General features: G+C 34.2%; 3 protein-coding genes across 6 annotated transcripts in view; 2 read left to right on the top strand and 1 right to left on the bottom strand.

The window, feature by feature from the left end:
- Positions 1–6,228: 6,228 nt before the first annotated feature.
- LOC124354695 (salivary glue protein Sgs-3-like) lies at positions 6,229–20,083 on the bottom strand. The gene is made up of 4 exons (XM_046805340.1): positions 19,936–20,083; positions 14,718–15,156; positions 13,010–13,064; positions 6,229–6,755 (listed from the first exon to the last, which is right to left on the bottom strand). The coding sequence occupies exons 2-4, from the start codon at positions 15,142–15,144 to the stop codon at positions 6,545–6,547; spliced, it is 693 nt and encodes a 230-aa protein (XP_046661296.1). The 5' UTR covers positions 15,145–15,156; positions 19,936–20,083; the 3' UTR covers positions 6,229–6,544.
- A 1,864-nt stretch (positions 20,084–21,947) lies between these two features.
- Positions 21,948–55,551, top strand: LOC124356334. 4 transcript variants are annotated; one of them, XM_046807519.1, is made up of 3 exons: positions 21,948–22,189; positions 47,854–48,049; positions 55,374–55,551. In XM_046807519.1, the coding sequence occupies exons 1-3, from the start codon at positions 22,040–22,042 to the stop codon at positions 55,382–55,384; spliced, it is 357 nt and encodes a 118-aa protein (XP_046663475.1). In that variant the 5' UTR covers positions 21,948–22,039; the 3' UTR covers positions 55,385–55,551. The 4 variants fall into 4 exon arrangements, with proteins under 4 accessions (XP_046663475.1, XP_046663472.1, XP_046663474.1 ...); XM_046807516.1 differs by lacking the exon at positions 21,948–22,189 and adding an exon at positions 30,575–30,801; XM_046807518.1 differs by lacking the exons at positions 21,948–22,189; positions 55,374–55,551 and adding exons at positions 30,575–30,801; positions 55,219–55,311.
- A 6,680-nt stretch (positions 55,552–62,231) lies between these two features.
- The window catches only part of LOC124354694 (receptor expression-enhancing protein 5), a 32,447-nt gene continuing 28,297 nt past the window's right edge, over positions 62,232–66,381 (top strand). The window contains exon 1 of the mRNA XM_046805338.1: positions 62,232–62,612. Coding sequence (XP_046661294.1) covers positions 62,483–62,612 — 130 coding nt within the window. The 5' untranslated portion in view covers positions 62,232–62,482. The remainder of the gene's footprint in view (positions 62,613–66,381) is intronic.

Here is a 66,381-nt window from a genome sequence, read left to right as displayed (position 1 = left end):
AATGTGACTGTTTGTAAGGGCTCCCAGTCATGGGCGATCCCTGGGAATGAAAGAGCTGATACCTGGCTAACCAGGCCTCAGCGTCTAATATGATGGGTTCTCAACTGTTCTGTGGCATTTCTATATGTAAATCCTTTGGGAATGTCTTGAAATGGGTTTGCAATGAAGGTGGAGGCTGCATTTTTGTTCAGTTTGGTGTTGATACCCAATTTATATTTATTGTTTCCCGTTTCTGTTATTATTTTTTATTCTTAGAATACTTTTGCTGTTATTTAATAAATTCATTACACTTATTTTAATTTTTTTCCATCAAGTCGTTTTAACTAAGTTATAGGGGCTCCACCCATATATATTTGTTATTTTAAGAAGCTGCTTTTCTAACTTCTTTTATGTATCTATTATAAAATAGCATTTCTCTGGGAAATTAAAATAATTGGTGAAACTAGCCATAATGTCCAACACTAAATCTTAGTTTCAACACCTAACCGTTCTCTTCAGGCCCATCAAATATACAGTATAACCACCAAATGTATAACAGTCAACTAATATCTTCAAATGTTTATAACATAACAAAACTCTCTCTTAGATGCTGCTAAGAAAAAATGGAAACATTAAATGAAAAATTAACTCAAATGAAATATAACCTCCCATTCCGGTGATTCGTATTTCACTGGCTCCAAAAACCCTTTCTGATCCTTTTGATTTTCCAACGTCGAACCTGGCTCTCCACCCGCTGCGACATCGTCGTCCCGTCGGTCCTCGTTCATCACGAAATCCCTCATGTAGTCACAAAGGGATATTTCCAGTTCTTCCTCGGTCCATAACGGTGCCTCTCCTGGAAATAGGTCCTCACTACGTTGTACTGGAGGGTTCCTCCATCTGACGATGCGATTTCTTTCCGTACCTTCACTGGAGTGGGCATCTTCACCGTGGCGGGATTTTGACCGCTAGCTAGGCATTCCGCGTAAAACATAGGTAAAAAACCACAGTAAGCCGAGTTTTTCTGCAACTGCAACCCGACTGGATTCCCTTTTCAGAGTCCACTGGTCTCGAACGAAATTTTTCCCGCTGTGTGAGATCTCCCAATCCAAGTTACTTAGAACCTACCAGATACGCCCAGGATGATCCCCGTTCAAAGAATCGTAGGACCTTCTTTGCTTGCCTCATATCCATGGCTATGAGAACTTAATGGTTCGGTTCATTTACCGGAAACAGTAATACATCCATCTCACTGGACCTTCCTTGTCCTCGTGGACACCCGGTTGAAACTGTCCACGTCCACGGCTGTAAACCCGTAAACGATGGGAAACTGTAAACCCTGTAAACTGGATGTCCCACCCAGAAGCCGACTTTACAGCTCTAGGTAGCCGTTTACGATTCTATCGTTTGCCTTATTACTTGTGGTAATCTACGGCATGCACACCATTCCAGCGACTTCGTCTATGTCAACACCAGCTCAATTAATATCTCAGTGAATAAGCTGAAAGCCAAAAGATACCATGCATCAAAAGCAAGCCAAAGCAATTTACATAATACCATCATCAAAATGGAATGTAATAAAAAAACATATAATTTTAACACACTTGCTCAACCAAACATGAGATCTTCGTAACCTGCCTCAGAGCGTTACACCAACTTGTTCTCCAAAGTCATTACATAACTATTCAAATTTTTCGCGTGAGCGTTTCCTGCTAAACGTCCTCCCCTGTTTATCAAGGAGTAGACGTTTGCACCCCGCACGTACTGTATTTTGAAAGGCTCTACGAATTTCGGAGCTATTTTTGCTGCGACATTATCGGCCACCGAAGACAGCATTTGCTGGTTCTTCCATACTAGGTCTCCGGCTTGTATTTCACATCTCTTCGACTTAAATTATAAGGTTTCGCTTGTTTGTAGCTCAAAGGCGCGCCTCAGATTGGACTAACAATCCCAGAAAATCTGCTTCTGCCTACCCATGCGATCCTAGTAGCCTAGATTTGGTTAGAGGTTCAGTTATCCTCAGCGTCTGTCGTTGATTCTTGTATCTGTCCATGCGATGCCTTGGGGACTTTCAGTTCCCCTCCAAAGTTTAGCATGGCCGGGGTGAAACCTGTGGAATCATGCAATGCCATATTCATGATGTATCTGAAGTTACAGAGATGTCGATCCCACTCTATGGTCCCCGCGAATATCATAGTGATCACTACACCAGGGGCACCATATCTGAGTACACTAATTCATGAAACAGCTTAGTGAATTGAGCTGCAGTTGCTGTATTCAGAGGATCTATTTCGATCCACTTAGTGAAAATATCCTGCATCACTAAGATGTACCTGTTTCTCCTTTTGGCCCTTGTAGAGGCCCTACCAGATCAGCTGTTACGGTATACCACGGCCGCGTGGTCTGCGGAAATACATTTTCCAGTCTGTTCCCCTTGTTCGACTTTATGTTGCTGACAACTTTGGCAGCTTCTAATTACTTCTTTACAAAATTGCGTATCCGCGGCCAATGGTACTGATATTGTAGCCTACTCAACGTCTTGCGTATTCCAAGATGTCCTGCGGTGGGAAGATCGTGGCTTTTCTTTATGTCCTCCTCACACAGATATTTCGGCACACACATCTTCTATCGAGTTTGATCCGATCCATTATCGTTGGTCAAGTTAGCCTTCTATATAGCTTTCCATCTTGTAGATGATACTCGGACCATCTCACAGGTCTTGACTGAATGCGCGAGCACATCAGTTCATACAACTCAGTTTTCCAATCCTGTTTTAGAGATTTTCTTATCGTTATCCGATTTGGACATTTTTTATCTTCAACTATTAGCTCGTGTCCCTCGTCGGCTTGTTGCACGACGTGTACTCCGCTTGTATCCACCACAGGATATCGAGAAAGAGCATCCACTACTTTATTCCATTGAGTTCAGTGCCCTTACGGTACTTAACTTCAAAGTTGTGCTGCTGCAATTCCAGAATTCATCTAGCAACACGTCTGGATTTTCCATCGTCACAAGCCACTTCAAGGCCTGATGCTCGGTTACTGCGATAACCTATAACCCTCTAATTATGGTCTGGATTTATTGACCATCCACACAACTTACTCGCATATGAGTTACTGTCTCCTTTCCTTCCAGTGATTGCGTGAGTGTGGCTCCTAGTAGGGCCATATATATGAATAGGCCTAAGTAGGGTTTGGCATATGCGTGGGTGCCTTTCTTTCTAAGTGAACCTAATTATGATCAATCCCTACACAAAGAAACCACAACAGTATTTTTAATATTAAATACGCATCTTTTAAATGACATATTTCCTATTTTTTCATTATCTAATCAAATTTTATTCTGTAGATAATCTATGTTAATGCCTCTTAAATAATGTTGCTTTCCATGTAAGTTTATGTAGCATATTTTAAATAGCCATTAGTTTAAATAAACCCAGTAAAATTATTTTTATCTGGGAAACATGTTTTTTTTATATATACATATTTGAACTGAACTATACCAGTAAATGGATTCTTAACAATACTTAACTTTTAATTTAAGGTATAGTTATTTCCATAAATTAAATCCATTTCAAATCACCCAATAAAAATAAAATTTGTTGCTCAACATTTTTAATTGGCCTAATTTTTTTTATTATGAGTTCCCTGTGGGTAGACAATCACAAAACACTATTTGAAAAAATTTTACAAGCCGTAGTTTTTTCCTGGCGGCTATTTCTAATAATGTCAATTTTCTAGGGTTAATAACTAAAAAGGGACTGAATGAAAATAAATGAAAATTTTACAGAATGTTCTTTATACAAATAGGAATATCTCATAAAAAAATTATGACTGAGACTTAACTACATTTAGAGACATACAGCATTGAATTTCAGTTAAAAACGCTACCCTTTTTCTCGCTTGTGCGGTACCAAGTTAGCAAACAAGGGCTTGTTTAAATCATTATGTTAACAATAAACTTATATTTAATGCTCAAAACTTTATATTCCTTATTTAAACCTACTTAGGATTTACAATAAAAATTATTTAAAACCAGAAAAATAATGGTATAAATAAACAATACTCAAAACCACAAAATAGCACTTGCGCACTTTAGGAAAAATAATTTGCTTAGATCTATTATACTGTCAAAATGTATATGCATTTTAATTTATGTTCTAAAATATAATATTATCAAATACATTTTATAAAATACATAATGTAAAAATATGTGTTAGTACCTGAGGAATATTTTTAAAATAGTAACTCACAATCTTACACAGTGAGAACAATAGGTAAAATAATAATAATTCAACTTAACTTACCGATACAATATTTTTGTACTACACTTGCATACAGTATCCACATAATATTGTTCTTCTGTGCATTTAGATTTAAAACATTGGTTTCAATTACTTGTTGGCTGCAATTTTTATCAGCGAATTAAATAAAGATGATATTTCATTACATAGTTTCTCATTTATGTTATGTGTCCTACCAGACACGGTTGTTAGTTCCAGTGGAGTCACTTTTCGCACTATTTTCTTAGCAGGCACCCAGGCAGTGTCCTTTTTGGAAAGCTGGAAGGCAGTTTTTGGTCCAGAAGGGTGAAAGAAATGCACCAATACATCATTGTTGACTTCATCTTTGTCTTCGATTTTACCAAGCCACCACGTGTCATCATAGATACAAGCAACATAGTCATTACACGTAAAAGATGATACATTTGTGAAAAGTATCGATGTTTGATGATCATCAAAGTTTGAGCCTGCAGATGTAACAAAACATGTTATTTGGTTACCACTTATGGGGATATATCTGTGATAGCTTCTTGTTCCTTTCACTGGTAAACAGCATTCAAATCTCTCGGTAAGTTTTGTTTCCATTTGCTTGATTTCGGCTGAAGGAAAAAAAAAATATACTGAACTCTAGTAATATTTTCTCAACAATATTTGAACATATCTTGTTGGAGTCAGGATATGTTCAGTGTAAGGTCTTTTAAGTTAAGTGAAGCTCGTGTAACTTCTCGTTTCGTGGTTCCCCCAATACCATCGCAAGAATTCTTCCCGTGTGATGAGGCAAAGATTTCCATTCTGCTTTTAAACCGAAATCGTTTTTGTGTAGGCAGACATTAATGAAGTTTTTCTTATTTTTGTACTGGCTGCTTGCTCCATCGCTAAAGTAAATTACCATTTCAAAATTAGGGTTTATCTTCTTTATTTCACTAATTAGGTGATGTTGAAATGTGTACACGGTCGGTCGTGGTATTGTGATCAAGATGGTCACTAATTTTTCTGGTTTTAAATAATTTTTATTGTAAATCCGAAGTAGGTTTAAATAAGGAATATAATGTTTTGAGCATTAAATATAAGTTTATTGTTAACATGATGATTTAAACAAGCCCTTGTTTGCTAACTTGGTACCGCACAAGCGAGAAAAAGGGTAGCGCTTTTAACTAAAATTCAATGATGTATATCTCTAAATGTAGTTAAGTCTCAGTCATAATTTTTTATGAGATATTCCTATTTGTATAAAGAACATTTGTATAAATAAAATTTTCATTTATTTTCATTCAGTCCCTTTTTAGTTATTAACCCTAGAAAATTGAAATTATTAGGCTTTCGGCCATTTTTGAAAAGCTCTAGAAAAAAAAGGAGAGCATTCTCAGGCTAAAACTTTTTCAGTAGGTAGTTATATTAGTTTTCAACAAAGGAATAAAATATTAGTAGTGAGTCTCTTTTCCTTCTGAAACTTTTAGGGTCTTAAAAAGTAACAATTGATGATTTTCTTCCTAGATTTTGCAGAACAAGTTTGACTGACTTTCTTGCAGAAAAGAAACATTATTATAATGTCAGATTGAAGTTCATTTTATGCTGAACACACTGGTTTTTGGATTATTCTGATATCTTTAAAAATAGCCTGGCAATTAAACTTTTCGCGAAACGCGTATTTTACTAAAATCTGCAAAACCGCCATTTTAAAAATGGCCGCCAGGAAAAAACTACGGCTTGTAAAATTTTTTCAAATAGTGTTTTGTGATTGTCTACCCATAGGGAACTCATAATAAAAAAAAATTAGGCAAATTAAAAATTTTGAGCAACATGTGGGTGATTTGAAATGGATTGGCCCTATACTAAAAATTAAACATTTAAACGTGTTTTAATTTCTTATAATATATTTTATTGCAAGTTTTACTTCAAGAACCACTTTTAAAGTAAATAAGTATAAAGAATCAGAAACAATATACAAGGTTATTCATAAGTCGTTACACATTACAAGTATTTTAATTACGAATGTTGTTTTACATTTTTAACATTTTCCAAATTTAAGTAAGTCTAGCTAATTAAAATAAATTATTTGAAATTAAAATATTGTATCTGAAAATTGAGGATAGGTCTTCTCTCAGACTGTTTTAACGAACTTTAATTATTAATTAAAATAATGTTATTATTATATATATATATACTCGGCTTTCAGTGTAACTGAATAGAGTTTACAAGATACAGCATACGTACAAGTAACGTTTAGAACATGCATGCTTATTATAAGCCATAAAAGAACTGAAATTTTAAAAATGTATGAACTTAAACGAAAATCTCTCTGAGATTCTTGAATTCTACAGTCTGCTGGCAGATAGGACAACTTAGGTTGCCTGTAACGGCCGCAGCTGCCGCAGAGAGACATTCATTACAGAAGACGTGGCCACAAGCAGTAGCCATGATGCGGCGGCCCAATTTCTTGATGCTCTCGAAACATATCGGGCAGTAGACAACATTTATTTCTGGACCCATTGACCTAGAACAGACGCAACAGTGAATATTATTTTCATATCTACACAATAGGGCATGTAGTGGTTTGAAAATGTGTGTGAACTGTTAATTTTCACTCATATCAGCTGTCACAAATGGTGATTGGTTAATAGTGCTGTATCAATTCTCACATCACCATTCACAAAATTATTTCTCTTTGTGGTAATTAAAGACACATAGTAAGTAAATGAAATATGAATAGTATTGGATGAATTTGGTCTATTAAAGGTTAAATTAAGGAATTTAAGATCTGTAACAAATTGTTTTTATCAGTTCATAGATATCAAAAAGAAAATAGTTGAAATATTAAATACAAACTTAAAACCTACAGTATTTTATAAAACAAAGAGTAATTTGATACACATATTATTAATATATTTAATTGAAGATTTGAGCATTAAAATAATGGCCAGAGCGTTTAAGTAAAAGTACCTATTGCTCAAAGTGTCTAGTGTTCTTTACAGGAAGATTCAACATTAAATATAATATTTTGTTCGAATATCCGCAAACAAACACTTGTTCATTTTACATTGAACATCAAAGAAAATTAAGAGGTTTGGAACTGGAAGAGAACAATTGTACTGATTCGAAGATGCACTTGTAAAAAGAAGATCCACTCAAGATGTTTAACATGGGCGTTTAAAAAATTCAAAAACCTCACACATGGAGATGTAAAAACATAGCCGTATAACACCTGAAAATGTAATGACAATGTAACAAATATCGAAAATTTGAACAAATATTTCAGATCTCTCATCGAAGAAGAATCTGATAAGATAAATCACTAACTTTAGCTTCTGAATTTGGAAATGCACTTTTAATGATGTAAACTATCTTGTTAACAGCAACTGCATTAAACCAAACCAGAAAAATCACACCATGAACTTTAACTTAAAGACAATTTTAACCTAGTAGATGAGGTTGTAAAAACAAACCTTAGACAAGAACTGAGAACTTACGTTTTGAAATATCATCCTAAAAAAAAAAAAAAAAAAAAAAAAACTTGAACAAGAGCGTGGACTAAGAAAAGACTTTATCAAACAAGTAGATTTATCTAACAATCTTCTCTAACAAATGAAAAGATGTGTGGGAAGTGACAAACAACGCTCGAAACAAACATAATAAGACAACAGAACTCCAGAACTACATACAAACAGAGAGTTAATATCTAGTACAAAAAATAGCTCCCTGTTTTAATTCATATTTCACAAACGTAGGACAATACACTTCAAGGAGAATCCCAGATTCGGAGAGGCAAGCAATACAACTTACAGTTCAAGAACCGAATGCTAAACTTAATAACATTACAGATACAAACACAGCAGAAGTCAGAGAAATAATCAGCAATTTAAAACAATACAAAAAATCTCTGCTGGTCTAAATGAAATATTTTCAAAAATACTAAAACACTAAAACTTGAGATCTTGAGTCCACCATAAAAATTAAATCAACACTATTTGTAATCTTGAAGATTATTAACAAAGATGATTCTGATTCTAAAACTAGAGTGCAGAAATATAATGCCCAAAATCGGGATTTGAATCCAGTTTCCTGGGTGATGAATGGAGGCACTACCTCCTCAGCTACCAGAAGGAAAAGTTATTAGCATATCATTATATGCTAAAGATGACTCTGGGCTTGTAACAGATCAACATCGGTAAAATATTTCAAAAGGTTCGTGGAAAGATCGGTAAGCGGAAAGTTTCATGTACCACAAACAGCTGATAAAACAAATCAGATGTTATGTTTTTCATAACATGTAAGTCTAAAATCTATATATATATAAAAGAAAGTCGTGTATTTATAACTCAAGAACGGCTGAACCGATTTGGCTGTAAATTGGCAGGGAGGTAGCTAAGGACTGGGAGAAGGACATAGGATACTTTTTATCCCGTTCCCGATTCAGGATTCCGCCTCACTGGTCTCTAAAAGTTACGGAAATACCCGTAAGAAATGCATTGCAGCAAACATATGTTATTAAGTGAAAGAGCCTGTTCAAATTTAATCAGCTGTTCTTTGTAAACATATATAATGCGACAAACAAATATGTTTATATAATTTAATTACGATTTTAAATTTCTTTACATTTATAGTTAGAAAGCATAAAGTAAGCTTAAGAGAATCAGCAAATTTTGTTTCTACTGTTTCTGCAATCACTGTTAAGCATAGACTTTACTATCCAGATAATACAATTCAAATCTTACGTAAAAATTCACCTTTAACTGCAACATTTTTCTAATATAAACCATGCTCGTGCTTGATCAGAAGAGCAATGCAGATATCAAAATTACTATCTTACGTTGGCTACAAATATAAAGAATGTTATAAAACCTACCTTAGTTTTACACGCGCAAAGCCTAAAATAAAAACCATACGCAATTTCGTTTAACATCTGGAGCTCATAATCATTAGACTGTAATAATATGTACCTAATATATGCCATATTTCGTTTCAAAATTACATTGAGCGCCATCATTTATTACATCGTATGTGTGCAAATGCATTCGACTTTTGATTTATAACTCAAGAACGGCTGAACCGATTTGGCTGTAAATTGGCAGGGAGGTAGCTAAGGACTGGGAGAAGGACATAGGATACTTTTTATCCCGTTCCCGATCAGGATTCCGCCTCACTGGTCTCTAAAAGTTACGGAAATACCCGTAAGAAATGCATTGCAGCAAACATATGTTATTAAGTGAAAGAGCCTGTTCAAATTTAATCAGCTGTTCTTTGTAAACATATATAATGCGACAAACAAATATGTTTATATAATTTAATTACGATTTTAAATTTCTTTACATATAGTTTAGAAAGCATAAAGTAAGCTTAAGAGAATCAGCAAATTTTGTTTCTACTTTTCTGCAATCACTGTTAAGCATAGACTTTACTATCCAGATAATACAATTCAAATCTTACGTAAAAATTCACCTTTAACTGCAACATTTTTCTAATATAAACCATGCTCGTGCTTGATCAGAAGAGCAATGCAGATATCAAAATTACTATCTTACGTTGGCTACAAATATAAAGAATGTTATAAAACCTACCTTAGTTTTACACGCGCAAAGCTAAAATAAAAAACCATACGCAATTTCGTTTAACATCTGGAGCTCATAATCATTAGACTGTAAAAATATGTACCTAATATATGCCATATTTCGTTTCAAAATTACATTGAGCGCCATCATTTATTACATCGTATGTGTGCAAATGCATTCGACTTTTGACTCCTGTCCACGCTGGGCTAATATAGTTCAATTGTTATACAAAAATCATAGAATATTAGAGAAAAATTCCAGTTATTTCACAAGTGCATATTGAGACAGTTTTACAATTTAAAATCTTAAATAGTTCATGAGCTTGGAGTATCTTTCAGCGACTATTTATCTCAGAAGGGTAATAAGGACGTTCAAAAGAAATATGCCTCCTATGTCCCCAATTTTTCTGCAGGAAATCGCATGCGAAGCCGTGGGTAACTGGGTATCTGGTTGTAATTGGTATTTTATTGAAAATCAAGAGTTTTCGTTATAAAATACTACGAATGTATTAACGAACTAGCTGTTACCCGCGGCTAATCGCGCATAATTGCTTTTAATAAATAATATAAGGACTTTTCTAAAGATTGTGTGCGAAGCCGCGGGTAACAGCTAGTAATTAATAAAGCAAAAGATAAGTCAACTTTATTGATTATACTGGAATCAATTTGAGCTATTTAATTACAATAATCAATAAAGAAATTTGAAATTTATTGGTGACAATAATTCATCAATCCAGATATACTATATCAATTTCTCTCATTTGTGAATGCGAGAGGGCGTCTGTTGGTCCTCGTGAAAGAAAACACTATACTAAAGCAAGTGAGACTGGTGAGTGAAATTATGTTGAAGTACAAAATATAAATTTATAAGAGAGAAACATGGGAAGTGATATAATTAGTGATTACGATGTTGTTAGTGACTGGGCCTCATTGGAATTGCTTTTCAATCATTTTATTGATTTATTTTATAAAAATTCTGCAAAAAGTGCAAAATATATGAAGTCAACTCAAATTTTCTATAAAACTAAATTACATTGGTTTTAATCACATGATAGTGACCACGTCCTTGGGTTAACACAACCTCACTTTGAACCAAACTACGTTATATAACATAATTCAACACCTTCATACTAACATAAATTGAACATTTATTTTGATTATTACTACAATAGAATCAACTTCACGTTTGGGACTTTATCATGTGGCATCACCAACTTTAAGCAAACAACAAAACAACGTGGGGTTTTAAAATTAACCTCACATAGGCTAGTTGATCTTCCTCATTTGGCTGCAACAACGTTGGACAATTAAACACCCACACCTAACATCCTTAGGCTTTGATCATGAAACAGTCAACGAGAAATATTCATCCAATACTAAAATCTGTTGCTTTTTGAAACGTTACTTGATATCTAGCAGCGAAAAAAACAGTGATTATGAATAAAATATTATTAAACAAGTTATATTAAGTAAATTCTGACAATAATGAAATGTAACCAACATTTTGACAACTTATTGAACAAGTTAAATGTGACTCAAAAATATATTATTCGTATCATTTGCTTCAAACGCAGAAGAGATCATACGGATCAGCTTTTCAAACAACTAAATATTTTAACAATAAAAAATTTGTTCATATTCAAAGTTCTTCGGGCTTTTTATAAGAGGAGTGGCAACCGGGGGACAGAAAATTTATTCTATCAAACTATAAATGTAGTAAATCGCCATTTTGTAAGACCGAGGGTGAATAAATCATTTTTTTCAAAAACTTTTCTCTACTTAGGCCCAAAAAGTTTCAATCGTTTGCCACAGGAAATTAAAAGTTGTAATACTTTGGTTTCCTTGTCTAATAAACTAAAATATTGGCTATTTGATGCTACAAGTATTGATGTTCTGTTACGGTAAAAATACATTAGAATTAGGTTCATGAGTCCATTCCTATCAGTGTGAATTCCGTTAACCTTCCGTTGTGATAAGAACACTATTGTTATTCGTCACAGGAGCTGCCTGTTACAGTGTTTTTGTTTGAAGACTAGACAGTTAAGACATCTTTATTTTGGTATTACTTTAATATTAGTTTTAATTTAGTCACCATGTACTGGATAAAGGTGACTGTAATTTTCCACAAATGTTTTGAATTACTATTGTAAATATTGGGAAATAAAATAAATATTATTATTATTATTATTTTACTTTTAATTAATCAGAATGAGGTCAGTATTGGAAGATTCAAATGAATTACAACGCTAAACGAAATATTTAGCTTGATAGCTCTATCTGTAAATTGTTACACAGAACTAGCTTTACCGCTCAAACTTTCTGTCACACAATCCTCACGTAGATGCAAGTACTATTATATTTTAAAGTAAAAGCTCTGGTTGAAAAATTTAAGTAACCTTGGCACGGGTACTAGAATCGCTATACCACTACAGTGTGAGTGAGTTCTTTTTTATCATTAAAAACAATGCTGTTATCTACGTATATTTAAAATAAAGGTATAGTTAAAAGAATAATATGTACTACGAGTAATACAACTTCACTTAAGAAAAGCTCCACAGAAGTCAATCTGTTATTACTAAAAATATTATTATAAAATTACTTGGTGTGCTCATTCAATAATTTTTATGGGTAGGGTACAATAAGCGGCCCCGGTTTTTTATATCGAAATTGGCAAACGATATTACTTAATCATAACCATTGATATAATCAATTGATACCAATTTGAACAATTAACTTAATCTATATCAGCAGCTGTAAACACTTTCAACTGATACACATAATCGTATTATTAATATTAATAATAATAATTATACATACACGTAATAATATATATTTACGTGTGTATAATTATAAACAATTCAATAATTATGACATAAACCATGTGCATTGTGGCTCATAATATTTATGAGTTTTCCTGTTAGATTGATCTCGTTCTGGTTTGTTTATTATTTATGTAATTTCTTAATTATTTATGAGTTTTCCTATAATTTATATATAGGAAAACTATAATGTACTATATACTCACATTTTAATTTAAAACATATGATTGTTATTTAGAACTATATATACTTTTATATCAATTGATAGTCTAGGATTCGAGATGCGAATATTAGGTATCAATGATTATATTTTCCCATATAAAAAACAGAGTCCACTTATAGTACCCTATCCATTTTTATTAAGGAAGAAGTAAGTGAACTTACATGTGTTGGCCGGCTGCAGATAATGCCTGTAGACGTGCCGATCTGCGCCGAGTGACTGAAACACACCTTAGTTTTAAAGGCTTTAAGTTATAGAAAAATGCTACTAATAAATACTTTATTATTTAGCTAAAAATTTGTATAATATGAGCTACCTTAATATGATGTAAAGGTTAATCAAAACTCTGTGCAAAAGGTCTCAGGTTCAAATTTTTCAGGAGCTCCCAGAAAATGCTACGAAGCTGTACTTGAAAACTGAAATTCTTCTAGAGTTAATAGGAAAACATAGAAAGCATCAGAATAAAAGATTAGGAAATGTTTGTTTAAAATCAGTAACTTCTTTGGTATTTCAGGAAACAAAAAGTAATATGACTCAGATAAATAAATATTTTTTAATGAAGTAGAAGTTGAGTCCGGATATTTTTAGTGAAAGGAATTATTAATTCTGTTTAAAAAAAAACTTTCGAAATTGTGGGGAAGGGAAATACATTTATTTTTAAATAATAATATTTTTTTAATTGAGTTGATTTAAATTAAGAATATAATGATGGAGTGGACGAACACAAGATTCATTTGACATAATAAAAATTAACTAACATAAAATTATTTAAAAGTGGTCTATATTATTATATTTCTGTCATTTATACCATATATTGTTATAAATAAGATAAATCACAAATGTGTTATTAAGCGCTAATCTTAAGAATGGCTGGACCAATTCAGCTAATTATTAAAAAAAATATTGATTGAAATCCAAGGAAGATTTATTTATGTGAAGAGAAATATAACAAAATGTTACTTGAAACATTTTGGAAATAAATAAGATGGAAACATGTTTAAAACTCAAAATTTATGGTATTCTTAACCACTTGACCCTCAACGAATGAAACCAGATCACTTAGTTTTCATCACCAAAAACAAGAATTTAGATGTAGGGAACGATAGAATAGACTATAAAACCATCTAATGTACTTCATTATTATGGCTATTTGTGGATTAAAAAAAATTTCCTATCAGGCTTATTTTATCTGCATATTAATTTATACACTCAAGAAAATAAATACCCTACAATTAACATGATCCTAAGAGGCAGCCTGTCCTTACATGAGCTTACTTTGGATCTGGTGGATCTGGCATAGCATCTGGTGGATCTGGCATAGCATCTGGTGGCTCTGTTGTTGGAGAAGAAACACCTCTATAAACTTAGGAGAAAATTTAGAATGTTCTTTTCTAAGAATTGTTATTGCTTCCAAAGTTTTTTTTTAAGTCTTGGGTGCAAACATTTTTTGAGCTTATGATTCTCTTTCATACAATCTCTCCATTTTTCAACCACAAAAACTTTGTACTATTCATACATATTCACTACAACTATCGTAACATGAACGGTGTTAAAAATTTATCAGACACTTTCCATCTATTTACTGTCTAAATCTGCTCAGTAAGAACAGAGCTGTTCAACAAACTCCCTAAAGAACAGTCAGGAATCCATTGCATACTACTCGCAGAAGAAACTGTTTACTGGAGTAACCTTTCTACTTCAGTAAAAGAATATCTGAGTACATAATCCTGAAATGATACCGTACCTGACTGCTCCCACAACTTTAAACTATTATTACGTAACTAGAAGATGCTTTATTAATCTCCAAGAACTTGTAAATGAAGCAACTTGTTCTGGAACTTATTGTTATCATCTTATCAAACATAAACTCACCTATCTCGTTCTTTGAAGATTCTTTTATTATGCCCGATGGAGACAGTGTATTGGTTGCTGGAGGAATGGAGGCTGATGTAGAGGAATCTTGTTGAGATCTGCCTGTAGGTCGTCTTGTAGATGTAGACGATACTGTAATAGCTACTGAGCTGATTCTAGTAGAGACAGTTACATTTGTTCTCGTGGTGCTGGTAGTGGTCTTCCTCACAGCCCCGGTACTAGTAGGTGTTCGAGTTCGAGTGGCACCACTGGTTGGTAGCCTAGTAGAAGTCCTAGTGCCCACTAACGACAGCCTAGATACTAGAGGTGAGGACCTCCTGGCCACCGAAGTGACCCGGGGTATGGATGAACGAGACGGTGTTATTGTTGAGGTCCTAGGACCCGGTAGTCGACTTCCTACTGTCACTGGTGACTGTCTGGCTGCCATCTTTGGGGTTTTCTAGAGAGTGGAACAAATGAATGAGAGATAGGAAAAACAAGATATTAGGACTAAAATAAATCTCACTTTTATATATATATATATATATATATATATATATATATATATATATATATATATAAACAATAGACTATGATTGTCACGTGATATTTTTTTAGAATACTATATGCTAATATTCAATGCCCAAACGGAGAAATTATGGTAGTTATACTTATACGATGAACCTTGAACGAGTTTGTCAGGCATCTGTATTCGATTGAAGTTTTAAAATGGCAGATGTTTATAGTTATAAAGTATTTATAATCCAATGTGGAGCAAAAAATCAGTTTTCTATTAATCTAAACGATTTAGTCACTTTACCCTTATAAGTAATTTTATATTTCATAACATTTTGACCAACCCAGTTTTCAAATAGCACACATTAACTTTTTAGTAATTAAAACACTTGCTAAATTAACAACAGTATACACCGCCAGACAACGAGATAATGAGACTGAAAGTCGCCATTCTCAGGGCCTGTACATGATTAGCAGATGCACACTCAACATTTACATTCGATTATGGTTATAAACGTGTCTAGCTTACAAAAATATGATCTGAGATAAAAAGTATTACTGTAATTCATCTTCAGGTGTACGCAGTGACAATTCTCACCTCTTATAAATTATGTTTTACATATTCCAGCTAATTTGCGCTTTTTTGGAAATGCCATTTAGACTATAGGTAATAATGTGACTCTCTGCAGTTTCTTATGTTGATGACCCAATAAAATGCGTTTTCAGATGCACAGCATTGGACATGAAAATATAAGAGTTAATACTGTCCAACAATATTTCTTGACCAGAATTTTTACTAATTAATACAATTTGAACGGTCACTTTAATTCGAGCACATAAAAAATGATACCTTAGGATTTTTAAATTCTTGAACCTTTTACATCCAAAGAAAAAGGATAAAAATGTGGAGTCGGGGGGTTATGGAACCCCCCCCCCAGATCAGTAGGGGGATCCTGGGGTCAACCACCGGAAAATTTTTTTGAAATATTAGGTCCTAAAATAGTTATTTTATAGCACTTCTGAACATAAAAGGAAGGGAAAAGATCAGGTCAGAGTGTATAAAGTAAAATAGCTCTACCACCAATTACCAGGAAACTTATACAGGGATCAATAAAATCTTCTGCAATAAATACAGTTTATATGAAGTGTATTTAACTAAAATAAAATTATTTAAGTTTTAATCATAAATCAAGACCTAGGATAAATTGATTAAATCATAGGATCAAAGAGTATAGATATCCACATTTAAAAGGTGACCATAAACACTAAGTAATAGAGCTACAATAACGGGAGTTATATTAAAGTTTAGCTTGTTTATTTCTGTTTCTATATATAAAACTGTTTAATTATAACAACTTTCAGTTTTTATATCGATACACCGTAAAAATGCGCTTGTCAGCCTAACTGTAACTTTGAACATTCATAACTCAGAATCCTGTGTTCCGATTTAGATCTTTATACCAGATATATACTTGGGTTCTGTAGTTGCGTATGTAATTTTATAATAGTATGAAAACAAAAGTTGTTATTACATTACCATCTTAATTTTTATTTTTGACTAGGTGGTCTACAAAATTTTTCATGGCAAAGTAGTATAGCTACCCAGGGCGGTGTTGCCTCAAAGTGACAACAAACTAACAACAGTACAGAACTGCTGAGCGTAGCAACTAACTTACTACTCAATCGTATTACTTACTATTGGCAATCGGGGCTGCTGCAAAAGATACTTTGTACCAGGTGTATCCCGAGAGTAAGTTACCGCAAACCGAAAATACCCGGTTCAGGTTATTGTTAGGAAACATCTACCAGTAACAGTAAATGGAACATGCACCTGTAACATTTTAGGTGTAACGAATGATTATAGATCAGTGCGAGTACATTTTGTACTTGGGTACTGGAAGTACCAGATACAGGTAGTAGCTACAAGGAATAGTAAGAACTAATTTCACTTTCATTGTTGCTTCGTGATGCTGCATTTAGAATATTTGGCGAATTGAAAAAATTTAATTATTATACGAGTATATTCAATACCGAGTATTTCGTAAATTAAAATAGTTATACAGTTCTATTTGATTATGATTGATTCCAAAGTTCCAACATAAATTGTATTTTTAATTGAACATCTTTTCAGCAATCGATTATTTTGAAATAAAATGCTCTAGGGTCCCGTTCGTCCTTCCACATCAATGTTTACAATCTATAAAATCATATGGGAGAAGATTTAGAGTGGGGCTGCTCTGAATACAATATACAAAGTAGACAGTTCTTCTACCACTCCACAGGAAATTACAGGCATTTAAAGTAGGAAATTGAGACAATTATGTATTCAAGTCCAAATTAAAATGGCTGAAGATTAAAATATAAAATTGTTACAGTATAATGCTAGATTAAATAACTCACGTACATACTACAATAAATGCCATGTTTTTATCTTCAGCCTTTTTAATTGACATCTAATAATGTTTTGACCTCTCGTTTCAAATTGTATTTTTTTACAACCTATCACACACGGAGGAGCAAACTGTCAAAATGCTTTCGAAAAAAATGACTAGCGACACTTTCTTCCGACGTTTTACTCCCTTAGGCTGGACACATACTGGAGGAGTAAAACGTCGGAAGAAAGTGTCGCTAGTCATTTTTTTCGAAAACATTTTGACAGTTTGCTCCTCCGTGTGTGATAGGTTGTGAAAAAATACAATTTGAAACGAGAGGTCAAAACATAACAACTTTGACCAATTAAGATGCCAATTAAAAAGGCTGAAGATAAAGTACATGGCATTTATTGCAGTATGTACGTGAGGTTTTTAATCTACTTCAACCATATCAATTGAACACCAAAGGCCATAACATTTTATTTGATATAATAAATATATTTGCAACAAAAAACCTTGAATAAGCTTAAAAATAATACTCATTTTTGTTTTATCATGTGGTAATTTATTATAAAGTTTTTATGCAGAGCTTAGTGTATATAAAGACGTGTCTTTGTAAAACAACTTGTGGATTTTCTTATCTTGAAAGAATGTCAAATATTAGTTCTGTTAGCTATGCTATTGTACAAACTTTAACAATAGTAAGTAATATTATAGACATAGTACATAATTAATTTAACATTAACATTTTGTAATTTTTCCAATGTACGTAAATAAAAAAAGTTTCATAAATAAAGTTGTATGGTTTATCCTCATCTTTCAAATAAAAAAGTTATAAACTTAAGTTTTATCATAGGTAAAAAATACCACGAATATAATAACTATTAAAATTACTTACGGATTATTTACAAGCTGATTTAGAAGCAGCATAAAGTAAGTTATACATTGACAGATTTGATTGGTGGGAATGAGCGGCAATTTTAGGACTTGCCCCCATGGAAAATTGTGTAGCTGCGGCTCTGACAGTTTCTGCTAGTCAATCTTGTTTTGATATGTTGATAATAAAAATCAAGGTTTATTTTTTAACTATTTGATATTTGTATAGTTTTATAGTTGCAGACACAATTAAGTTTAACGCAGTGAACAAATCGGTGTTGCAACTCCTAACATATAGTAGGTGCTGCAGACAATGAAAAATACTTTATAAAAGTAAAGTCAAATTATACTCTAAATGTAAGGTGTAACTATTAGACTTGCAGGATTTCTAGTGAGTTACAGGTGCGACACCACAAATTAATTTTTAAAATAAAATTATTATTTTAATAAAAACTTAATTCAAATTGCAATATTTATAGTTTAAAATAGGACCTTTTATTGTTTAAATAAAAATATTACTTTTTAGTCTTGAAACAGATTTAGTATTAGGGATGGAGGAAAATATTTTTTAACAACTATTGATTTTATTGTTTGTGTTCTTAAATTTGATTAATGTTAAGGTATATCATGGCGTGGATGTGAATAACCCCTTAACCCTCCCCACCATTTTCATAAAACAGGAAAAAACGAAATAAAACATCAAAACTCAAACTTGAAGTGTGTTGAAAATATTATTACAACTTTTAAACAAGTTTATTTGTACCCTGTATAAAAAACAAGAAATGTTGTACTATATCATATCTATAATAGGTGATTTGTTAGTAAAATTGTTGTGGTAAAAAAATAATCAGTATTTTTATTTTATTTTATTTTATGAAAATTTTATTTTAGTTGTCTCAAAAAGATTATAACAGTTAGGAAAGTAAAATTATTGTTTTACTAACACAGGGGTTAATGCAAAAATATATATATATATATATATATATCGCAGGGGTTTATTTTCTATATTTCAATTTAGTCAATAAATGTATTTAGAATAATGTAAGAAGAAAACTCTTTGGATATTTATCACAAAATATTGAACAATTTTAGTATTTAGAATTCACGAATATTTCATATGATAAATAATGGAATTGTGCAATATTTATGTGTATCACAGAATGTCTGATTTGATTGTAGAAATCTTGTACTAAATCCTTATATGATGGACAGTTTAAAATGTAACAAACTGCTGTAAAAATAATTATTGCTGGGGTTTCGAGTATTCCAAACAACATAAGTCATATGTAAAACTAACTGCAGTGCACGTTTTATTTTAATGAACGTTAGAGTTATAAACCCAACAAATTAAAATAAAAGATATTATATTAATTTATGAACACAAAGCAGAGTTGTACAAATGATTTTCATATGAATGAATGAATGATTTTTCGTAAGTAAATTTAGGAAATGTAGAATAAACTAAGCTAACATACCTGTAGATGAGTTCGTGCAAGTAACTGGATCTAGACTACAAACCTGCATGCACTTGAATTACCGTTATCAGATAACAGAAATATGCTTGATCTCTCTGTCCAGCTCGACAAATCAGTTATATTCAAGTTCATCTGCTTGTGTGTATAACATTGGATACATAACCAGAATTTGCTTCTTAGACCTACACAAAATCACAAAACTCAAAATTAGATACCTTCCAAATACAGTATTATTTGAAAATGTATACTAATTCATTTTCTCCTCTTATTAGATGAAAAACAATTAAGTTTAACCATTCAAAAACGATTCAATTCTCCAACAAGAATCTGCACTACATATATCTTAGGGGCCATCCCTTAATTACGTAACGCAAAAATCGGACTTTTTAGAACCCTCATCCCCCTTTGTAACGGACATTTAACGGTAAAATAAACCTCAATACGGACATGTAAGTCCGCCACCAAAACCCCTAAATTATATTCTAAAAATTGTGTTATAATAAAGACAATTTTAAACTCTAAAGTAAAATGTGATTTATAAAACTAGCATTCCTCCAACTGCAGAACATAGTTTTCAACTGTTTGCTGTGTCTTCTCGATATGTGCATTATTGTAATTTTGCTAATATCAACGATTGCAACAGTTTTCCCTGTCTATTTTTTAGAAATTTTAACTAAATTTTGAATGCAACCGTAACGTAGGAAGACATTCACTACACAATGGCATGGAACTCACTCTACTGCTAAACACAATTTATTCTTTACGGACCGAAACACGGAGGTTCTACCCGACCAAATTTAGCGTGAATATTATATAGGCAGAATTTCGGCGTGTCAGACTATACCAGGCGGACGGAACTCTCATCCATTTTGTTTTTAAGTCAGTATCAAAATGGTAGAGAAAGTCGGTGCGTTGCATTTTCTGAGTTATCTGTATAATGTGGCGAAGTCTTTATCAGCATATCTTTAGCCCAACATTCTGTCTTTTATGTTTATTACTGTATTCCTTACATCTGACATCATACTGAGCTGGACGTTGCTCTATTTCCACAATAAAACTTATCTGTGTCAAAAATAATATTTTATGAATAAACTACAACACAAGACAATACTATGATAACCTTCGGTCTCTTGTGTTTGGCCCATGTTTCAATTCTAAAGCGCCTGGATTCTGCATTAAACGTTACGCACCGTCGTTCTGTTGAATTCAGCGCATAAAGTCAAATACGCGGACTTTCAGCTCACCGAATTTTACGCGTTGCGTAACGTAAATAGTATATAATAATAATGAATATAATGATTATTATAATTATTCAACCTAATTACAAGCAGTAATTTTATAGACAATTTTATATAATCCAAAATGGGGGCTTGGACGTACCCCATTAGAACCTATAGCAATATAGAACCTATCTCATTAGAATGGCGTAAAATTAATCTGGTCTCACATCCTATTGTACTTTTTACGAACAAAAACATATTTAAGTGGTGAACTAATATGTTTTTCTGCTTACTAAATCGGCACATACTGTATCACTTGCTTGCATCTTTTATGTAGAAATACGATATCTTGATTTATAAGTATAAAGCAATTAAAAGTTTGTACAGTTGCGCGTGACACTTTTCGCGTCAATTTTGGAGTTTAACATATTTGTTATTATTTTAAAAAGTTGAGAAATATACAAGTTTTCTGTGATATATTTAAGGACGGAAAAACAACGTCCAAGCAACAGAAGTCGTCTAACATACAACGGACGAATAGACGACGCTAAGTGACATAACTTCTTTTCTGTCAAAATGTGATTTACAATGTTTACCAATTAAGACGTATTACACTTATTTACGTAGTTTATTATAAAACTAATACTTGGACTATAATAACTTATCTCAATAAATTGTGGTAATAATATTGTTATATTCATTGAGTTAATAATTTTACAATTTCTTTTCTCTTTGATTCAATATTAGGACCTGCAATTCGGTTATAGCATATGGTTATAAAATAAATAATAATATACAAACAAATAGTGCGTGGTTAACCAAAATAAGTCTCTCTGTACTGTTTATTAACTTGTGAATTTTATTCTGAAATAAATCTTGTGAATATGGAGGAAACTATCACTAACGAACTGAGCAAGTACAGCTTGGTGGTGACCCCCTCGGAGGAAGAAACACAAGAGCGCAATAGTCGTCCCGCCGCAGGAATTGAGGCGGTGGTACCCGAGAGGAAAAGCGGGGAAAAGCAAATGTTAAAGGTTTTTATTTTTCGTTTTTAAATATTTTGTTTTATCGTTATTATTTTATTACTATATTTTTCGTATGGGCATTACAAAGTTTTATTTTTTTAACATTGATAAACATTTATTACTATTTATAGTTTTTGTTTCAATATAACGCAATATAATCTGGATTAGGAAAGCGGGTGTCCGCACGGCTTAAGGTATCCGGAACCTTTCAGTCGAATTTGTATTGTTTCACTCTCCCCGCTCTATACAAGGAGTCCAAATTAAGAACGTACAGCACTGAACAGATGGAATTCCGTAAATGCTACATTGAGGTCAACTTATCTTGAATGTTAATTGGTGGCCAATTTAATTTGGGTCGTCTAAATGACCGTCCATATCTTATCAAGACGGTTTCTAATATTATATGCAAATATTAGAGGAATATTGAGACAAATTAGTATATGGGAATAAAAAGTCAGCCCAATTCCATTTTTAGGATTTTTCAAAAACATCAGATACTGAGTAGTAGCTGCCTACAATACATTTTTTTAAGTTCATGCAAAAAAATTCTTTTGTCGTTTATGATTTTAATGTCGTGATGCTGTTTTAAGAAAAAAAAAAAATGCTCCATCATTACGTGGTAGTTTGGCGGCCAGTGCAGTTTGATGACGCATCTGTCTAGGATCTGCTTACACGCACGCACATATCAAGACAAACCAATCGATCAAGACAACCTTTCTAAAAAATGTTCATTTAAGTATTTAGGAATTGCCACTGATGGAAGACTGAAACGGTAAATTTTCATGCCCTCAGTTGTAAGCTTTCATGAAGTGCCAAATGCGCGGAATTTTGTAGAGGACAAGTTCTATTTAACTGAGTTTGTGAGGGAAATCTCCAAACCGAAATACAATATTTTAAATGAGTCTCGACTGAGGAATTATACGACATTTTCATAATTATTTTACTCTGATATTTAGCTATTCCACGCATTAGGCACTTCATGAAAGCTTATAGCTGAGGGCATGAACATTATGTTACCGTTTCAGTCTTTCATCAGGGGCAATTCCTAAATACTTAAACGAATATTTTTAGAAATGTTTGTCTTGATTATCGATTGCTATGCTTTGGGGTTCTAGAAATCGCGCTCGATAAAATTATAAATAATTTTTTTTAAATAATCTAAATGAAAAAATAATAAGTTTTTTATCAAGAATGGAATATGTTTATATCAAAATGTACAGAAATTCTGATATATTAAATACGATTATTCTTTTTTATATTTGTTGTACATTGTAATAATAAGAAATGAAATAAAGATATATGTCATGTTACGTATCAGAAGTTCCAAGCTTATAAAGTATAAAAGTGCTTGTAAGGAAATACTTGTTTATGTAGTTGTACGTAATTAACAATACAATTTGCAAATAATAATCTTACATATATTTTATTTAGTTTTCATAACGTGTAAAACTTTTACTGCATAAAATATTCTAGACTCATATTTTTAATTTGATAAAATTTGGTATTAGTCTTATGCCGAAGTACAGGAAGTTGATTATACGTCTAGTCAATAAACCTTAGTCATTTCAACTACATAGCTTACAAAAAGCATGTATTGGCTGAGCGCTAGTGAAAGTCTATCACTAGAAAACTGGTACAAATTCATATTCCGTCTGTTTGCCTATCTGTCTGTTTTCCGAAGGATATTTGAGAACTAATTTAACTATATACTTGAAGTTTTGCATGAAAGTTCAGCGAAGCCTGTTACATGACATTTACTGTGGTCTCATGCGTTGTATATTGTAACAACAAATATATCTATTTTTATTGGGTTGAAATAAAAAATATTGTTCTAAGCAAAGAGTACGCCAATATTTTAAATCGAATTTAAGCTATTTATTTACCAGAGGTGATTAGAAAATTCATATATTGACCGTGTTTCTTTTCCATTTTGAGAAATCAAGGAAGGTTTAACTATTGATTTTAACATACGAATGGTGTAGACAAACTGGCTCTGGACGTTGATCTTTACGGACAGCTGGAAACTGTTTTGTTTTCGCTGTCTCTTAACATGTTGATAATACGAGCGTGGTGCGTGCACGCTGAATGATGACTGCGTGGCGACGTGACGCAGCGAACGTGTCGATGATCGCGTCGTAGATTACAGTAACCAGCTGAACTGCTTGTCAACATGGCATGTAGATCTGTGACATGTGGCTTCAAAATCAGCAGAAGAATAACAAACAGGGTTTCAGAGATCGTTCTGAACAGTAATACAACATGTGACATGTGAGCCAGTAAACCAATCGAGTGAGCCGAGTTAACGTATTAACAGTGTTTTCGTTAACGATAAATTTATACCATTAAATAATGATATCTATATTTTGTATGTTGTGTGGTTATTTACTCAATAAAAAAACTACTGGAAACATTTGTACTTAAATTTTACATTGACATTCTTAGGTTTTCTGGTTAACGTATATGGAGGGCTATTCCTATTTAAAAAATATCTCCGGGCTAAGCCCTACTGGCCTCTAAAGTTGCGAAAACCCCCATCTTGGTCTTGGAAGTTGTTACAGCAAACAAATGTTAAATCTAATCACCTTTTCTGTATAAACATTGGTTTATGACAGCATAACCCTGAGTTTAAAATTATTCAACTCAAAATTTGTTTCGAATGTTTAAGTTTTCGGTTTTTATTATTTTTATTTACGGTTACTCCAAAGCCGGTATAGTGGATTTTGTTTAGTTGCTAATTTTAAAAGATGCAAACGTCTCTATTATAAATAATGTAGGGAACACGTTTCCTAAATGCCATAAGAAATATTTTAATCCATATTTTAGAAATTATATTCTCATAACTATGTTTGTTCGATTTTTTCAAGGGGCTATTTGCCCCGAGGGTCTATTTTAAAGCATAACTCTCTCGGGTATGTCAGTGCTTATCAGTGGGAGTATCGGTAGAGTGTAGGTTGAAGGATTTATACGAAATATAATACCTTGTATTAAAAAGCCGTGAAATTTATGAAAATAAAAATTAATTCATCCCTATAAAAGGGTCATTAAATTTGACAGGTATTCAAGAAACTCCACACTATAAGGTAATATATATAAGTATTTAATAAATATTTATAGTAAAAGTCTAGAGGTACTACCTACTTTACGGATTATTACACAAAGCAGAAATCACTTAGAGTGATTAAATGATTGTACTCATATTTGAAAATACATAGCAACAAGTGGAAATTCAATATTACACGAAGCAAAGTCTTTCGGGGATTTATCTGGCCTACTGTTTTGTCCCGAAATAAGGACAAGAGTTGAGATTTTCCCCATTATGGTTCACCTGGGGATTGATCGCTATATCAGCACAAGCGACGTTCCATATTATTGGATGTTTCATGAATACTTATTAATTTTATTTTTATTTATTTATTAGCTTCACATATGTTTAAACATACATTTAAATACATGAAGTATACGTGTGAATTGTCAGTCTTTATATAAGAAGTATTTGGTACATACAATGACCTTATACTTTAAAAATCTGCGAACTATTTACACAAAAAACCGATTAACCATCATTTAAAACATTCAGCCACAGAGTAAAAACTCCTTGCTTTAGGGGGTGGTGTCTGAGGGAAGCCCTAAAAGATCTCACGCTTCAGATACATTGGAAGGGAATTGAAAAGTTTCATAGCGAAGTAATAAGGTCCTTCCTCGTATAGTTTGTCTATGTATTGGATACTGGTACTCAGTAGGGCGCAACGAGTAACCAGTACAATTATTGGAAAATATGCTAACATTATTTTTTTAGAAAAAAATAGACATTCAAATATGTAAATTGTAGGTAGTGTTAGAATTTCGTTTTTATAACAATGTGTTTTACAGGAATCTCTGGGTTTCAGGTTTAAGCATTGTCTTGTACTGTTATTCCAGTATCATAGTTGGCTGACCGTGCAATAACTTTGATAGCAAAACAGGCGGAGCTTAACTTGCTAGCCAAACACTTACATACACTGTCAACCTTGCCCTCTTATTGGACCACGAATACAACCGTAACTGTGATGTTTCTGGAGTTCACCTCTTTGTCATTGACGTCAGTTGTTGTCTTTATTAGCTACATCAGAAAATATCAATGCTTTGACAACTCCCACAAAATTATGCATAATGGCGAAGACACTTGGAATGATCTTAGGCAATAGCCACCAGAATTCAGAACAAACAAGAGGATCTCAGTAGCCTTTGTTTCCGCTGGAGTGATTTTTGTGTACAATATAGCTGACTGAGGACTATGTACAATAACAAAATCTGGAAATTCAAATAACTTTTTCAACATGTGATATGTCTTATTTGACCAGTATATTTCGATTGACTACTATATTTGTCAATTTCAACCACAAGTCACTCAATATTCGCCTAAATGTTTTAACGACATCAGCATCAGGATCGAGTAGAAACTAGGCTGAAAGTGTTTCAGATGACTAATGGAAAATCAGTATGTGCCCTATATTGAAATGTCCCAACAAAGTTCTAACTCACCTAAGTGTGAGATAAGAACTCAGATGAACGTCTCAAACAGGTTGCTGTTTGATGCTGTACACCAGGCGAATGTATTCTACTGCTATCAGCAGATAGCCACTACCTCCTATAATGTTCTTTAGTATCGTATTTAACCTACACTATGTTCTCTTAAAGCATAAGTCAGATGACCACATAGAGTTTCTATGCGCGTTCATCTGGGCTTTGGGTTGTATCAGTTACATGGTGATGACGGTTTGATCTGTCTCGGACGTCACCAAGTCAGCTGACAAGATTGTGCCGACGATCTGCAAGGAGTGCAAAACAATATTAACAGTTCTGCTATGACACAGTTGGAGAGGTTTCTTTTACAACTATCTAATGACATACCAACGTTTTCTGTACACCATCTCTTAAAAATTAAAAACGATATCCTAACTAAGATGGCAGGGCGCAGTTACCACCTATTTTTTGTAATCCTGCTTCAGTTCCAGAATCAGAACGAGGAAAATTAAATGACAACTGGTTTGTTCCACAATAATTTATTATACATATCTCACACAACATATATAGCTATTTTGTGTACACATAATACCTTTGACAATAAATTCAAGTATTATAGAATTAAAATGCACTTTAAATTAACTTCTGATTACATGTGGTTTTAATGAACTTTGATGTGACTTCTTTTAGTAAGTTTACGATGTTTTGTTATTAGTTTGGCCCTTAATAACGCGCTTATCAATTTATAACCACTCCCTGCAAACCTGTATACGAGTATATTTAAGTTCGCAAAAATAGAAGAATTCAGCTTGAAAGCATGCTACGTTCAATACTTGTAACTTATAAAACACTACGTAACTAAAAACAAAATTTAGAGCCCGCTCTAAGAGAAACTCTCTCTACCCGCTCTGAGATATCCAAGCAGTGCTTACTTGCTGAATAGCTTTGGCATTCACTACTTCCATTCCCAGATTCCTTCCAGCGTTACCAGATCTCAAAGCTCGTATAATCCAACATAACATTACAATTTTTTTATTGGAGGTCGGTATATCGGCATCCAACTCTGAGGTCAGTTGTATTCATTATCACAAATCTTCACCACTGTTCTCAATGTCGTCTTGCTGCACCAGAATAGGATCCCTTGACCTCCAACAGAACTAACAATAAAATACTTTCATACAGGCATCCAACTCTGAGGACAGTGGTGTTCTTTATCGTAAATCGCCATCAATGTTGTCAATGACGCATTGCTGCTCCAGAATAGGACTCCTTGGCCTATTGAAGTTTTTTCCAAAAACATGAAGTTTTTTTTGAAACTATTTTTTTGAAACATGGAGTCAACCCGTTGGCATTTCATAAAGCGATTTTGAAAGGAATATTTATTTTAGACGAGAAACAATAGTAGTCAGCGTATTAAGTAACATACTAATCTGTGCTGCCTGTTTAGATAAAATATTTTCGAATCGTTCAAATGATTTTCGAATTTTGCTGGATAAACTTTTAGATTCATGTATGTGTCCATTAGATTCTTGTTCCCTTCAAGGAAAAACTCATTTATGTGATTGTTCTATACAGCTTGAGCGAAGGTTAATCCTTCAGTGACTAAACTATTTTGAGAGGACTGGTTTTGCTTAACATTATGTTATGACTGGTTGTTTCGTCTAGAATTATCCTAGTTGGTTACAAAAGTCTTCTTTCTAAGGGGAGGGAATTGTTTGTTTTGTATTTCTTTATACAACCTTTGTAGTTAACTTGATGCTCATCGGAGCACACAACACAAGAAGGGGGTACTGTTGAAGGATTATTACAAACCTTTGTATCATGATCCTTGGAACATTTAACACAAAGAAATGTATTTTTGGAATATGATTTAGTATGTCCATAACTTTGGTAACGTTTGCATGGAACAACTTTTTTATTTTTATTAGCAGGTTCAAATAAAACTTTAGCGTTTAGTAAATACTGAAATTAAAATATTTATTACGATTGCACGACTACAAATCACTAAAGAAAAGAGAGACATTAGTTTCCTTGTGACTCTGTTTCTTACATTGATAAGATTTCTGACTTTTTCTTATATTTCTATTTTTAGGTCTTCAATAGAAGTAGAGTAATGCTTGTTCTTCAGCACAACCCTAAACGCTCGTTCTTGCAAGTATTGGCAAGTATTGAGACTGACGTTAAAGTCTGTGAGTCCTTTGACTATTTGCAGGAAAAGATGGAAAACAAGTTTAATTCCGTCTCGATTGAGACACTTGTACGAGTATTCAGTTTTACTTATCATTGAATCTACGGCTCGTGGCAAAAATATGTGGGAAGGGGGGGTGGCTTTGAATCTTTTATTAGGTTGTCAGTGACTATATCTTCATTCATCGAATTTTTTATTAGAGGATGGCTATGAAAGTATCCATACCTATTTCTGAGTTGAATGTGTTCATAATTTCTTTGCTCGGTAACGTTACTTAAATAATGGCCCTTGAGTCCATGGTCTGGTGAAAAAGTAATATTTCTTTTTGTGTTTCTTGACTTTGCCAAATATCTAATTCGTTATCAGAAATGTACCCTTCCGATGATTTGTGCTGATATAGTTCTAATAAGGTAAAGTTCTTTCTAAATGAGGAAATGTAATGGAAGAAATATAAACAAAGAAACACGTCCTTCACAAAAAAATAAATGGAATATATCAAACCAAGGAATGTTAAAAATTGAAACTAAATTAACGCACTGACTTTACATGATTCATTTTTCACTCTTTAACAAATAAAAACACAAATATATACAAAATAAATACAATCAAACCAAATTTGAACGATTTTCCCAGAGAAGAATGAGCGTGTATGTATTGCTACTTTCGTTAGAATCAACTGGGTCTATAAAGTGACTGTTTTTATTACCTTATAACAGATACCTTATAATCAGATTCACTGGGTTACAAAATGGCAGAAAATATTTATGTGATATTAGCAAAGATAAATTGTAGTGCGTACAGTATTTTAAATACCAATATAATTTAATAGTTGTAATAAGTTGATAGTTTATCATTGCAATTTAATATACTGTACTTTTGAAAAATGTGCACGAAAGGACTGTTCTTGCAATTTGATATGAAATACACACTGTACCTTTAAAACTATATTATAGGAATTACTTCGTAAAGGTTTATTAGTATGTATGTTTCTTTGTTGGATAATAAGAGAAAGAGGAAACTGTAAATGGAGTAGAAAGTGTAGTGTAAAGGTTTGACAAAAATTAAAATGATTTATTATTCATAAATTAATAATTCGCACCCATATTTTCGGCTGAATTGTAAGAAACTAGAAAATGTTTTTTATTTACGAAAAAGCCCGCAAGTTGTAGAACGGAATTATAATAGTATTACTTTTCCTTAACTAAAGTGTATTTTTTTGGTCCATTGTTGTACATATTACTGATGATTCACATTTAGCTCATTTGCAATTATGCATTGATTTTGTTATTACAAAACATGTAGAAAAAACTATCATAAATGTAAACCGACTAAAGGTAGTATCGGACAATTAGAGGACAACAATAATGTATTCCTGAGAGTAAAAGTTTTAATTTAGTTATGGAAGTTTTAGTTTAAAACTAATAGTAAACTTTACGGAAATGGCAGACATAACCAAGCATGCTAAAGTTAACTTGATAAGTTCTAGATGGTATATTGATTCCAGTTCAAAAAGAATAATTTAGTGTCTCATATTTAACAAACTACGGCTAAGAATGACAGGTCTTCGTTTGGACTGTCATATATTTCCCCTTCCCAGCTCGAGCCTAGATTGTCGCATGGCATGGCGGTGATTGCTGAAGGGCCATCATATTTTCTCGGTGGACTCTGTAGCACAGTTTCAGACACGCTAGCTAACATTTCTGTGCTCACGTGAAGGCAGGCGCGATGCATGTTGGTGTCAATCATAGTGCCTAGCACAACACTTTGCCCAACACGCCACCTTCCTCTCTTATTGTTTCTTTGGGCTTCTATTTATCAGTCGGACATGAATTTCCCCGCTCTGAGTATCGCTTCTGCATCGGCATGGACCAAGCGACGTCCTGTTGCGCCACTTCCAGCCAGTGTAGAAGAGGAGGGGTCCTCCAAAGATGTGAGTTAAAACCTGTTCGTGTCAACACCGAATTGTATCTTAGTATATTCGAATCTTATATTCATCCCACAGCGGATCGTGGGTTTGCGAGGCATAGTGTCCAGTCAAAGATTCTGTAATTTGCGTGTCGTGTCGTGTTAATAAGTTAACAATTTGGTAAGTATAAAACGTATTGAACTAGTTTAAAAAAATAGAAAAGCAAATACAAATTTTAACAAAGTTTAATGCAGAGAGCAGTAGTTGCACGGAAAAGGTATTCAACAAATAATTTATCCTAACGGAAAATGTGGTGTGAGTTTGTTGGTCCTTTCAGTGCCAATTTCCGGTTTACCACACGTTTCAATGAAAATTTACTAAAAATATGAGATTTCATATCTAAAGCGTATTTTATGTTAACCCACATTAAAAATAAACGTTCATTCTGTTTTTTAATGCATAAGCCATAACTGATCAATCAGTAGCAGTGATTATAGTCAACAATAACCCAGACGCAATTATGTGATTAAAAAGAGTTATAATATTTTTTTCTTTTTACAAATAACTTGATAAACATTGAAGATATGTTCTAAATAAAGTGTTCTTTTAGTGAAGCTCGGTTTCATTGAGTGTGAGATTTTTTTTCTTTAAGCGTTGAGCCTGAAAATTATTTTTAAAATACAAAGTATGATTTTATTTTTAATTTTCTTTATACGTTAAAAGGTTTTTGCGTATAACAAATGTTAATATACGTGTTTTATAAAAAACCCTAAACACAATATTATTATAAATGGCCAATTGATAACAAAGTTACGACTTTTTAATAACTGTACCCGAGGTGCTAAAACTGAATCTGAGTTTTGAGTTAACGCCGATGTAGAGCGTTAACCCAACCATCCCTAACCATTTTGCCCTGTATTCCCAAAAAAACTCCTGCCACTGTAAGGGTTAAACTGCAAAAATAATTGTATGAGTAATTGTTGTTATTGCTTGAGTTTTTTTAGATGTTCTCAGGAGAATCTCAAATGCATAGTTTTTAGTAAAAAAGGTTCAAAGAATAAAAATATTAAAAAGATACATTTTTCTAGGACATATAGTCCTTGTCATATGACACATGAATACATTGAGCTCTTACGATAATCTTTCTAAATTTTTTAAAATCTCACTTATTCAACATCATTACCATTTTAGCTATTTTATGTATTTTCTATAATATATACGATAAACTATTAGTAAAACATATATTATCAGAAACTAGAATAAATTTGCAACATAATGGCTAACCACAGAAATTCTCCTATGGTTTATTGTTTTCTACTGTAATGACAGATCCCTTTTTGTTTTTTAAAAACAATAATTTCGTTTCTCTCAACATGTTATACTTTATACATTTATAATTGTATTTGAAAATGTTACGTCTGTATAGACTATGACTTCTTACATAATAATTTCATACCGTATATAACATTAGTGGTTAGTTAGAATTTATATTTATTGTGAATCTTTCAAAGTTCAAAGTTCAAAAATGCTTTATTCACAAAAATTTGATTTACGTACATGGGCATTACATTATCCCATGCGCTCAAGCGCGTGCGGGATGACAAATTATTATTATTATTGTTCAATAATTGCAAACTGTTCATGAGCCAGTATTTTGGAATTCGTTACATTACTGCATTAACAAACATTAATCTTAATATTATCAACAGCACTAATCTGACATAAATAAACACTGACATTATTAATAACCCAAATACATACCAGGATCTACAATAGTGTTCCCTAATTTAACTCTCCTATAAACTTCTACTTTCTATTTATTTACTTCAATTTATTCACCACACTTCATTATATATTAGTTTTATATTTTTAACCAAGATCATCCACCTAGACTTTATAAAACATTTATAGATTTATAAATAAACAAAACCAATTTTTTAACTATTTTGTATCAATAATTAACATTTTATAAACAATCTAGGAATTAATAACAATAATATAAAACATTATTTCCAATCAACAACAATAAACTTTAAATAAATAACAATAACATATAACAAACTTAAAATCTATTTAACAAAAAAATTACTTTGAACAAACAATAACAATAACAATATATATATATATATATATATATATATATATATATATATATAATATTATATATATAATATATATATATATATATTATAACATCTCCACGTAACAAAAGCAAACCAGAAATATAAATATATACCAACGAAGTAAAAACTTACTATGTTTAACTTTTCATATTTTTAAGGCCTCAAGAACTTCATCGTAACTTATACTAAATTTATTTAAATATATTTCATAATCTGTATAATGTTCAAAAGAAAACATCACTGCCGAAGTCATTACTCTTTAACTCTTGGACGGCATTTACAAAATACTCATTAAAAGTATTGGCAACAATAAACGCATTATCTTCAGATACGTGAAGCATTGTGCCATTTATTTCTTATCGTATCTAGTGTTGCTTTCCTGGACCTTAAAATCTTTTTTATCACACTCCAATATTTTTTTTGTATCCCCATGGCAGTCCCCTATCAAAGATGAATAATACTTCCTCTTCGTTTCCCTAATCTGCTTTGTTACAACCTTTGATAATTTTTTTATATTCTGAATTTAAAAAATAAATTTCATTCTATCTTTCGCATACATTTTACACAATTTATTTTTCCTGTTTATCAAACGTAGTAAGTTATCATTTACCCATTCACATCTTTTCCTATTTTTACTGTTTACCACTTTTAGGCTACTGGCATTATTATGGCAATAATTATATATTTCATAAAATATTTTCAACACATTCATTTACATCTATAGTATTATATACATTACTCCAATCAGCTAACAATAATTGCCTTTGTAATATATTATAGTCTAGTACCCTTACATACCCAGAACAATAACCTTTTACACTGTGCGCCAGATACATGTTATGTAATGCACAATGATCAGTGATTCCTATGTCATTTACATTGAATTTTATACATAATCCTCTCGAATTTCTCATTAAAACATGGCCCAGTGAAGAGACAGACGTATTTACAATTCTAATAGGAACTTTAACCAGGTTTTCAAATCCATAGGAACTTATTAAATTCAAATAGTCTTTTCCCTGAACCATTATTAACGTAAAGTACATACATTAAAATTTCCAATAATAATCGTAGGATCTCTAGTGACCTCTAAATTCACATGTTTAAATTTATTATAATGAAATTTACACTGGCGGTAGATACCATAGACAGCAAGCTTAGTATTAATATTTCCAAAACTAAGATCAATGTTTACATTTATTAATTCAGCTGTGTTGAGAAGTAGAAGGTTGTGGGAATAGGACAGGGCAGAGTCCACGTAGATAGCAACTCCACCTGCAGCGTTATCAGGCCCTGGGCTGCAAAAGGCATGTCAAAACCTGGAAGTTGATACCGGTTCTCCTCTCCAGACTTGATCCACACCTCTGTTAAAATTAATAGTGCATATCTGATGTTAGTTTGAATTTAAATAAATCACCAGTTCATCAAAATGTTTCCTTACACTCCTTATATTAACACAAATTATGTTAATGTCTATTAAAATACTGTTGATCCTCTTCTACTGCTAATCTACGATATGTCAATCACGTAAACAGTCTATCTGTTTTGAAAACTGCCGAAAGATAATTTTTCAATGTTCTGGCCGGCCAGCTTACTTAAATCAGCCAGTGTTGATATTTGATGCCGCTGCATACCTTCCGACTTTCTAACAAAAAAAATCTTAGCATCCAGACATACGCATACCCCAGGTGCTTGAGCTTTTTTGCATGAAATAGAACATTTTTATAATAGGGAGTGAGGTGTTCATTCACATAAACATTCGTATCCGGACTGTTTCGCACAAAGTTGTTTGACTTGATTTTTTTAGCTTTAGCCTTCTTAAGCACAGCATCACGTTTCTGTCTGTTAGAAAACTGTACCACAATAGGTTTTGGACCCTATTCCGTTTGGTAGGGACACGATGCATGGCCTGAATATCTGTAATGAAAATCAGTAGGTTCCTCTACTATGGTTGACATATGTTTAATAACATCTACCATCTGTTCATTAGCAGCTTCAGGGACACCTTCTATTAGAATATTTTTATTTCTACCATACTGTTCCAAATTTTCAACTTTTAATTGCAGTACACTAATGTCGTTTTTCAAGTTTTTATTTTCAGACATAATTTCATCCTGTTTTTTTTTCTAATATTTTTAATTTTGTTTATAGCTTCAGTTAATTTTCCTTCAAGGCTGTCAACCTGGGCAGAGATGAAATTTATAGATTCTTTTAAATCCTCTAATTGCTTGCCAACATTTTTTTCATGGACAGTAAACTGTTTTATAATTGTATCCTCCATTTTAGAAAGAAAATCTTGTGCAAATCACTAATTAACTACTGAGAAGAATTTGTATCCTTATTCTGTGACTTACTTGCAATGCAGTTTTTGCATTTCCATGCATCTCTTCTTTTTACTCCATAACGTCTCCATTATCTTCTTCCACTTCAGCGCATTCAAAATGATAAAGTAAACTAATTGAGCACTTCACAAGATCAATTTCTTCAGGGTCATTACAGGTAGAACAGGAATCTTTATCAGACATCTTGATAACTGGGAGCACTGATTAAAAACGTCCTTCCTCCACGGCGACTGACTGGCAACGAAACATCTCCTGCATCTTTAACGAACATTTCCTGCTAAATAAGTGTTGCATGTTATATATTACTCTTAATGTAGAAGAAACAAAATATTTGGTACACACATTTTTAAATTTGTTTTTAACATTTTCATGGCAGTGTTTTTTCAAAAATATTACCTCTGTTTACAGGGAATGGCAAAATAAATCATTCTTAATTTTGCCTTGTTGTGGAATTCTTGGAGCCCGTAGTAACGTAGACTAATGAATGTCTTACTATTTACAGTAAAATCATTACAATTACTCTACAGTAGTCTATTCCAGATGTCTCGCCCTCATTTAATGTTTCCTTCCAAAACTGGAAAGACGAATTCATTTTATCTAAAGAACACTATCTTTTATCTTTAGAAATAAGCTTCCATACAGCCAAATGCATTAAGCGTAGACTTGTTGGCTACAATCAGTTTCTAGATAGATTGGACTTTCTTATTTGATAGCGTAAAAGACTTGTGGATTTTTAACGAATTCTGCAGTTTAAATTAGCTCTGGCATTCTTGTGTGTATGATGTCGGAACTAATATAAGCATAGCTAATAACATAGCTATGCGTCGCGTTTGCGGAGCTATTCGTTTACTTCTCAAAGAAAACAAAACCTCTTGTTGATTTGTGCTTTGTGCCTTAAAACCAACAGTTACAGGTGAGCCGTAATCTGCATTGGGCACATTTTGGAAACTGCAGTTATTCGTCCTACTAACGTCAGTAGTTCAAATGAATGTGATACTTATGAGACAATCTTCAAAATACTTAAAGAATAGCTGCAGCAAAAAGTGACTAAGTTATTTTCTTACTATTTGATTTGCAACTGCCTTGCCGATTTTTAAGAAAAGTTTATCTGTGATGATCACCATCTAATCTCTGATTGAATATAAAAATCGGCTGAGGGTAGCCGAGGGAATATTCAGTAGCAGCTATTCTAGGGGACACATCACTATTCTTGAATTTTCATGCAAAAACGGTTAGATATTGGGTATTGGTAAACAAAGAGTTTCATGGCCTATGAGTAAATTATTGTTCCAAAAGCAAATGCATGAACTTGGAATGCGATAGGAAATAATTGAGACAGGAGTATTTTGAACCAGCAAAAGTGAACTTCTTTTTGATTGTTTTAATTGTATTTTTTGTGATTAGCACCCGTAGCACAGATTAAACTGTCACTATGCAAAATAACAGTCTGATTCAAAATTAGCATCAGTCACATCTCATACCTAAAAAACTATCACAATTTTCTCCAGTCATATTTCATCAGCTAGAATTTTTAGATTCTGCAAAGTTTATTTCTAGACCCATATGATCTCTCAGTAGTATGTTATAAGAGTCAAAACAAGATATCTTCCTATGAACCGAATAGGTTAAGTGTCGTCTTTCTGAGCTGCATAACAGAAAGTTAGTGTTAGTATATAGCATTGTTTCTCGGCTCCGTGCACAAAGTAATTAGAAACATTACAAAGTATTTTAATTCGTAATCTTATGTGGCCATTGTCATAACTATGCATTGTCATAGCATCTATGTTTTCTAGTTCGCATTGCTTTGAGAAAAATCAAATTCTTGAAATATTTCTAATTCGCTGTGAAAACCTTAGTTCAAACAACAAATGTAAACTGCAATGTCTCGACACCGTGTGAACTGGAAGACTTTATATATTAATTATTACGAAATATAACGCTTGTTATCGTGAGAAAGCTTTCAACTCAAAACTCAACACGGTACCTCAAGAACGCTTTGACGTAGGACGAAGTAAAGAGAACAAAGTTGTTTATTCCATAAAGCGATACTGTACTAACACGTATAACCCATACAAGTATACCGGAATCTAGAGCACATAGTCCAAACAGTTAGTTAACATACTGTTGTAGTACCATGTGGTGTCCTCTCCACAGAGACAGCCAAACTTCAAGATTATTCATGAGGAATGAATGGATAAAACGTTTATTCGAAAATTTAAAAAGCACTTTCACACTTTTATAAGAAGCATACAAACTTTAATATGTTTTGTTTTCTCTTAAAAATGAACATACTTATCACATATCCCACTGTTGAAATATGATAATTAGCGTAGTTACAGTAATATATCGGGTTTTAAGGGTAGCTTTGAGGCCGTATAGCTTTTAGAACCTAGGAAATGTTTTAACAGTGTTTATAGGAAGAATAAGTCTTTTAAGGGCTGTAACACTCTGTAATTTAAAATCCTGAGGTTATTTCAACAAAATCCTCAAAATGAATAAGGTAAGATTTTATTTAATCTTGTACTTAATTACTAAAAGCCAAGTAAAACGCGTTTCCGATTCTCAGTGGTTAACGTAAATTCTACAGTAGTTATGGGTTAGTACCGTCGTATGTACTCGTTCAACAATTCTTCGTTCTACGCGTCCAGTAACTCGTATATTCCACACGCTTACGGGTCGTTCCGAAAGCGTTGGTTCTAAATTCGCAGCTGACAGTTGGTTCAAAGTCTTTAACAGAAGTTTAAAACTTTTTTTGCATATTTACGAAATATTAAATAACATAATACGGTCATTAGCATCTCATAGTGAGTGTTATATTAAATAAATATTAATTGGTGATGGCTCTTAGAGCATCTGTGGAGCTACTAAGCCTAGATCAGAAACATGTATGTGTCAGTAAATTTGTAGATGAAATCTTTTAACGGTTATAATTCGCGGTACATGATGCAGTAAAAGTGCAAATAATGACGATATAGGTGTCAAAATGTAATTAGATTTAACAACTCTTTTAATTTTTTTTTTTCAATTTTCACAATCGTTTAACTATTTACGGTATTGAGATTTAAAACTTCAGCATTCCGCCATCTTTAAATGAGATATAATAATATGATATTAATTTTTATCTTGGTATCAAACTACCAAAAATTGGCCAATTTTAGTTTTCATCTTTATTGGTTTCTGAAAAAGAATCATGCATACTTGACAGACTTACCGTAAACTAAGCATGTCTATCCCATTTTTAGATTTCATCTTTTTGTATTGACTCGAAGAACTAATTTTAAAAATATTTCCGGAGAGTTCGTAAAACGCTCTGTATACATTTGTGGCCCGGGAGGAGAGGGTAGTAAACAGGGCCGATACAAATCATACCGGTGGTCCAAAGATCGATGGTAAAGTTAACACTATTATAGATGTTTTATGTTATTAACATGATAGTTGTATTTAAATTATTTAAAGCCAATATGGTTTGCATGTGAATCATGCTAGGAGGCACACCGTCTCGCTTCATGAAACCCGCTCGTGTCCCCACTTCCTATACGCTCGTATACAGGAGAAGGTTAGATGGATGGCAGAACTTCTGTGGCCAAATTTATTCTCCTCCAATTTCTCTTAATTTTAAACCGATTTTAATTTTTAAAACAATTTTGTAAACTACATAAACACACCATTTGATAAATATAAACTCAAAAAAAATCTATTTATACCCAATAGACTTATTTCACAGAAAATTTATATAAAACGTAAGAACGAAAATCTAATGGTAGCTGCTTTTTGAACAGTATTTGTTTATGAATTTTCAAGGTTTTACTTTTAAAATCGGTTGTAGTTCTCATGGTAGCATTCACTCACTGACTTGATTCTCACATAACAATATAGTATGTACTTTAACTGTTTTTTAACTTCCATTACACGACTATCCAAGAGCCGTAACAATTATGTGATGTATGCTACAAAGAGTACCGGTAAATAAACCCATAGTTGAAATGAGCTTTTAAATGTTGTTCTGTATCATTATCTTTAGGTAATTATTTCAAGTGTAAGTAATCAGTAGCGTTTAAATACGTACTGCACATGTATTATTATTGTATTTGAGGTACTGTAATTTGGTAATAAAGTCTACTCACCGCAACTATAGAATTTAAATTAAGTTATTCCAACTTCTAATACCTGATTTTTAGTTCTACTTTTAAAATTGAGAAGCCTTAGCAATACAGAAAGAGTTGTCCTTTTGGATGGTTATAAAAGGGCCTGTCATATAAAACTACTTTGTACGATTGTGCTAATAGTTTGTATGAATTTATTTAAAACTCCCGAGATAATATAAATCAAATATGTCTATGTAGTTTAAAGATTGTTATTGGGACCGCTCTATTAAACTATTTGTGATTTAAGGTCCCCTTTCCACTAGCTTTCATTATTTCAGTATTAACTACTGTAAATCTTAGCGCATGAACAAAATGTCAAGAAACTGTAGAGAGAAATTTGAGTTATGACATTGGTGCTAATAAAAATAGTTTACCGTTCTCACTTGTGACACGTGACCTTTCTGTTTAAATTATCCGGAAATGGATCCTAGGCTTGGGACATTTTCTAATGACCATCACTTATCTCAGGAGTACTTTTGTGGCTGGGATGACCCTGTTATACAGGATGAAATAGTGCGCAATGTCATGGCAAAACGATGGTATATTTCATTAGTTTGATTTTTCTAAGGTTGGATTGGCTCGACAGTCCATAACGAAAGAGTTATCAGACGGACAGTCATTTGACAATTTGGCTCTAAAGTCAATATAGTTCTCTTAGGACTAATATAAACCTAACCACCAAATGTCAAATCTCAAGGACCTTTATATTCCAAGTTATCACACAAAGGGCAGACGGATAGACAAAGAGACGGACTGCCCTTTAAAAATTTACCCTTTTAACAGACCCCAAAATAAAAATTAATGTACTAAGATGAATCTATAATAACAAGTTTCAAATCTCTAGGAGCTTCCTATCAAGAATTGTAATCTTTCCTTTATTTGCATGTTGTAAAAATTGATTTTTTGTCAAATAAAAAATAAATAAAGAACTATCGCACAGTCGAACCGACGGACAAGCAAAGACACAGTTTTAAGAAAAAGGCCCTGCCGTGTTCTTAATAACCACATAAATACATGAAATACCCATTCTCTCTCTAACTCTGTGTTCTTGTTGATGTGCGTAGACACTTTAAACAAGACAAACTTTCTAAACAGATTTAAAAATTGACTTCAAATTTAGCACAATCTTTCTTTTTTTTATTACCTTGGTAACTAAAAAATGAAATAAATAAATGAATAAATAATTTAATTCCTAAAAAAACACAAATATGAGTAGCAAGACAAAATCATATGCGTATTACAAATGTATACTAACATAATATAAAATTCTATTATGACAAATCAAATATTATTTTATTAGGAAAATAGGGTCCCAAAGGCAAAGCCTGATGAGGAATTCCATCAGATAAGTTTATTTAGATAAAGAGTTCATTTGCGGTAGCAGACACTATAACTATCTATATCTTCTAATCCCATAAATTAATTTTTTGTTACACTCGTTATGGCTTAGCAAACAGAATTAACGAAACTTAAACTTACCCTTCGTGAATTTAAAAATAAACAGAATATACTTATTTTAAAGAAAATATATGTTTAACCCTTTCAGGGCCAGGACCAAATATGAGATGTTGCAAAATTTTTTCACATATCTATCCCCTTGTGACTAGTCAAAAGTGCCAGGCTAAAATTGGCGATTTTGCAGTCTCTTAGATTAAAATTTATAACTTTTCATAAACATTAGAGAATGACCTAAAAGTTGCACCAAATTACTCGTATAGATATATACTATCAACAAAAAAATATAAAGATGTAGTTTTAAGTAATTTAACATTTTAAAAAAATAATGTTTTAATGGATTACATAAAAAAAAAAAATTTTTTTTCGTAAATAACTAAAAAAGGAAAAATAATTTTACTGTAGAAAGCTATGTTATTATATTGTACATTTATAAAGGAACAACCATACAAAATTTTGTGTTATTTCTCTCTCATAAATAAATTTTTTATGACACATTTTGTATAAATACGCATAATTGTACTTCGCAACAAGTGATAAAGCAACTGACTCTTAACTGCAAGAAACTTAAAATAAATATTCACATTACGGATGTACCGGTAAACAGATGATTGTAGGATCCATAAGCAGTTTCAATACAGTTAAAAACACTATTTACCAAGAAATATTTACACAATTTTATTTGAAATTTATTTACACTTTTTCTATTTACAAATATGCTACTTACAATTTCACTCCCGTGAGATCGCAAATTGTCAGTCATTGTAACTACTACACACAATAGCTAAGCAGGTAACACTACTAATATTTACAACCACAAAATAAAATAATGAAGAAGAATCCAGCATACAATGGTACGATTGCACTAAAGCATAAAGAATTAACAACAATAGATCGAGTCACCTGATAATGTCACGTGACAATTACGAAATAAAAATGCATAGACCTCCAAAATAAAAATTATATTCATATTAAATATCTACAAATATACCAGGGAATAAAAAAACATAAAACTTTAATCATTTGATGTCGTATTTTTTAAAGAATAAAATAAAAAATATATTGCCGCCTGGCGCTTTTCAGACACGATCTATGGCGGCAATATATTGCCGCCTGGCCCGGAAAGGGTTAAACATTGCCACAAACCGCCAAACCAAAATAAAAAGTAATAAAGGTTTTATTTTATACACTGAAGCACGCCTACGAGTACTGCATTTCACAGAAACTTAGTACACTATCATATTTACGTACCGCAGTAACATACACTATAAGAGAAAAACAAATTACTTATTGAATAATAGTTAACAGATACTCAACGTCGCTTCTGTCCATACTTAAAAGCCAAGTTTTAACACTTCTAAGGAATTTATTTAATTTTGTACCTAATATTTTTTATATTTTGCGGCAACCTATTAAAAATAAAAAGTCTTGGTCCTGTATAATTAAATGTTTTTGTATAAAAAGTTACATTAGGTTTAGGAACTTTAAAATTACTAGCATTTCTAAGACCTTGTCTAAAAAAGTTAACATTTGATGGTAAATTTCCACTAATTAAATAAAAAGCTTTTAAAACCTTAAATATATAAATACAACGTAACGGCAAAATATTCATACAAACAAAACATGGATGAGATGGTTCTCTTAATCTTCTCTTTAGAATTAATTTAACATACCATTTTTTAATGTTTTCCACAGGTTTTATTGTGGATCTATACGTTCCACCCCAAGAAATTATAGCGTATTCTAATCTACTATTTACTAAAGCAAAATATAAACAACGTAGAGTTTGGATTGGGCATACGTCCCGCAAGTGATAAAAACAGCGAAAAGTGTTTAGTCAATTATACATTCTCGAAATATTTCGGCCTCACTATGAAGAGTCATCTTACTCAACAAATGTTAAAACCAAAACGTTAACTGATTCTAGAGCGAGGTGGAACTATTTCAAAAATGTTAATTGTGTAAGCAAAGTTTCCGTTGATGAATCAGAAAACTGAGATGTTAGACGTGACACCGAACGTGTCTAAGAACTAAACTCGTATCTTTATTTGAAAAGATTGTATCCCCTTAAAAAAAAAACATATTAGGACTGTTTAACCTGCTTAGTTTTTTGAAGCCTAAAATGGTTCTACAGATAATTGCAATAATTTTATTTTAAGTTTGAATTATTTAACAGAGTTGATAGGATTTTTTAATGTGAAAAGCATTCACAGCATTTAATGCAGTAACACTGTTATTTCTGCAATTAGTAAGGGCCCGACAACAGGGTCTTCTTAATAGTGAATCGTTATGCGTTTTGTTTGTCCATAACTCGTCTATACTAAGACTTTAATCTTGGTACATATATTCCTATTAGTCCAAGAAAGAACGCTATTTATTTTGAGGTCAAAAGGTCAAAGAACAATCAGTCTCTCTGCATGTATGTCCATTATTTTGTGATAACACTTTATAGAAAGGTCCTAGGGGATTAAAAACTTGGTACATAGGATTCTCATAGTCCAAGGAGGACCCGTATTAAATCCGGGATTACAAGGTCATCACTATCCTTCAATTCCGTCCTACTCTCTGTTCGCCTTTCTGTTCATCAGTGCGTTGTCTTAATAGAAATGTCCTAGACACTGCAAACTTGATATTAATACGGTGTAATTAGACCTAAACCTCAACATCCAAAGTAAAAGTTTTCCTCCAACACCAAATTGCTCTACATAGTCCCCTTATTTCTATGGTAAAAAGTTACAAACCATTTTGAGCGTCGGTTTGGTGGTGAGGGGGGGGAGAATTTGAAAAAATCACTAGTTTTTTTTAGTTTTTTCGTAAATATTTCAAAAACTAAGCGGTTTATCCTAAACATTGTTATATACAAAAATGTTCTACGTTACATTTTAAATAAGAATGGTCCTTTTTATAATCACTCTAAATTGTACGGTTCAAGAGTTACAGATGGTGTAAATGTTAACTTTTTCGTAGTTTTGATAATTTTGTTTTAAATAAGCTTCGTAAAAGAATGTTTGCTATTTCAGTGGCCGGTGGTATGTTAGTGATAAGCCCTTGAAGGAACAACAACCTCACCACCTTATCAAGGGGCACTCTTTTTTTAAGGGAAAATAGGCTTCCACAGGCCTAGCCCATATAAACCTGTGGTACGGAGAAACCCACCCTGAACTTTCTTCTACGAACATTGCAACATAAATTCACTTCTTAAGCATAAATATCTTTCAAATTTGGAATGTTCAATGTCTTTATTAACTTCACTCATCCTCCAGCACATTATCCTCCTCCTCTAGCTCGTCGTCTAAGATGTTATTATTGTCCATGTTATCACATGCTTGGCCTGAGCAATTGCTGCATATGCTAGTGCAGTTAGACCACTCCTTCTGCATTCACAATTACGAAAACGCATTCATCTTTGCAAGTACACATTATAAGGGACAGTAATTCCTGGGGGGCTGCAGGAATTTTTTGTATGAAAGTGATGGTTTGTCTTCTAGGGAAGCAAGGTTTGTAGCGACTATTTTAGAATAATCCAGATGTAGCCGGGGCTTTGTAAGTTTGCAAGTCAAACAGGCTTTTGTTTTCAACAGCTTGAGCAGCAACATTCTTTCGAGGTACATTTTCCTCAACCTGAAGAGCTGTTTTAGGTGTAATTCAAGCAATTCCACCCATGACGTGGAAGGTGTTATGACCATCTAGTGTGTAAAACATTGTAGTCTGCATTATCGAACACGAATTGCACATAACCGTTCTCTATTCTTGTGTTCTCTTGGCAAGTGACGGATCTCTCATATCTTAACACTTCCTGGTAAGGTACACAAACACCCATATTGCACAGGGTGTCAATCAAGACCTTCGAACCAAATTTTCTGTGTAACAAAACACCCGTTCCAAGTTGGGCTGGGGATAAAAACGATCTTGGACGAGCAGCGCGTATTATACTGTGACATATTGCTGTTTTTTTTTTCCTTTCCATAATTTGTTTTGCCCTCTGGATTTTCTCGGATGTTTGTCTTGTACAAGTAGGCTGAATGATTTCAGTTATATCAAGACATTGAGCAACTCAGGTACCAGTTCAGATCCCCCTTTACAAATATCTTCAATTGTTGGAAACTGGGAATAGTCGTAAACTTTTGGACTTTATCTCACACGTCGAATAATTTGCTGCTGCAGTTTTTGATCAATCTCAGTTCCTCTTCAGCTTCATTATCACAGTTCCGATTTTTTATACCAGTTGTCTGATAAAATATTAGTTGATGCTCCAGAAAAACGAATCACACTTCTTTTTCCTGGTAAAAATTGCAAAATTTAAACTATTACCATAACGCTGGATAAGTTTTCTTTTGAAATGTGTGACAGTATATGGCTCAACTTCAGGGCTCTCAGACGAAGGAATATATTTTGTAGTTCTTCAAAGTCGTATCATTGACATTCATTGTTTTCCTCCAAATAATCACATAGCTTTTCAAAAGCGTCTTCTCTTTTGGCATCAGCACTAGACCCACCTTTACTGGTTGGTACTCCTTTTTCGGGCCGTGACGATCCTGGCTTTTGAAATGTCTGATAACAATGCCAGTGGTACCTCCCATCAGAACTTACGAGATCTATAACCTGAGAGAGCCTCACACTTTACCTCATCTCCCCACTTGTCATGCCTGTTATTTGCTTCCGTTTCTGATGCTTTCAATCAGTTCAAGTTTCTGCTCCACTTTTGAACAGGATTCCTGCATTTAGATACATCTACACACTTGCGACCACAAAGAAAACAAAAGGCTTTAAAATCAAATGATTCACGTGGTATCTTTGCTGGAGGTTCTTTTTCCATTTCAGGTGGTTTTGGACGTAATATATAGGTTTGTCAACACTTACTATGTACTTGAAGCGAATCATTTCTGCAGGAACTTGGCTTTGAGGCGATCTTTACGTATTTCACTGCACTGAATTATTTTGTCCACCGCCTTTCTAGTCAGAGTAATTAGTTTCACCACCCTTGTCCTTAAAAGGTTTTAACACACACTCCGCCATAACTAACACACTATCTCAAGTGATTTTCACATAATTCGCACGTTACTATAAACACCAACCATAAAAAATGTACAGCAAAACTGCACTAGAAGTACCACGCACAAACGTACTCAACTTGTCTCCTAAGACGACTGAAGAAGAATATCGATCGATCTGTGACAGTGCGTGAGGAGGGGGTGGAATGGAGGGGGCAGACAACAGGTGCAGAAGACAACCGCCATTGGTTGCGGCCCGCGGTCCAAGGTCACTATGACGGCGGCCACGCCTGCTTGTACTACCACGTTTCTCCTAACAATTATTTTTACTTTTTCAACCTTCTATGGTGCCTCTTAGCCTCTTTTTGACTATAATACTTTAGTATATTATTACTCTTTAATTAAATCATTTACTTATTTCTACGATATATAGCTTTATTTGGAAAAAAAAACCTTAAAAAATTATATCATTTTTATTTTTACACCGTCTGCAACTCATGAACCGTAAATTTTACAGGGAATATGCATAGGACATTTTTTGTTTAAAATTTCATGTAGAATATTTTTGTATATAACACTCTTTGTGCTAAACAGCTTAGTTTTGAACCAATTTCCAAAAAACTAAAAAAACTACTACATTTCCTACTTTTTCTCCCCCTCCCCCCCAAACCCGAACGCTCAAAATGGTGTAACTTTTTTACCAAACAATAAGAGGGTGTTATATAGAACAATTTGGAGTTGGAATAAAACTTTTACTTTTGGATGTCAAGGTTAGGCCTTTTTTTAGGTTAATAACACCGTACTATATAGGTTGTCTTGGTCCAAAGAAGTAATCTAGAGCCAGCCGGTTATAGTAAAACGACCTTTTGTTTTTTTCCATAGGGACAATGTTAAACAATTTTTAGGCCTGTATTTTTGACGTATAATTATAAAAGTGTCTTATTTAAATGTTATAGTAAACATGCATCCAAACGCTTGTAGTTTTCTTGTAAAGTGTTAACGTTTTTAATATTTAAATACTGTGAAACCAACTATTTGAGATTTCTTAGTAGCCATTTACAATATTGTTTGGATGATTGTGTATTTTTAATCATTTTCTTCTATAATTTCTGCGATTAAAAAATACAAACAATTTGAGTTTTTTTTTTGAGTAGCCATTAAACATATCGTTTGGATGATAGTGTATATTTTTAGTCACATTCCCCATAATCCTAAGACTGAAAATACGGTTGTAAAAGTGTAATGAAGCTTAATATTGTTCTTATGGGCTAAAATGAAGAGTCCTTACTACCCCAAACACACTTTAATTAGTCACATTAAAAGTTCCGTTACATTTATTCAAATCCATTGAATATCGGAGTTGTAATCGGTTTCCTCAAGATATTTTATGACTAATGTTGTATTCAGAGTCCATTAAAACAATATTTGCTGTCAAGATTTGAAAGTAGCAGGCTTTTACTAGTGTTTTACTCAAGTATTTGCTTCCTTTCAGCACAGATAAAGTAATAGATCAATTAAAACCCCATAAATCAATACATGGCCACAGTATGATTTTAAGAATTTTGCCTAAAGTGAATCAATAACTAAAACTTAAAGCTTTCCTTGATTTGCCGCTAGTTTTCTTTTGCCGCAAAGATTGCTTTTTATTGTTCTTTTTATTGTTCTCTATCTGCCAGTTATTAGTGGTTGGATAGATATAATCTTTTATTTAGTAACCGGTGGGCAATTAAAATGTGTGACTATACTTTTATAGCCATAATTCCAAAATGTAATGAGAACAAATGGTACTGTATCTCATGCGAATATAGATTGCTACCATGCAATCTGTAAGTATGTATAATACCCTGCAAGATGAATGCATAGTTTAGATATTTACAATAAACTAATTATTAAACAGTCGTTATTCGCCACATTTGCGACGTTCAGTAGCAGGAGGTGCCGGGACGGGGTGACACGGCGACCCTAGTGAGGGCTGTGGATCGATGCCCGACAACTGTGTCATCAGCTGTTGCGTTTACAGGTGGCTCGCTACATGAACACCTACCGGCTTGAGGCCAAGCGGCCCTTCAATGCAGAGAGCGTGAGGCCATTGCTGAGAGAGATCCTCACACCGGGACCTGGCAGAGGCCCACTACGAGCCCAACAACATCAGCAAGTTGGGGGTCAAACATCGCGGGCGAGATCCGTTCCAAGGTCAAACAGCTCAACTTCGACAGGTAACACAGAAATCAGAGTCAATACATACATTATTTTAATTGAAAATGTAATTAAGACATTTTTAGTTCTCGTTATTGTTGATTGATTTACTTGTTTCACAAATTCTTTCATGGTGTCTTTTTAATTACAATTCCGAGATGGTTTTTTTTACCCGTCGATAAGTTATTCAATGACAGTTTAAAGCTATACGAATTTTAAATTTATTGACTTTATACCACCGCTCAGAAATCTTCCTGGGTGTTTCCTGACGTATCTTTTAATTAAGGCTTTAATGACACTTTGCCCATGGACATGCACCCATTCTTGTCTATGTAGAAATGAAGTGTCATGAAAAATTTAAAGTTTACAGACGAAATCTTTCTAGCGTTATCTTATGGGTCTTACTATGTTACATGTTAAAATGTTATTGAATCATACTCAGTTTGATTACAAATGTATTTATCCTGGGATGTTCTCGTTGCCATCGTGGTTACCCATAAGACTAAAGTATCGCTAACCCTCTGCCAAGTCTAATGAAGTGACATGCATTATTATCAAACTGGATGCTGCCTATATAAGAAAAGAAGCTTCATGAAAAGATTCAAGTCCTATAGGTCTGTTCGTGCGACCAGACAAACAGAAATAAATATTTTCCTACCCCTGCAGTGATAGGCTTTGCGAACCAGCCAATGTCAAGAAATGGCCTGTCTACGATCTCATGAAATTCTTAAATAAAAATTGTCCATACTCCTTTCTACAACCAAGTTTACATCTAGTGGTGATCAAAGTGGAGGGGTCACAGGACTTCTCAAATATTAAAAAAATATACATTGATTTGTTTGTGTTATATAACAGTAAATTTTGGACTAAGAAATTCGTAAAAATGTGTATATTTTTATTTTCCAGGGGAGGGCTCCGGAATACGCCATTGCATAATGGGTAGTCCATTCCATAACCCAGGTCCCCCGGTTGTGACCCTCTCCAAATATTATTCAAAATCTGCTCCTGTTTGTATTTTATTTTGTATGCTTACGTCAGGTATGCGTATGTTAGGCCTACTCGTACATTGTGTTCAAATTACAACAAAATTTAAAATTCTATTTATTGTATATTATTATTATTGTTGTTAGGCATATATAACATGTGCAGTATAATTTATTATTTTATTATTTGTTGTTTGCGAGACAGGTGTTTATTGGCTGCAATTTAGCGAAGCCTATTACGGTGGACAAATTTCATTCTCTCTCTCTCTCTCTGCATCACGAGCAGTAGATGCGCTGGATACCTGCTGTCCTCCCCTTGTATGTAGGCTTGTCAGCGCAAGAGGCTCTGCGTTGATGGACGTATAGGACCTCAATACTCGTGGGAATAGTATGGGAGACAACAAACAAAACAACAAACAAACTGAATTTTCGGACACGAATATGGCTGGTACAAGGACTGAGAGAAAAGGTGAGGGTGATGGAGTGGTATCGGAGGGGAGAGAGGAGGAGGTAGAGGCGGAAAAAGGAGTTCTTAGAAAGGCAATACAAGGAGAGAAAACTGAGCAGAACTGTCAGGGGAGACGCGGACTCGGCAGCCAGTAGTCAGATGGAATCAGAGTCAGAAACAGACACTTCTAAAAAGAGGACCAGGTGGAGCCCAAATTATGGGGGGAATAAAGCGAAAAGTAGGAAAGTTGAGGAAACAGAATATGAAGACCCTGAAGGAAGTGATTATGACGATGAACTGCATCTTGGCTAGACCCCCTGGAAATCCTTGGAAAGACATTAAGGAAGATGCGAAACTGGTTTAAACTGCCACAGATTGTAAAGATGGTAAAGAAAAGCTATGCCAGCAAGTTGAGGAGTACATGGATGAAGTCCCAAGAGCAGATAGTATTGGCGAGGGAAGAAAGAGCAGTCTTAGGGGCTAGGGTGGAGGAAGAAGGTGGTAGGATGGTGCAGATCCTGAGGACAGCAGTCAGGGAAGAATTTAAAGTGGGGCAAGAAGGGAACGAAGCAAGGAATCAGGCTATCTTTGCTCAGGCCCTGGGAAGAAAGGAAGTGCCTAAGATCACGGGGGTGAAGGGCCCAGTGCTGCCAGTACCAAAGTTGGTCGTAGTAAAGTAGGAAAATAAGGAAAGTGAGGAGATAAAAAGGAAGTTGAAGGAGCTTGTGAAGCCTTCAGAAATAGGGCTTAAGGTTAGAAGACTGAGAATGATCCGAAACGGAGTTATAATAGAGTCAGAATCTGAGGAAGGGGTGGAAAACCTCCTGAAAAGTGATGCGCTGAAAGTGCGGGTATGGCAGTTAGAAAAGCCGACAAAGAAGAATCCCATGGTACTGGTGTACGATATTAATCCGGCATTAAGTAATGAGGCAGTTAAGGCAGAGATCTATAAGCGGAATATGCAGGGAAGTGAGATTGAGGAACAGGACTTCACGGAATTGCTTCACAGAATTCACGGTGAAGCACAAATACCAGGAAAAAGCTGAAAGGAGAAACGAAGTTAAGAGGAACCATATGGTAGTCGAATGCTCAGTGAGGGTGAGGAACTGGGCTGAGGAGGAAGGTGTAGGGTATACATTGAGTGGGGAAAGCTGCATAATTTAAAGATTATGTGGATTTAGCACGGTGCTACAAGTGTCAAAGGTTTTGGGCATGTGGCAAAGTTTTGCACAAATGACTAGCCAAGTTGTTCGCACTGCGCGAAGGAGCATGTCTTCAAAGACTGTAAGAATACAAAAAAGGAGGAGGCCAGGTGTGCAAATTGCAGCAAAGAAGGCAGGCTAGATGCGAGACACCCCGCAAGCTGGAGAGGATGCCCAGCGTATGAGAAAAGCAGTAAAGAGGTAAAATGAAAACGATCGACTATGGAATATAAACTGGGACAGATAAATGTGGGAAGAGGAAGAATAACTATGGAGGAAATGGTGAGAGTTTAGCCGGCAGAAGGGTCTTGAGGTGTTTGCTCGTACAGGAGCCTTATGTGAAAGATGGGCAGATTAATGGATGCGGAGGGAGGTGGTTTTTTTTGAAAGGGGAGCAGGAGTTGAGGTAGGAAATGCTATTGTGGTATTGGAAGATTCGATCGATCGATGCCATGCTAGTCGCCCCGAGAAATCTGATAATACTTGCGTGAGTGTGATGCTGGAAAGAGGAAGGAAGTCACTGAAGGTTGTCAGCTTATACTGTCGGCCGTCAGAGGGAATTGACGGTCAATCTGAGAAAAATAGTGGAGATCATCCGGAAGAGCAGGAGAAAAGGAGTCATCATCGGTGGTGACTTAAACGCAAGATCCAGGTTGTGGTGGAGTGACAGGACGGATAGGAGAGGGGAAGAAAGTAGAGGAAATGGTGGAAGCCTGTGAGTTTTAGAGATAGTAAACCGGTGGAGCCGTTGGACAACCTTCGAGAACAGGAGGATCTTCAAACATCGATGTTACTCTAGGAACGAGGGACGTAACGAGAAAAAATTGTAAACTGGGAAGTTGAAGAAGAGTCACTGAGCGACCATCGACTTTATAAAGTTTGAAATGAAGGAAAGGGAGGTTGGAAGAACTTACAGAAATGAGATGTCTGAAGGATCGTGGAACCTAATAGAGGTTGACTGGGTGAGATTTGATGGAGTTCAGGTTGAGGAGGTTGAGGGGCTGCAGTGGGAAGGAAAAAGAAGCAAAGTTATGTGCTCAGGAGCTTCAAGATGTGATCAAAAGGGTGATGATGGACGAGGACGGTTGCCCAAGTCGAGGAAAGGTCAAAAGAAGGCGCATTGGTGGACAGAAACAATAATTGAGATGAGGCTAAGGATGAGAGATATGGTAAAAGATGGAGAAGGACACGGAAATCAGGAGAACAGAAGAGATTTATGTCACAGCGAGGACAACTTATGTATGGGAAATCAGGAAGGAAAAGAGGAATGCGTGGCAGAAGCTTCTGGATGAAGACGGTGAAAAGGACTCTTGGGGGAAGGCCTACAGGATCATTATGGAAAGATCAAAGAAAGAAACAACATTGGTCAGTATGAAGAAGGAGGATGGAAGTTTCACGACGACGATATAGGAGACGCTGAGAGTAATACTGCAAGGTCTGTTGCCAGATGACAATCAGGACGAGGATACTAATGATCAAAGAACTGTAAGAGCACAAATGGAACTAGTTAGCAAGGGGTTGGAGGAACCAGAATTTTCAGAAGAGGAGTTTGGATGCGGCAGTAAAGCAAATGAAGAACGAGAAAGGCTCCTGGGCACGATGGTGTGAAGATAGAGGTAGTAAAGAGGATGTACGGAAGGATAAAAGGGCATCTGCTCATCCTATACAATAGGATGTTGGCAGAAGGAAGATTCCCATCAGTGTGGAAAAAAGGAGTGGTAAAGATATTCATGAAAAATAAGGACAAGAATCCCAGTGAGGTGAAATCGTACAGACCAGTGACACTGCTTTCAGTCTTTGGAAAGTTAGGCGAAAAGTTGATAGTAGCAAGAATGAAAAGATGGCTCAGCGAAGAAAACTTGTTAAGTGATAGGCAGTTCGGATTTAGGGAGGGAAGAGGAACAGTGGGATGCGTTGATGAAATTGAAGAGGGATGTGGAGGAGACCGTAGAGAAATACGTGCTGGCCGTCTCTCTGGACATAGCGGGTGCATTCGACTCAGCGTGGTGGCCAGAAATCTTAAGGGTACTAAGGATGTGGAATTGTTCGAGGAGCTTGTATTGCCTAATTAGAGATTACTTCCAAGGTAGAGATGTGTTACTCAGGGTAGAAAATGGAGAAGCAGGGAAGAGGATGACTCGAGGGTGACCACAGCGATCAGTTGTTGGACCACTCCTGTGGAATGTGATGTTCGACAGCCTACTGAGATTGGATCTAGGGGAAGGAGCAACAATCACTGCATATGCTGACGACGCACTGCTGATAGTCAGAGGACAGAGTACACAACAGTTGGCTGATAGACCTGCAAATAGAAGAGAAGGTGAAGAGGTGGGAGGATAAGGAAGAAGGAAGGGTCGCCGCTGAGAGCAATGCAGCGAGACGGGAAGAGACTTTGGAAGAATGGCAGAGGCGTTGGCAGGATACCGAAAAAGGTAGGGAGACCTTCGAATACATGCCGGACATCAGAAGGAGACTGCAGCAGAAGAGGGACATGGATCATTACCTGACACAGTTCGTCACTGGTCACGGAAATTTCAAGGCGAACCTCAAGAGGTTTAACCTGGTGGAGGAGGAGAGGTGTGAGTGCGGAGAGCTGGAGACCGCAAACCATGTGCTCATGGAGTGTGAGGAGGAAAGAAGAGACCTCAGGCAGATGATGACATCGAAGCATCTACAATGGAGAAGAGGCAACTTTGACTTCGATGATGAAGAGACTATTAAAGAGCTCAGAACCACGACAAGAAGGATTGGAATAAAAAGAGAGGGAAACACAGTTTGAAAGCTTGGGAAAGAGAAATTAGTATCCCGATGATTTTCATCGCACAGGGGCGGTGGAGATGAGGGGAGACGTGCTGTTAGGCTAGACACAAGGAAGAGTGTCGAGAAGAGGATGTGGCCGAAGCCCGAAGAGAAGAAAGAAGAGGAGAAGGCAAGAGGCCTGGCAAATAAGTCACAAACTTGTGTCATGGGTGGAGGTGGGAACGAGGGGCTTCGGCCCCAGCACGTCTCCTCTCTCTCTCTCTCTCTCTCTCTCTCTCTCTCTCTCTCTCTCTCTCTCTCTCTTTTTAGTTTTGATGCAATCGAGTGGTTTGGTGCTTATCTTTGTGACAGATACCAAAGGGTCAAAACAGCTGAAGGCAATTTTTCGGATTGGAAATTGAATAGTGTCGGTGTACCCCAAGGGTCTATTTATCAGCAATGTTGTTTTCCATTTATATTAATAGAATAGGAGATTCGGTAGTGTTTAGTAAAACCATGTTGTACGCTGATGATATGCAGCTTTATATTCATAGTAATTGTGACAATATTAATAATGCTGCTGTTGAATTAATTAACGAAGATTTAAAAGTTTTGTATAGATGGTGTATGAATCATGGTTTACATCTTAATGTATCAAAATGTAAACCTATAATTATTGGATATTCACGAATTTTAAATATAATTGATTTTAATAATATAGTGTCAGTAAAAAATTAATGAGGAATCATTAAATTATGAGAAATGTGTTGTTAATTTAGGTTTAAGATTAAGTAATAATTTTAAGTGGTCTGATCAAGTTAACTATATAGTTAAAAAAGGTTTTTCCAATGTATATATCAATTTAAAAAGATGTGTTTCAAGCCGTCAATTGAAATAAAAAAGCGGCTGATTTCTACATTGGTTTTTCCATTTATAGATTATGTTTGTGCAGCCATGTGCGATTTAAAGAATAATGAAATAAACGAACTTCAAAGAGCACAAAATGCGTGCATACGGTATATTTTTTTATTTAAAAATAAATGAACACGTTACACCATATTATAAATTGTTAGGATGGTTAAAAATAAATGAAAGGTTAGAATACAGTGTCTTGTCTTTAATGTATAAATTGGTAGCTAAAAGAAAACCTGAATATCTGTTTGAAAATACATAACCATGCAAAATGTACATTCTAGGCAGACTAGACTAGGAAATACAACTTTTACAATATCCTATACATAGAACTGTGTTTTATACGAATTCTTTTCATGTTAAGTCAATTAGATTAATGAATACCCTAGATAATGATATTAAACAAGCATCTGGTGAAGCTATCTTTCACAAAAAGACTTAAGCAAAATTTTAAATTAAGATATAACTAAAACAGCCTGAACCAAGATCTTATAATATTAATTATAGTTGATAATATATATTTAATAGATGAATCGTAAATTGATATCATTAATATATTAAATATAATTCTTTGATAACTATATTGTAAAAATTTTCGTTGTGTGGTAATTATTAGTTTTTTATGTGCAGTGTTTTTGTTTTAACACACTCTCTCTCTCTCTCTCTCTCTCTCCCTCTCTCTCTCCCTCTCTCTCCCTCTCCCTCTCTCCCCCCCCCTCTCTCTCTCTCTCTCTCTCTCCTGTATGTTCACAGATACAAGATAGTCTGCTTGGTACAGATAGTTGAGAAACATCAATGGAGCGTCCTGTCCATTGCCAAGTTTCTCTGGGACTCCGATAGAGATCGTTATGATGTATTTAGCTTAAACAACGCTCATTTCACAAGCATGGCCTGTATGTTCACAGATACAAGATAGTCTGCTTGGTACAGATAGTTGAGAAACATCAAACAGAGCGTCCCCTGTCTACTGCCAAGTTTCTCTGGGACTCCGATAGAGATCGTTATGATGTATTTAGCTTAAACAACGCTCATTTCACAAGCATGGCCTGTATGTTCACAGATACAAGATAGTCTGCTTGGTACAGATAGTTGAGAAACATCAACAGAGCGTAACTGTCTACTGCCAAGTTTCTCTGGGACGCCGATAGGGACCGTTATGCTGTCTTTAGTCTAAACAACGCTCATCTAGCTGCCATGGCCTGTGTGTGTTCGGCATATATTACGAGTAATGTGTCTGTCTGTAAAAAATTGGAAACAAAGTTACCACTACTACATTAATAATTTACTACAACTTGCATATTTCTCACAGAGTATATTGTTAGTTTTTAAATGTTACTGTACAGCAATGTTATTTTGTTATCAATTTTGTGTATTTTTTGTAAAACCCTCGAAACTTAATTAAACAGTTTTTATGCAATACTGGTTTAAATTCCTTATTTCCCTTCATCTCACTAAAAATAATCAACTCCACCCTCTGTTGATCATGACTGAACATTAAATACTTAAATCATATACAAGGAGTTGAAAGTGTACATAAAATAATATTTTATTAAGTGCTGATTCATACCGGAATCACACATTCAAGTACAAATTTGTTTAACTTTCTAACTTTGGATTAAATTAGGATAAAATGATGCAGCAGAAACTCATGTTGAAGTCAATTTGATTATCTAAAACTTCCCTACACTACTACTACATACCGTGAACGGGACACGTTAACTTCCTGTTAACAGCTGTTGGTTATATTCTTGAAAGGGTATTCTACTAAATATGATGGTAATAATAATTTTTAAGTAGTTATGAAATTATTTGCACCCAACTGAACCTAAAAATTTGTTCTTCAATCTGGAGTTAAACATTATTTTATACACTCTTTCGGTAATTTTCTATTTAGTCAAAATACGGGTTTAGAGTGACTATTTTAAAACTGATTCATTATTTTAGATCAAACTTCATGGTCAAAATTTTGAAGGTTGACGGTTATAAAACACAGATGCAATCACATACTATAAAAATAGTAACTAGTTTTATTTTATTTGTTCAAATTGAAATAAAAACTTCGAAATTGCGACTGTGGTCTGAATACCGGCCTAAATTCATAATTTTTAACGTAAAATCACTGGATTTTCAAAGCGTGTTGTCGTTTAACCATAAGAGATACGACAAACAGTCAGTAAGCATATTATTCTAGTAATTTACCTCATTCCCCAGCAACTATCTTTCGTCAGACTTAAGCTATAAGTTCACGGTTCACCCGATATCGGGCTTTAAAGGAATAAGTCAGCCAGTTTCACATGTGGCCAAATAATTTTTTTTAAAATAATTCACATAAACCTTTCGTATTTTTTTTTTGTTTTTATGAATTTAGAGTTCTGTTTAATAAAGCGGAACCACTGTGTCACCCGAAGGGAGTAGCTGGCTGTAGTGAAGTTCATCAGCCACTTCCATACATATCTTTAAGGCCGCCATTTTCTTCTAAAAACAGATTACGCTGATTTAATGTGGTTCCTGAGTTTTAAGTTTTCAGAAGGTCGGGTGGCACGGTGGATAGAATGTCTGCAGGAATGTGACTTCGAATCAGTCTATCGTGCGGGAACTATTCACCAGAACGCCGATGCTGTTTCCCGAAGACCATGCGATGAGATATGTCAATACTGCTCACGAAAAGTTGACAAGAAAGCCAATGCCAGTAGGACGACTGTTGTAAATGACCAGTGGGTGAACGCGTGAGATGTTAAAGGCGCAGGAGGAAGACACCGAACTGAAATACCTGTGGGCTTGGATGAGATCAGGGAAGAAGAAGACCAGCCTGACAAGAAGTAGCACCGTTTTCGCCAAACATCAAGACTTGTGGGCACGGTGGGACTCAATTGTATAAGACGAAGGTATCTTGAGATGTGCAGTAGAGAAAGCAGAGGGGGGTCAAAGAAAACTACAAGTCCTGTTTCTCAGGTGACGAGGTCCTGACGTACTACAACAGCTGAATGACGTTTCATGAAGCTATTTCGGAGTAAATCAAACGCTAGAAAAGACACTAGAAAGGTTTTACTGGCCAAAAATTACGATGGACGTAAGGGTTGGTACAGGAACTGCATTACTTGCGCATCAGTAAATGGCCCCTTGTGTCGGAGAAAGGTCCCTCAAAAAGACCCCGCTGCAGAAATACAACATTGGAGCTCCTTTCGAACGCGTAGCTATCGATATCGTCCGTACCTTTTCCTGAGACCGAGAATGGAAACAAGCACATTTTGGTGGCGATTGACTATTTTAGTAAATGCGCCGAAGCTTATGCGTTGCCAAATCAAAAGGCAGTCACTATAGCCGACGTGCTAGTGAAGGTGTTCATTACACGTTTTGGGGTCACGGTGGAACTACATTCCGACCAAAGAAGAAATTATGAGTCTGCGTTGTTCTCCCGCATGTGTGAACTATTGGGCAAGACAAGGACGACAGATCTTCATCCGCAATCTGATGGAATAGTGGAAAGGATAAATAGAACTCTGGGAATATATCTATCCAAGGTCGTGTCTGAACATCAGATTGGGACTAGCACATACACTTCTTTCTGACGGTAGAAGACCAGGAGTAGACTTATCCGTAGAGGATTATATTACCCATTTCGGAAGCGGCTGAATGAAACACCCAGAGAGAGTGCGTGCCAACACCCAGGAAGCAAGTGACCGATGAAGGGCCGATATGACGTTTGTCTCGAAGATCCGTGGGGTTCCTCATAAACTAAAACATTTTGGAAAGAATGGTTGAGTTGATGACAAAAATAAATGACGTAATTTATTGGATTAAGAAACCACCGAAAGGAAAGACTTGGGTTGTCCTCTTTGACAACCTCTCTTTGTATCATGAGGACAACGGAAAAGAAGAAAGCCGGGAAGTTAGATCCCTCCAGTCAATCGACACCGACTTTGATGAATTCATTATAAACCTAGAAACGGCTAAAGGAAGTAAGGTGGCCACGGTGATTTTGAAAGATTTGTTAGCTCCTTCAAATGAGTTTGCCCTTGTTTACTACATATCAGAAGATGTAACAGCTTCACGAGGGATCGCCACGGTCGTCAGGAAGAAGTTTGTGGAATTGCGGAACTTGAGCTCCAGAGACGGAGGAAAGTACTACACCTCCGACGTCAGGATCGGTACTTATTTTAACTGGTGACTAAGGAAACCCCGTGTCCGGAATCTACTTACCAGGCATTGTGAAGAAGTCTGGTCAATCTGCGTGCCCATCTGGACCACTTGTATGTTGTATGTTTAGGTGTGAAGAAGCTTGGTGCCCCTAAACTAGGTTGTGCCTTCGATGGCCTAGACTGGAAGATTGTCGGATCAATGTTGGAGAAAGTCTTCAAATACTCGGCAATAGACAGCACCATTTGTATTTTCACTTCTTGGAAAAAAATTTAGAGACGAAGCAGACAAGCCGGTATGATCCAGAGGAAGGTAACGTGCCGTCCCCCTTGAACTCGTAGGATACCTATTGTTCTGGGTTAGAACGGTATTACGGATGGGGTAGTGTTACGAGAATGTTTGAGATAGAAGGGCCAATCTCCGATACAAAGAGAATGTGACCAAACAATCGAGATCCCTACAGTCACATCAGTTAACAGCTACAGTTATTCAGTTACATCTGTTAAAGTTGAATCTACTCCGTCAGTTTCACATTCTTAGCATGTTACATTCTATTTTGTATAACGATTATTCCCCTTTCTATCTGTCTGAACGCTTTTCTTTCATTTCTGAAACAAGCAGTTGGAATACTCGACGTGGAGCCTCTCTGTTATCTATTCCTGTTCATAGATCCTCTATTTACAGTAAATCATCCACAGTCTCTGCTTGTTGACTCTGGAATAATCTCCCGGATCATATCAGAGGTATTCGTAGTCGGGAACGGTTTCGGGGGGTGCTTAGGGACCATCTGTTTTGGGCCTCGTCGGGTTGACGATATCGTGGCATAGGGTATGGGACGATTGCTTTGTATGAATGGTGATGGATGAATGTCTGTTAATTTCCTTGTAAGTTTTATTCTATTTATGTATTTTTAGTTTCATAGAGAACTTTTATTTCATTTTATTACTTAATATAAATAGAGATTATAATTTTTGATTGTAAAATAGTAATGTAAACTGTATTGTGGCTCTTGTTTTACAGTAATAGTAGAGTTTATTAATTTATGGTTAGGTGTAAGAGAGGACTTAATAGTCCTAACCTCGCCAATTGAATATGTTTTACGTTGTATTAAATAAAGACATTTTTCATTTCATTTCATTTCATCCCTGACAGTAACAAAAGGGTTAATAGGTAAATAGTGCCATTGGAAAGAGAGCGCTCTGTGGGTTGGATCAAGTTTCTTTGATTTGGCTGTCTCCGCCCTTCCATACATGAGCGACGGGTGGGTACTTTGACCATTCTCCACTTGTCTAGTAAGTTCTGAAATTTGAATTTTCTGGAAGCACCAAAAACTTTATAAGGAGCTGTAGCAACGCAGCGAGTCAGTGTAGTTTTAGAAAAGAACTAGTGAAGTGACAGAGTTAGTCGTAATACTCGTGATCGTGAGAGATAGAATTGTGTTAATAAATTGACTGTTTCAGTGTTAAATAGACTCATGTGTAACTAGATAGCAATATAGTTAATAGTGGTATTGTGACAGAACAGGTTAGTGATAATTTATAAAGAATTAGTTTATTTAAAGCCAGCCTAGTTTTAAATTTGTAAATATTATTAATAAATTAGTAAATATTTATTGGATTCAATACTCGCAGAGACTTTCATTTAAGCAAACCCGCATGTTTCATCTGAAGGTATACTGATGGTGAACATTTTATTTTTTACAAGATTTACACGTAAATACTTATTTGTTTTTGTGTTTCGTATAAAAATATAAAAAAACCTATACTGGGTAACAATTTTTTTTGTATAACTTCCAAATTTTGGCAGTTAGCCATAGCCACTTTGTAATGGTTGTATAGACAGTCAAAGGTAATGGTTCCAACATTTGCTGAAGTTCCGACAGCTTTGCTCGCCTCTCATGAAAATCCAATTGTTGTATCTCAAATGCTACTATTAAGTCTAAATTAATTGTCCGCCTGGCTCAACAAATAGCGAAGTAAATCAAATTAAGTCGTCACACACAACTTGCATCCTAAGAGCAACGTGCATTCCATTGTTTTTCTCAATGGGCAATTTGCAGTTAATGGACTAAATAAACACAGTGTACTTTGATCTACCAGTAAGGTTTATTTAACTGTTCTCTAAGCATTTTTTAATGTTAGCTGCGTCTTTGGTCCGTTATTGTAACACAAATGTCAATGACATTCCGTATCTAAATAATTCCGTGATCAATAAAGACCGAAAGTACCTATTTGTTATACGAAGAACTTTCCGACAGTCGTACCACTGGTCTGAAGCACATAAATTAAATTTTAAAATTCAAAATCCAAAGGATTGTGGACTTGCATAACGATACAAAACCTTCAAGAATATTAGCAATGCAACGTAAGAGTCTTAGGGCTGAGAAATTCTCTCCAACACCTCAGAATGTATCGGTTGTCCTTCCTAACAGCTAAATAGCAGTTGGCATATGGACAGTCAAAGACTTAGAAGTATTCTTAATCAATGGTCAAATACTTAAATACATTAGGCTGGAGGCTACTATGTTAATACAAAATTATTATTGAAGATGTATATAAACGACATCGCAGATGTCGTTCCCGAAAAAAATCTTTTCATTTTTGCAGACGATACCACTCTTATCACCAAACAAAGAAGTAGGGAGGCTCTCGAAATTGACTCTTTCACCAAAATCAACAATCTTGCCCAATTCTTTTCCCAAAATTTTCTCAAACTCAACCCAGAAAAAAACAAAATGCATGGTCATTCAGACCCAGCAAAGAAAATCCAAAACTGAGCTTTCAGGAGCCCCTGTCATTTGCATTGGTGATGTTGAGTTGGAAACGACCTCAACAGCAAAACTGTTGGGGGTGATGTTGGACGAGGGTTTGTGTTGGACTGAGCAGTTGGTGGCATTAGAAAGCAAGCTCTCAAAAGGAATCTTTGTCATTCGAAGCCTCAGTGCTTTCAAAAATCTGAAACTCCTGAAAAATGTCTACCACTGCTTGGTCGAATCGCACATCTCCTACTCAATCGCCCTGTGGGGAGCAAAGGAGTCAGCCTTGAGCAAAATTTTCATTATTCAAAAAAAGGCAATCCGAGCAATGCTGAGACTGCCCCCTCAAGCCCATTGCAAGCAACACTTTCAAAGGCTGGAAATCTGTACTATACCTAGTCTTTACATTTATGAAATGGCAAACTACATTAAGTTCAAACCATCTTGAATTTGTTAATAACACCCATAGGTACAATACTAGAAACAAACATTTGTATTCTGAGCAGCATAACCTAAAACTGTTTGAAACAAAACCACTCTACTCAGGTCTTAAAATTTATCAAAAACTACCACTTTCCATTAGAAACATAATTCCTGTAAACAAATTCAAGAGTGAACTCAAAGATTTTTTAATAAAAAAAAGTTATTACTCATTGTCAGAGTTTTTAACAGAAAGTTAACACCCCCCCCCCCGTGACCCTTTCCTAGGGCACTAATGACTCGTCCAACGCCGTTACCAGGCCAACTGGACATGACATCAAGTACAAGTAGTACAAGTATAAGTACAAGTAAGTTTGTTAACTCATACAAACGATTTGTCAATTTAAATGATGATACAAGCATAGAGTATGGAAACTACTCAATATGTACATATAAAAATATGATACATACCTTACAACTTATCTTTACTCCATATTTCCATATTTATGAGAATTGTACAGTGTTTTGTAAACATACAGATTAACCAACAAAAGATATTACGTAAACAGCTGAAAGATACAAACGATGACGTAGCTGAGCCTGGTCAGCCTGGTAGAAAGAGAAAGGTAACAGATGAGAGACAGAGAATTGAACAGGAAATTATTTTTCAGGTTGGCCTTGGCCTGATGTAATTGTGAATTTGTTCTATTATTGTTCGGCTGAAGACTAATTTGAAGCTGGGAAGAAGCTCTCGTCTCCCCGGAATCAGACTTCTCAAGCGGCTCTTGTAAATCTTGTACGAACATAGCTTAATTGCTTTCCATTTTATTTTTCAGTAGTGTTTACTTTCTTTTATCATGGCTTCCAAAGTCGCCGAATACAAAGATACTATTGACAAAGCACTTCACGATACCAAAAAACCGTGGACAGGATGGCTTGCATTGGCAGAAGAAAAGACAGGAGTGAAGAGGTTGTACCTATTTTTAGGTAATATGATTTTATATACTTGGCAGTCCTCTGTTCAGAAACACTTCATTGTTGATTTTTTAATTGCTTTACCTGTGTAGCTTACCTCATGGGTTTAATCAAATAGGCTAGCTACTACTTTAGCCAAATGTTTGAAACATTTCATTAATTTTATTGTTAGGTATAGGGCCTATTTTTATCTTTTGTTAAATAAAAAATATTAACAATGGTCATGCATTGCAGTAAAGTGATCACGGTATTTATTTACAATACCGTGACCATGAAAAATGGACTTTTTTTTCATGGGTTGGGCATTTATAGCCAAGTGTTATTATCACAGGTGCATATAAACTGGGGGGAAAGTATATCATTGTATTATATTGATGCCTTTCGGGCATTATTGCATTAAAGATGGAAAATAACCGACAAAATTTTGTCGAACAACACTTGAAGGGTTAAGGATCAGGGGCATCACGTGATCTGGGATTCGACTTTTGCAAGCTCGAGTTAATTTTTTTTTCTAAAAGAGCAAGCAGTGCGCAGCACTGCGCAGCGGGCAGGCATCGTTGACAGGATTAACGTCATCATTTCAGTAAAATTGCCAGAGGTACTGTCAAAAACAGAGTTTTCAGAGGATTTCAAAAAAATCGTAACTCCTTTGATTTTCGTTGCCGACGAATTTTTTCTTCACTATTGTTTTCAGGAAAAATTGTAGTTTTCAGGAAAAAAAAATGAACATACCTTTCCATGGTCACGATTTTGTAAATTGATACCGTGATCACTACTCTCATTAGAATATAAAATACTGATCAAAATATGATAAAGTGGTCACTTTGTATAATAATGAATAGGCCTATTTAATACATAAAATAATGAATTATGGGTAGACTTTAATAAGTGGGCCTTCACTCATTATTCAGTTATTTTTATGGAATTGATCAATATTTTTATCCGAAGGAAAAATTCTACATTACAATTTATTTTACTTAGCATAGCCTATTATTTTAACTTATTAGTTATAGTAATTTTAATGTAAATAATAAACTACAAGAAGTAACTAATATTTTGAGACTTTAAAAATGGCGATGAACATGAGGAAAATAGGCTATGTGAGATATTTCTCACAAGTGACGAGATTTGTTTAAAAGTGGTTTCTACATGAGGGTTTTGCTCCTGGAAACCCATTGTGAGAATTCTCTCCCCCATTTCACAAAAGCAGTTACATATTCATATCAAGCTGGGCAAGTTATAAATATTGTAAGGTTTCTTTGATATCTAAGTCTAGGCCATAGTTGGATTTTTTGTTTTTTAATGTTAGTAATAAATTTATGTTTTTAAAATTGTAATGTACGGGATTCTTCTTGTTACGCTAATTTATTATAATTCTTATTGTGTACGATTTTTACATATCGAAGTTGAATATGGGTAGGGTACGATAAGCGGACCCGGTTTTTTATATCGAAGAATCTAATCATCGATACCTAATATTCGCATCTCAAATCCTAGACTATCAATAAATTTAAAAGTATCTATAGTCCTCAATAACAATCATATGTTTTATATTGAAATATGGATTTAATATTTACAGTTATGAAATAAATTATTATAAGCAAAATTAGGAAAACTGAAGACGACCATATTTGATCCTCTCACAGTTACAGTTGTTTCTTTCCCACAAATTTCACATAATGGATTTTTCGGTAAGAGGCCAACATGTTGAAGCCACGTAAAACATGTCTTATCATCTTTCAAAGCAATGTTGTGTAGTTTTTTGCCATTTTTAATAATCAAATGTTACTTATATGTAAAATTGAAATATTTATTACCTTACGTGTATTATTTGAAAGTGTTTACTGCTGTTGATATAGATTATTTAAGTTATTTGTTCAAAATAATTAATCAGTATCGATTGATTATATCAGTGGTTATGATTAAGTAATATTGTTTGCCAATCTCTATATAAAAAACCGGGTCCGCTTATCGTACCCTACCCGTTGAATATTAGCCTATATTGAATGGTTCGATAAAAACAACCGAATAAGTGTAGGCCGCTTATCAAAGTGTTCCCCAGATTATTAATGTAGGATATCTTAAAAACTACATAAATAAAAAAATATTACGTTGAAATTAAATGGATAAACTATTATTAACCCTTTTAACCCCGACGTCCGTACTATACGGACGTCGTAAAAATGGCGTCAACTCCCGACGTCCGTATAGTGCGGACGTGCACTTTTTATTACTTTACTGGCCACCTATTTCACCAAATGCTTTGAAATTTCACAGACTTGTGCACAAAGATATTTTGCATCGAAATATATTAGTTTGTAATGGTTTGACTTCGTATTTTGTCAGTCTGTGACTGAGCAATTGCAGTTCGTCTCGACTGACTGCTCACGCTTGATGCAGACAGCTGTATATCACGTGGTTGTGAATATTCCGTTTTCTTCACAGTTTTAGGTTAAAGCAGTATAAAGTACGGCAGTTAAAGTTTAGTTTATTATTTGTTTTATTTTAAAATGAGTAAAAGACATCGTTCAAAGTCTCCCGTAAGTGAAAATACAATAATTAGTAACCTAGTTGCAAATGGTGTGGATGTGATTAGTGACGACGATTTGAGTGATGGATATCTTGAAAATTTACATTTTGTAGTGATGTAAATATTGTTTTAAAACTTTTTTAAAATTTAGATTATGAACAGTTTTAGTTATTTTGTCAGAAATAACTTTGGTTTTATGTTTATTTTAAGTACTGTGAATTTCAAAGGTCTTGTTACATTGCCTTGCCCAGAAATGGCAAAAAGAAAAATTTACACGGCTTTACAAAAATTGATGTTACTCCACTTGTAAATAAGGTAGGCCTATAATTTTTTGTTTCCTTTTATTAAGGATTAAATATATCATAAAGTAAATGGGTATTTTTGTGTCAAATATTTTTGTATCTATATGGTTTCCATGATCAAACTTGAAATTTTTTCATTTTTATTTATTTTTTATATATGTATATGCATTAAAAAAAAATTACTTTCAAAATAATAATTTTATTTGTATATTTCTGTAAGCTACATGTATAAAGAAGTAAAACAAAAAAAGAATTACCTAAATATCTTAAAAAATAACTGAGTTATGATTTTTTTTACAAAACCCTTACATTTTGTCTGAAAATGGCTTGGGATTTCTGGCACATCACTTAAATTTAATGGCCGGGGGTTAAAAGGGTTAAGCCTAATTTATCAACATAAGGACTATCTCATAGATGATACAGAGTACCAGTTTACTAGATCCACTTCACATTTTTTAAAAATACTTCTAATGAAAAGTGCTTAAGGCTGCAGTATAACAAGCGGCTACCAACACAATCGGATGATTATATAAAATCATCGATATTCATGACATCCAGAGGACTGAAAGCAAAATGTCGGACCAAATAACGTAATAGATATTTCAAAGAACAATATTGTTTGGCTAGTTTTTAATCTTGGAAATTAATATATAAATATAATTTACAAATTAAAATATAATAAATATTTACAACAGACAATAACATTTACTTACCTTATTTATTTTCAAGGATAAACGTGATTGTTTGTGAAACAAAGAAGACACATACGTCACTGTTTTTGCTGCCATCAGTCAAAAATAAAATAATGATTTTAATTTGGAATTTATTTCTAACATGTTTTCACTTTGAATACATTTTGAATGATGTTGAATTTAATTAAGTTATAGGTTTTAAAAATATTGAGAAGCTAGCCTATATGTAAAAGAAATGAATTTGTTTTCCAAATTGT

Source organism: Homalodisca vitripennis, chromosome 2 (assembly GCF_021130785.1).
Source record: "Homalodisca vitripennis isolate AUS2020 chromosome 2, UT_GWSS_2.1, whole genome shotgun sequence".
Classification (NCBI taxonomy): domain Eukaryota; kingdom Metazoa; phylum Arthropoda; class Insecta; order Hemiptera; family Cicadellidae; genus Homalodisca; species Homalodisca vitripennis.
Note: the sequence above shows the minus strand (reverse complement) of the source record. Positions and strands in the feature narration are given on the sequence as shown.

Excerpts from the sequence above, each read along its gene's own strand:
- LOC124356334 (XM_046807516.1), top strand. The coding sequence starts at position 30,601 with ATGTTGGTGTCAATCATAGTGCCTAGCACAACACTTTGCCCAACACGC. Across the intron at positions 30,802-47,853 it reads AGGAGGGGTCCTCCAAAGAT|GTGGCTCGCTACATGAACAC; the intron begins GTGAGTTAAAAC and ends TTGCGTTTACAG.
- LOC124354695 (XM_046805340.1), bottom strand. The coding sequence starts at position 15,144 with ATGGCAGCCAGACAGTCACCAGTGACAGTAGGAAGTCGACTACCGGGT. Across the intron at positions 13,065-14,717 it reads ATCTTCAAAGAACGAGATAG|TCACTCGGCGCAGATCGGCA; the intron begins GTGAGTTTATGT and ends GGTGTGTTTCAG. Across the intron at positions 6,756-13,009 it reads TCTGCAGCCGGCCAACACAT|GTCAATGGGTCCAGAAATAA; the intron begins GTAAGTTCACTT and ends CGTCTGTTCTAG.